Here is a 63060-nt window from a genome sequence, read left to right as displayed (position 1 = left end):
TCTCGGCGCCCCTTTAAGAAATAAAAAGTTACACCTCACCCAATCCTAAATTCATGGCAGAATATTAATTTCGCATCACACTGGCACTCGACGTGGTGGACGACTGGAACAGTCGATAAACACAAAACGATTTGCATAATAAACAATGTATATTGCCCTACTACCCTCCGCTACTGTAATCCCCCGCAAGAACAAAAATAAGTAGTCTTAGAAACAGACTTCAAATAGTTACTGAGTTTAGGCCTACCTTATGAGCTCAACCTTTTCATCTCTGAGTCGCATTTGTTTCATACAGGGAGACAGGAGAGGGAGAGAGAGGGGGAGGAAGGGAGAGGGAGAGAGAGAGAGAGAGAGTGTGTGTGTTTGCGATGTTGTCAATTATAATCAACAACAAAAATGATACGTGTCATCATGCTACTGTTCTTGCTTGTTTTGCCTTCAGAAAGGAAGGAGGTTATAGCCATATGATATTTCGCTAACTAATACTATTGTTTCAATCTTATTCAAGTTGATTCAGTCACGATAAGTTGTCTCCAATAATATGTACGAAAATAAATCTACCTTTTAATTAACATTTGCACTGTTAATGTCATTAGCTAGTATGTACAAAACAATGTGGAGATATTGATGGATAACTGTGTGAACTTCCTGAGTGTAAATGGGTCTCTAAATTGAGACTAAAGTTCTTCAACGTGTAATGCGCAGCATTCGCTGGGTTAGGGTATTCCCCCGATTTTAAAGGTATTACAAAGTTTTGGTATGGGGTCATGAATTCGGTTCAAATAAAAATATTGGAAGCATATGCGTTCCTACAATATTCATTGATCGTTGTCGCGGTTGAAATCGAGTCTGAAGTTATGAAATTATAAATAATAAACTCTTTATGTTGTATAGCTCCCTCTCAAGGTCAAGATATTAATTAAGCTATGAAACAATGTTTCTTGACTAAAATCGACCGATTAGCTATTCCCGTTTGGAAATTATATATCACAACTACATAATCTGAGATTGTCATAGTCGCAGCTATCATTGTACGGCCATAGGCGCTATTTGAAATTTATCAAAATTTACCGGGAGCACCGGTAAATTTTTATATTCAATTTTTTCTCGAAAACAGAAGTGTTTTAGGGGCTACTTTTTTTAGTGCTTACAATACATCCACAGTGGCATCCAAATATATCAAAATTGTAAAGATTCACTATCTACCCAATTTTCAAAATTTCCCAAAACTTTGTATTACCTTTAAGATGACTAATCACGCATACAGCACTCGCCTGATCATAGTACGGGTCTATTATAACAAATAGGGGAATACCCAAATGCTAAAAAGGTTCGAGGGTTTAACTTTGGTGACTCAACTTTTTATTTCAACAATAGCCCAGGTCAAACTGGACAACATCGTATGCGCCTACTGAACCAAACTAATACTTAATGTATTGTGCGATTTGTTTAAACTTACGAAATGGAGAATGACTAACCTTTCAATCTGTTATCAGAATCTTTCATCAAACAAAATGCTAAAATAGAAGAAAAATGGAATGACGCATCATGTTTCATCTAAAACGAATCTTACAAAACTATGGCCTAACTTTGTTTTCCTCTAGGGCACAGTAGAGATATCAACTAGAATTGTTTTGTTTTTATCGAAAGGGTAAAGAACAAAACTTCAGGCATTATCCTTATTTCAACTTTTTGAACTTTGGCCTACTTTTGTGACTCCCGATATTCTAATCCTCTGGAGTAGGTCAAAGTCATCATAGCCATGTTTTTTTTTTTTATATAAATTCTTTTCCCCCACATTTTTCCAATTCTTAAGACTTTTCTTTCTATTCTTCCATTATCACATCTCTGTGTTTATGCTTTTTTCCATCTTTATCTTCTGCTTTCATTTTCATTATAGCTTTCACCCTTTCACCTCTTCTTTCATATACGACATGCTTTCATCTTTATGATCTATACGGGGTCAGAGGAAAGAACGCAGAGAGGAAAATGGGGAGAGTGCAAACAGGAAATGGGGAAAGGGAGAACAAGGAGAGAGGGAAGGGGTGTAATGATAGGAGAGACAAGGAGTGAGGGAGAGAGAGAGAGAGAGAGAGAGAGGGGGAATAGAGAGTGGATAGAGAGAGAGAGGGAGAGAGAGAGAGCGAGAGAGAACGAAGGGGCGCCTGAGGAGAGAGAGAGAAAGAGGGGGGAATAGAGAGTGGATAGAGAGAGAGAGAGAGAGAGAGAACGAAGGGGAGCCTGAGGAGAGAGAGAGAGAGAGAGAGAGAGAGGGAAAGAGACATAAATAGAGAGAGAGAGAGAGCGAATAGGGATGGGAAGGGATTAAAAGAGATAATCTAGACAGCATCAGGATGGGGGAAGGACATACTGGAAGAAAAAGAGAAGAGAAGGGAAAAATAGCTTTAAAAATGATTAAGTAAAATGATAAGTATAATTATACAAATGTACGATTAATTAATGTGGAGGCCCAAACATGGGATTTTAACTTCCATTCGCTACAGCAATACTCTCTTATATTCCCATATATGGAAGTCAATTTCTCTGCCAAGTAGCATAATATAATAAACTGATAACCATCCGACTAATACAGTTTGTCTAATCGTCATTGCCATGCAATCTTGCCTTAAATGGCTTCTAACGTTTAACTATTCGACTTGCTGTGTGCGAGTATATGCATTTTGAATATGGACGTATAAGAGTGTACTGAAAAATTAAACCCATAATTCATTAGATATATATAGAATAAATATTCTTAAATTTGCATACTTATTAAAATGACGAGCTTCATGCAAGTATTGTCTATACCCCTTTTATCTCTGGACTTTGCGCAATCGCGATGTGTCATACACATTTAGAGCTTTATGCGCGCGCATTGCCTAATGTTTATTCAACAACCCTTGCTTCTATTTACAATACAAATTGACCGCCCAGTGAGTAATAGATCATCCCTTATTTGAACAATTAGCTAATATCTCCGAGGAGAGTGAAATTGATTATTGTTCCTAAATGTATAAAAGGGCTCAGCAAGTCTCCCATTTTCATCAGAACTCGACGGTTCAAGCCTTCACAGAAACTTACTACATCAACAGGTGCATCTGCATTCTTTCAACAATCTTGACAAGCCGAGAAGGTTTATTACCAGCAAACACACAATATATGCAATCTACTTCGGTTTGCAAGAAACCTACATCATACTTCGCATATCAATATTCGCCTTGAAATTTCGATAAATCTAAAGGAATTTAATATACTACAAGCTATTAACAGGTAAGATTATTAATTTTCTTTAATCCCATTTAACATTCCCCTTAATCAAATGTTTCAAATTGGATTTAGTTCATTGTGATTTTAAAAGTTTGAGTTGTCCGTTATTCACATTTATTTCTATGACATCAGTCGTAAACTATGAATTACTTCGTTTTTGTATAATCCTATTTTGAACACGCTTCGATGTTTCTACATGATATATATATATATATATATATATATAATAATAATAATAATAATATCGAATATTTAGGAGCGCTAAAAACAATAAGTACCATAGCGCTTACAAATACAAATATATGTAAAGAGGACAAGAAAGTACAGTACAGGAAGTATATCACATAGATCATTGGGGGAAAAGGTGAGTTTTATATATATATATATATATATATATATATATACATGGTATATATATATATATATATATATATATGACACTAGGGGCAAAAATATAAACATAAAACGATTAAACCGTAAATAGACTTAATCGAATTGAACGAGAAAAACTATTTTGCAATAAACATACTCAAAACACATAATCTGTTCCATACGAAGATTTTGCTGTGCGACTCTCAAAGTCGAACTCAACAACAACACCAACATCCAAGATGGCCACCTACGAAGATGACGTTGCAGCCCTGGTCGTTGACAACGGATCGGGTATGTGTAAGGCCGGCTTCGCAGGCGACGATGCACCCCGGGCTGTCTTCCCATCTGTTGTCGGTAGACCAAAGCATCAGGTAATATTAAGAATGATAAAACAAAGATTGAATGCTTTGCTTCATTGAATCGCTTTGTTTGAATGGAGAAATATTGCCTTTCCAATGAAGTGATTAGAAGAAGTTTTTTTTTCTCCAACCTTTTCAAAAAAATTCATGAAGAAATGTACTTTTCGCCAGGGCGCTGATAACTCTTGCCCAAATAGTCTAGTTTCGACTTTTTGCACACGAGCGAAGAGAGTAAGACAAACAGAAACAATTCCCGTACAAAATAATGTTTTAATCCTTACAATACACTAGAAATGGTATGTATTTGTTAATATTTACTACAACTTGTAGCACATTGGTGCCCGAATAATTATAAGATACCGATTTCCCGAAAATGTATATTTTCAACATTTTCATGGGGAGGGGTGGCTGAAGCCTTGAGCCCCATATCCTGGTTATGAACGCATGTGCTTGGTATATTCTTACAAATTTGTACCCTCTATTTAGTAATCATAAATTTCATAATAAATAACTTACAACAGAGATTAAAAAGTAACTGAATAACGTTCAAATGAACTTTTCTTTCTTATATTGTTACCAGATAATCATGGCTGGCATGGGTTCGAAGGACAGCTACATCGGTGACGAGGCCCAGAGCAAGAGAGGAATTCTAGCCCTCAAATACCCGATCGAGCACGGTATCGTCACAAACTGGGACGATATGGAGAAGATCTGGCATCATACCTTCTACAACGAGCTCCGTGTCGCCCCCGAAGAACACCCGATACTCTGCACTGAGGCTCCGATGAATCCCAAAGCAAACAGAGAAAAGATGACACAGGTAATAATCCATTTCCTCTCTCTCTCTCTCTCTTTCTCTCTCTTACTATTTGTCTTGCTCACACACAATTTCCACCTACCCCTCTCTTTCTCTCCCGTTCTCTGAAAATGTCTTGCGTTATTTGGTCACATGCTGAAGCTGATTAATGTGTTAATTAAAACAGGCGCCTCGTTATATTCAGGAAATGATTGTTTTCTTTGTTGATAATTGTTGATAATACGTGATCAAGTTTTTTTTCTTCAATATTGTTATTATACCCTGATTATTCTTGATTTTAATTTTTTTTTCATCATTACTTAAAAGCTTTAATTTATATTAAATATATATTCATTTCTTTCCACCTACAGATAATGTTTGAGACCTTCAACACTCCAGCTTTCTACGTAGCTATTCAAGCTGTCATGTCCCTCTACGCCTCAGGGCGAACAACCGGTACCGTCTTTGATGCTGGTGATGGCGTCTCCCATGTAGTGCCGATCTATGAAGGGTACGCCCTCCCTCATGCCATTCTTCGTCTTGATCTTGCTGGACGTGATCTTACGCATTATCTGATGGGGATTCTCGGTGAACGAGGATATTCATTTTCCACTTCCGGTAAGTTATACAAATATGTCTTCTATTAGTTTTAGCAACTGCAAAGTGTAGAGGAAAGACGGGAAAATGAACACCCCAAAATTCTTACTGGGAACACATTGATACAGTAATTACATTATTTAAGCTAATTCGGTGAACTAATAGGTGGCTATAACTGGCCCCACCCTTAAAAAACAATCGACTAATTTTCTCGGGATGTGACCCTTTAAGCAAACAAAATTGCACACGATATTCAGTATGATAATTCGTTCTTGATTAGCTTAGCATCATTTACGAACACTGTTGTCCTTTTAGTAAAGTCGTATTGTGTGACATTTTGTATAGTCACTTGGAAATCATTCACGAGCTATTTCGAGAATGAGGATGACCATGATAACCTCATAATAATAATTTTTCGGTTCTGAACGTGTTCGTCTTTTTCATCTCTCACCAACAGCCGAACGAGAAATAGTCCGCGACATCAAAGAGAAACTGTGCTACGTCGCCCTCGACTTCGATCAGGAAATGCAAACCGCTGCGTCGTCATCGTCACTCGAGAAGAGCTACGAGCTCCCCGACGGCCAGGTCATCACCATCGGCAACGAGCGATTCCGTGCTCCCGAAGCCCTCTTCCAACCGTCTTTCCTCGGCCACGAGATGGCCGGAATCCACGAGACAGTCTACAACAGTGTCATGAAGTGCGATATCGATATCCGCAAGGACCTTTACGCCAATACGGTGTTGTCTGGTGGCTCCACCATGTTCCCAGGAGTCGCTGACAGGATGCACAAGGAGCTCTCCGCCCTGACTCCACCCTCCATGAAGATCAAGATCATAGCTCCTCCTGAAAGGAAGTACTCCGTGTGGATCGGGGGCTCCATCTTGGCTTCTCTCTCCACCTTTCAGAACATGTGGATCAGCAAGCAGGAGTACGATGAATGTGGACCAGGAATCGTTCATAGAAAATGCTTCTAAACAGAATGATTAGGAAAATATTTTGAACAGGATTTCACTCCAAGATGACCAATGTGAGGCAGGTCGGTCACTGACAAATGATTTTCCAAACTTTGCCAAACAATGCGATGTTTTTGGAGTTTTTTAATACATATCCTGAAAATTCTAAAAGTGGTTTATTCCGAAGCAAAATACTCTGTCCTTACATAGTCTGTACATATAACATTGGTTCTTAACGTTGTTAGCCGCATACCCTCTCCCCTTCAGAGGGGACTTTACTCTCTCGCAAACATAGCGAAGTACCAGAGTTACAAGCAGCGAACTTGCATAATATTCAGTCGATATGATGGCTGAATTTGCTTCCCTTTGTATGTGAATGCAACTTGAAACATGTAATCATATCTTACATATCCTATCGACTATAGAATGAATTGAACAATCTTTTCTCCCACCAAGGCCCCCTAAACGAGTCGTAGTGAATCTTAGGCCAAGAACCACAGGGTCCTGTTTCATAAAATTTGTTATCAATAACAACTTACAATTATTGTTCATAAGCTACACTGTTAAAAATTTCACTGTAGAAATTACAGTAAATTACTGGCAACTTTGTTGCACAGTAAATTACTGTAACTTTGACATTACAGTAACTTCCTGTAAGTTTTTCAACAGTAACTTGCTGTAAGACATTAAAATACTGTAAGCTTACTGTAAAGAAATTTTCATGTATAAGGTTACAGTATTTATTGTAAGTTCTTCTTACAGTTAATTAATGTAATTTTATTCACAGTAATTTAAATGTATTTACAGTTATGTACTGTAAGTTTTTCTCTACAGTAAATTAATGTTATTTCTCTCATTTACATTAAGTTAATGTAATAAGTACAGCTTTTCTACTGTGACTTTAGCAGTATCATCCTGTTAATTTTGTATCTATTTCTCTCATTTACATTAAGTTAATGTTATAAGTACAGCTTTTCTACTGTGACTTTAGCAGTATCATCCTGTTAATGTTGTATCTATTTCTCTCATTTACATTAAGTTAATGTAATAAGTACAGTATTCTACTGTGACATTAGCAGTATCATCCTGTTATTTTGTTATCTATTTCTCTCATTTACATTAAGTTAATGTAATAAGTACAGTATTCTAACTTGACATTAGCAGCATCATCCTGTTAATTTGAGGAAAAAACAAGCTTTCTGAACACAAAAATCATTATTAAAGTCTTTATTGGGTAATCAACGCTCCATAAAACAAGTTTCTCAAATAGTGTAACATTATGAAAATGCTTGCAAAGAAACTATCAAGTAAAACATTAAAACAAGTAAAACCACTAAAAACTGCAAAAGTTCAAGTACTCAAGAATCTACAGACCCATAGTCATCCTTCCAGTATCTCAAAAATTCTTGAAAAAATTGTTTAGATTATACCAATTCTGAAATACACATAACTTGCTTAATCCCAACCAATATGGCTTTAAAAAAAATCATTCACCCGACCTAGCATTAATTTAATTATACGACAGAATAACACATGCAATTGTGCAGACATAGCGGCTTTAAGGCATTGATATGCTAAATCACAACGTATGGCTTAGGGGCACTGCACTTTCTTGGGTCAAAAATTATTTGTCGAACAGACAACAATATGTTCACTTTAAAATTCTGAATTGTAAAAAACTATTGTAAAGAATTATCTTCAATTGTAAACAAGACATATTTTATACACTTTTATCTTCCTTTAAAGCCACTATTAAACGACAACTACTATCAGAATACAATCAATGAAAAGTCTCCATATACCTGGCAGAATCAAGGAAAACTCTCTATACCTGGTAGAATCTCTCCAAAAGACATTACTCACTTTATCTTTGTTTAATTTATCTTTTGAACTAATACCCCATTTAATTTGAGTTGCTCTGTTATATTAAACTTGTAATCTTTAATACGTGTTTCATATTCTTCTGTATTTTTGTCTCATTTACATGCCAATTCTGCACAGAAACTTGTTTCAACTTCATGAGCTGTCATTCAATTGATTGATTGATTGATTTATTGACGGTAAAAGCCCTATTCAGCTACTCGGCTGGTTTACAAAGGGGCTGTGCAAAATAACAAAAACCGTAAAACATACTTGACAATAAGAAAATATACATGATATACAGAAATTAATGAAATAGAATTACCAATGTGCACAATGAACAAAGAAAATAGAAAATATGATCAATTTGTGTACATGTAAAATGAAAACATAAAATTATGAAATTCGTTTAGCTACAATATTGCTACGTATTAAATATGATAAAAAAACATATTACCATATGACGTAACATATATCGTAATAAAATATAAGTTACTTAAAAAAAATATATTATTATATAACTTGAAATATGTCGAAATAAAATATAGGTTACTTAAATATAGGCCTAATATTTGGCAAATTCATTTATTTCATGACTTATTAAATTTATTAAAATAAAGGTGTATTGCATGTACAGACTAAAATATATGAAAATTCACTAAGGTAAAATAATGCTAAATTGCAAGTAATGTAAAACATATTTTGGAAAACAGTAAGTAAACAATCAAGCAATGCTTATGATGACAAGGCTGCACACATGCCAGGCTCACAGAATACATGTGCTAATGCTTTGTCTAGGAAGTTCAATGACCGCTAGACACAATTTATTAAAAAAGTTTGGGCTCCCTGTAGTTGGTCTCTTTGCATCAAGGCTAAACACACGGCTTCCTTAATACCACGAAGTTACGTGACTTTTTTAACCTCCCTCACTAACAAAATATTTGATTTCAAATTTCAATTTTCACTTGTGATGTTTCATATTAAGTTCAATTGAAATGCATATTAAAGGTACATGATCCCTTTTGCAAGCATAACATTTGCAAATGTCTAAAAAGGGCAAAAAGACACAAATAAAATTTTAAGAAAGTGTGTGAAAGTAAAGGGTTCAGATACTCAATGTAAGTGGGATTTTTTTTTATTGATAATTTTGAAATTGATGTAGTATGTAGGCGCCCCTGTAATTTGTTCTGAATGTTAGTCTGTACTAAGATACACTTCTTATAATTATACAGAACATGTTATAAATTTTGCAAGAAATGACATTTCCAGTATATATATCTTAAGGCGTATTCAGACTGACTGGAAGTTCGAGAATACCAGGTATTCTGTGATCGGGAAATTTACCCTGATCTATCCCCATCAGTAAAGTACCTAGAGGGGAAACCCCCTTTTTTTCCAGAACAACAGACATGTTGCGATATAAAAAGTACCCCTATATGAGTGGATTCCATGGCCCATGACAAATCTCACTAGGATGGACTACTTTTCCGAACGACTGCACGAGGGTCATCCACGGATGGCATAAAGTTGCCCCCTTACATAGCTTACAAACGTACATGGGTATATGATGTCCATGTAGAGCATCCGTCTGATTAGTGTTTCAGCATGCACACTGTGTGACTTCAGCAGTAATCCATGGCATACTGCAAGAAAGAAGAGCGGAAAACAATACCTTTAATATGCATACGTACACATAACTTTTTATGTACAGCATTGACAGATTAAAAGTTATTTAAATGATAAATGAATAATAAAAAAAAAGATAAAGGACAAAAAATACAAAAGAAAATCGAAAGAAAAACATAAATTCATCAAATATAACCAGTTGTCACGAGCCTCCTGATGATGACTGTATGCGAAACCTTCAGCAAAAAAACATTTGATTTCACGGCTATGAATGTTACTATAAGTGAAATTAACATTCATTTGCGGTAAATGAAACTACAATAGATTTCTGTAAAACAAATTTACAATCCTTAAAGACAAAAATTACTGTAATTTACTGTTAGTATTTGAAGAACCTACGGTAACAGCAATTTACTCTAAGAAATGCAGTGATTTACTGTAGGAAAGTTTACAGGCAGATACTTTGAGTAAAAATTGATGGTAACTTACTGTAGATATAACCTACAGTTACTGTAAATTAAAATTACAGTGAATTACAGTAGACAAGTACTCAAAATTAATATGAAATAAAATTACTGTAATTTACTGTAAACTAGCAGTAAGTTACTGTAAATTACAGTAATTTTACAGTAATTACTCAGTAATTTTACAGTAACTTACTGCCAGTTACGGAATGGCCTATTTGGTTGCTATGACAACGCTGCGACCTTCAAAAAAGTAAATTACAGTAATTTTACAGTAAATTACAGTAATTTTAAAGTAACTTACTGTAAATTACTAAGTAACAGTAAAATACTAAGTAATTTTACAGTAACTTACTGTAATTTTATTTCATATTTTAACTTTTAAGTAAAATTACACTATGCAGCAGGATTGCCAGTACTTTGCTGTAATTTCTTCAGTAACGTGCTGTAGACTACACTACATGAGCTTAGACTTGTGCGTATTCAACTGATCACGCAGTGTGCTCATGATGGACTGATGCTGTAGTCGATCGTAGTGTGTGCGGTGTCCTATAAGTTATAAGTCTTGATGGTCTTGACGTTAGACATTTCCAATTTAACGTGAGCATGCATATCCATGTGCAATGGCATCGCATTGACAGTGACACTGTACGCTGGTACTGCAGTACAGTGTCATGTGCTGCACTAACACTACCGACTCTGTCCCACACACCACAGCACAGCACGTACAGTACACATATACCGTAGACGGAACAATTACAAACACAATCCCTATACTTTCCACAGTCTGACAATTCTTCACTTCAGCGGGATACAAATCAAATCATGACTCTGATAATTGGCAATCTGTAACTTACCTCGGATCCCCTTGGAATTGACTTATTGGTCATCAATATCCCAGCTCGAGGATCAGGACCAGGAACAGAACAGATTCAGATTCGTTGCTCAGGATCAGGCCGGCCAGCTCAGCTATATATCTCAGCTCAAATCTTTGCAGAAAATTAAAAATGGCGGCGCGGCGTGGCGGGCTAGCGCGGGAGCCAATCACGTGCAACGCATACGCGCATATGCAGCCGATCCGCCTAATGCGCATGTGCGCTGTATCCCACAATGCTTTTTGCACGCTCCTTTACACTAGCTTACTGTAGATATTTGTTCCCATGCTCTACGACACTGATGTTTACAGCAATATACTGTACAGCAACGTACTTATACAGTTAATTATCGTAAAATCGTTATTACAACATATTACTGTTGTAAATCACAGTATTTTACTGCATGAGTTACAGCAAATTTTTACAGTGTACTGAAAACGTGGCATTTGATTGGCTGAGAGCGAATTTGACATAAACTTAGCATTTGTTATTGATAACATCTTTTATGAAACAGGGTCCAGATCTAGGACATTACTGTGATAATTGTTTATTCATCATACCCCGATGACTTGTTAATGTACAAATTAAATAGATGTGCATTAAAGTGTAAATAACGTGTATAGTATTATTTTCATTTATTTTATTCTACAATTAGTTAAATAATTTTGGTTGAAATATGTTGTAGTACCAGCAGACAATATTATAAAATGTTTTGAACATTTCATATATATTTCACTTATTTATATTTGATAATCGTATTGGATTCGTCTGTTCATTTGATTAATTATATCGAAAAGATTTTAGGAATATTTCCTAATATGCAATACATGCAACGGCTATATATACCACCAACGTCATGAACGCGCTTGTTTGTCGATATACATATACTGTAAATGCTTTTGTTTTTAAAATATTGCTTGCATATACGTTGAATTTAGGCCTAAACAAAAAAGATGTTGTATTGCCCTTTAGGTGCCAAAACATGGGTCGGTCGGTCGGAAATCTTATTTTGTTTTATTACTTTTTTTCTTTCTTTTTTTCTCCCTCATTGGGATGATATTCTTCAGTTTTAAATGCTTTAATATTTGTTTTTCTATACAAAAAAAAGTAAGAAAAAAAAAGGCTTTTTTAAAAAGCCGACCCTAGATATCAAGATTTCGGGGTCGATCGCAAAGGGCAATACAACATCTTTTTTGTTTGTCAGGCCTTATGTGAATTAAATTATATATTTTCATTTTGTTTACTATTGATTACCTCGAAAGCTAGAATATTGTATATATTATATTTATGAAATAAATATCTAATATGTTAATCCGAATTTTGCAAAGACTATATATTAATCAACTGCACACACAGAGAGGGGGGAGTTACAGAAAGAGAGAGATAAATAGAGAGAAAGAGAGAGAGAGAGAGAGAGAGAGAGAGAGAGGGGGGTAAATGAGAAAGAGAGAGAGAGAGAGAGAGAGAGAGAGAAGAAGAACGAAAAAACAAGTCTGTAAATCAATTTCTTTGAACTGCATTCTCACTATTACTGGATGAATTAACTTTTTTCAAGTACATTTTTAATTTGGTCGGTCGGTCGGAAATCTTTTTTTTTTAAATACTTTTTCTTTTCTTTCTCCCTTTTTGGGCTGATATTTCTCAGTTTTTAACGATTTTTCCTCGTACGGAACGCAGTCACTGCACAGTACCATACCAGCATGGTAAATGCATGTCCTGCGCAGATAACCTCTGCTAATTGTTGATCTGTTTCAAGTACAGTGTCATTTTAGTACACTTTAGACTCAAATATTCAAATACACTGGAAATCACAGTTTGGTTGTATACATTTTACACCGCTCACAACTCACTAGTGTGTAATAGATTTATACTGCTTTAAATGGAATTTCATCTTTACTGTAACATCAATATCATTATCTACTAATCTAGTGTTTGCACAAAGTAATATTTGCCAAGATAATTGAAGTTTTATGCCAGATATGTGCACGATAGTTATATTGTGATATTGTTTGTTTATTTTTGTTTATATGCAGTTCTTATACTTACTGAATTGTCTATGAAGATACAGTCTACAGAGCTTGAATAAAGACTAATATCTAAGCAAGCTAACAATGGAAGTTACAAACTGATTCAGCCGAGGTCGCAGGTTCTATTTTCGGTTCGGTTTATAGGTCGGTCCCCAGACGTAAATAATCATATCAGATTGAAACCGATTTAAATCGGTTTCCCGATTTTTTTTATTTTTTTTCCCGATTTTTTCCCGATTTTTTTTTCTTCCCGATTTAAAAAAAATAATTAAATCCTGATTTTACAGATTTCCCCGTTATTTTCTCTAATCTGCCCTATTTTGCCCTATTTTTTCCCCAATTTTCCCAAGGGGAAATGCTGTTAGGGGAAATGCTGTTAGATGCCACTTTCCCCCGCGAATCCTCTTCTCTTTTTTTTACTAAAGGGGGGCGTGGTTGAGGGGAAAACAAAAAACCTATTTTTTTTTTAGTGCTCACTATCACCCCTGATTGATACATGTCTGTAAAAACCCAATACACACACACACACTGAAACACAAGAGAACTTGTTATGACTGTCATCTTTGGTCGTTGTTTATGAATACTCAGCACTCAGGGAAGGCACATATGGAACAAGATTATTACATTTGCATACGTTTGTGACGATGCACATAATGTATAACTATTGTCTATAGACTACACCCCTTTTTAATATATTTGGACTTTGCGCAATTTGCGATGTGTCATCCATATAGCGTGCATCGCCACACGTTTATTCACTAGCTGCTGTTATTTACCATACAAAGTGTTCGCCCTAGTGAGTATTAAATACAGCGTGTTTCCACACAAAAAAAGTTACACGGTATTACCCGTGTAATACCGTGTAATACCGTGTAACTTACCTGTGGAAACACAAGCAACACGGTTTATTGGCGACCCGTGTCGACCGAGATACGGATTATCATAACCACCTCTGGGAGGTGGTTATTGCCGTGTCGATCCGTGTGAAATCGCTGTGGAAACACACAGATAGATTATCCTTTATTTGGACAATTTGCTAATGTCTCTGAGAGTAGTGTAACTGCTCAGTCTACAATTTGTGTTAGAACTCCACGGTTCAGCCCTTCAGAATAACTAATATGACATCAACAGTGCATCTGAATTCTTCCAGCATTCTTGGCAAGCAAACTATAATAGATGCAATCTACTTCGGGCACATTATCTGTTCCATACGCAGATTGGTTGTACAATATTGTCAAACTTGAAGCCAACAATTGCAACAAAACCAGCAACCGAGATGATAATTGAAAATAATGTTTCAGTCCTGGTCATCGACAACGGATCGGGTACGACTAGGGCTGGTTTCGCAGGCGACGATGCACCACAAGCTGTCTTTCCATCTCTTGTCGGTAGACCAAGGAATCAGGTTAGATTAGGAATAAGGATTTTTAGATCGAGTGGACGAGAACGGCGTGAACGTCCACTGATCATGCGTGTCCATGGCAAGCCGTTTTAACATTTATTTCTATTTCTTGATATCAAGAAATGATTTTCTGTTGTAAAGCAATGGTAATCCTTGATATCAAGACATGTTTTTCTGTTGTAAAGCAATGGAAATCCTTGATATCAATGAATGTTTTTCTGTTGTAAAGCAAAGGTAATCCTTGATATTAATGAATGATTTTCTGTTGGTAAGCAATGATAATTCTTGATATCAAGAAATTATTTTTTGTTGTAAAGCAATTGTAATTCTTGATATCAAAAATTGAATTCGCGATATCAAGAAATAGGAATAAATGTTAAAACGGCTTGCCATAGATACGCATGATCAGTTGGCGTTTACGTCGTTCTCGTCCACTCAATCTAAAAGTCCCTAATGATAAGTAAGATTGAATGTTTTACTCCTTGAATCGCTATGTTTGAAGGGTGAAATATTGCCTTTCCAATAAAGAGAAGAAGTAGAAGACGAAAACGTAGCAATATCAATAACTTTCAAGCGAGTAAACCAAACATAATATAATTATTACAATAATATCTTATTTAATTTTAATCTTTAAAATGCACTAGAAATGGTTTAAAATTGCCAATGTGAATTACTCATAGTAGCCTCTTGCGGCCCGAATATAAGAATTTAAGAATATAAGAATTTTGGAATATTTAAGAATATAAGAATTTTGGTATCCCGTGCGTTAAGCTATATCAGATTATAAAATGAACGTTTTCAATCAATTTTTGCACGGTTTCTTCATTTGAATAAGTGGTTATCATCTATTCTTGTTTTAATTTTTATTTAACAAAATATTTAAAAATTATTTTTAATTTGAACATTCCATTCACCTATTTCTTGTAAATGATCAGTCATTTCAGTATTCAAGTTTTATTTCTGCATTTTCCATAAACAATAACAAAAATAACAATGAATACATTTTAGCAATATAATGATAAGTAATACAAGTAGTAATTCACAAATAAATAAATATAAATAATCAATAGTACAATTAATCGTATTTGAAAAGAAAGAAAAGGGGAGAATGCAGAAGACCGATATCGTAAGCAGAGCTTGAAATGATACAAAAGGAGGAGAGGAGAAAGGAAGAAAGAGCGGGTGAAGAGAGTGCTGTGCAAAGTGAAGAGTGCACTGCGCGAGCTCCTCAATCTATCAAATAATTTCCTTTTTATATACAAATAAACAATGAATATTTATATTAAAACAAAGTACATGTAGTATATTATGACCAGAATCTAATTTTCATACCTTATCAATAAATATTCTTTCATCTTCACTTTAAAGGAAACAAGTGTTGTACATAATTTTAATGTTATAAGCAAGGAGTTCCACACATCGGGTCCATTGTGTCTTATTGATTTTTCATGGGGATACCAATTAATTTGTATTTACCTGTTGATAAGCTTGAGTATTTATCTATGTTGTTTTTGATGCTGTGATTTGTTTTATTCTGAGCAAACAGGGCCTCATGGAAGACCACCAAATTGGTGATATGTGCCACCCTGTATAAATATCAGAAATAAATAAATAAATAAATAAAACGATTTCCCGAATATTTATACATGTTGTAACTTTAAGGGGCGGGTGCCGGGTGATGTGTGTGTGTGCGTGTGTGTGTGTGTGTGTGTGTGTGTATTGTGTTTTTACAGACGTGTATCAATCATATTTGTCTGTGGACCGATCTTAAACGCCACCAACCCAAAGACGTGACTCAGTTTCGAACCTGCGTTCTAGTTTGTAACTTCCATTGTTAGCTGGATCTCGAACACATATGCCTGGTATCCTCTATTTTGTATACATATGAAATAACTTGCGAAACAATTGAATACAATTCAAATTGAAACGTATGTCGCAGGTGGCAGACATTTATTTTCCCATATTTTTTTCACTAACAAGGGCATGCCTGCCAATGGTTTGAAAGACAGCTACGTCGGCGACGAGGCCCAGAGCAAGAAAGAAATTCTAACCCTCAAATACCCGATCGAACACGGTGTCGTCACAAACTGGGACGGCATGGAGAAGATCTGGCATCATACCTTCTACAACGAGCTCCGTGTCGGCCCCGACGAACACCCGATACTCGTTTCTGAGGGTGCGATGAATCTCAAATCCAACAGAGAAAAGACGACACAGGTAAATTCTATTTTTAACCGAGCTCTTGCCCCTCTTTCCGATTGAAATTTTCTTTAAAAACAATAAAATCCTCAAATAAGCCATAAATGTTGATTCTCCATCCCATTTCATTTTTATTGGTTTGCTCCTTTTTCCGAGTTTCTTTAATTTCCGTCCCCGTCCCCCCATCACCTACAATGTAAGTGTTGTTCATTTGCTCTCTACCTCTCTTTCCACCCCTCCCCTCTCTCTCTCTCTCCCTCTCTCTCTCTTTCTCTCTCTATCTCTCTCTCTATATATCTTCCTATTTCCATCTCTCACACTCTCAATGTCTTTCGACTTTTTGCTCTTTGTCTAACGTCCATTCCTTCATATATTAACGATTCTATACTTTTTTATCATGAACATTAATGTCAAAGTGAAAAAGTATATGGTTATATTGGTTATTTATGTTTTGATATACTTCTCATTTTATGTTTATCCTCTTTAAAGGTACTATGTCCCATTTGCAGGAAAAACAAATGAAAAGGTTAAATTCCAACGGCATTTGAAAGATAGGGCCTAATACTAATTTAACTTCCCTCAAAACAAAATGGCTTGAAAATTTCTTTTTGGTACTAGCTAGGACACTGTTAACGTTTACATTTCACAGATAGGACATACGTGACATATTCATAAATCCTGCAAATCAAAAGTTCTGTAGAATTTGATGTTGGCTGCAAAAGGGGTACACTACCTTTAATAAATATGAATGTTGATATGTTAATTTCTTTTTCTCTGTTTTCACAGATAATGTTCGAGACATACAACACCCCAGCTTTCTACGTAGCACGCCAGGCTGTCTTGTCCCTCTACGCCTCAGGTCCGATAACTGGGATTGTCTTTGATATTGGTAGGGGCATGTCCCACGTAGTGCCGATCTATGAAGGCTTCGCCCTCCCTCGTGCCATTAGTCGCCTTCCTCTCGCTGGGGACGATCTTACACATTATCTGATAAAGATTCTCGCTGAACGAGGATATTCATTTGTCAGTTCCGGTAAGTTATACAAAAATATCTTATATTAGGCATTTGTATTAGTGGCTTTTACATTTGCAAAATGTAGAGGAAAGGCGGGAAAATACCCCCCCCCCCCCAACAAAAAAAAAGTCTCAATGGGAACACTTTGGTTCTGTAATTGCATTATCTGATGAACTGAACATTTGATAAGTTGATAAGTGGCGCCGAATCTCAGTGAGGGGCTACAACTGGCCGCCCTCTTCCTTAAAAACCGATCGGAATCGCCCCTTCATTCTCTCATTTTTTGAAAAGTGCCCTATTAAAAAGAGAACTACCTTTTTCATTCATGACGGTAATATGTATTTTATCAGCTTAGTTTAATTTAAGAATACTACTGTACTTATATGTATTAGCTTTTCATCATGCCTATAGTATTATTTGTATGCTTTGGCATCCCCCCTTTGAATAGTCACTTTACAATCATTCACGAGCTGTTCGAGAATAAGGATAATGATAAACACATGAGAATAATTTTGCCTCTTCTTTTCACCTATCACCAAACAGCTGAAATAGAAATAGTCCGCGACATCAAAGAGAAACTGTGCTACGTCGCCCTCGACTTTGATCAGGAGATGCAAACCGCTGCGTCGTCATCGTCACTCGAGAAGAGCTACGAGCTCCCCGACGGTCAGGTCATCACCATCGGCAACGAGCGATTTCGTGTTCCCGAAGTCCTCTTCCAACCGTCTATATTCGAGTTGCCCGGCATCCACGAGATGGTCTACCACAGTGTCAAGAAGTGCGATGTCGATATCCGCAAGGACCTTTACGCCAATACGGTGTTGACCGGTGGCTCCGCCATGTTTCCAGGAGTCGCTGACAGGATGCACAAGGAGCTCTCCGCCCTGGCTCCACCATCCACGATGATTAAAGTAATACCTGACAGTAAGTATTCTGCATGGATCGGTGGCTCCATCTTGGCTTCTCTCTCTACCTTTCAGAGCATGTGGATCAGCAAGCAGGAGTACGACGAATGGGGACCAACGATCGTTCATAAAAAATGTTTCCATTAAATTTTACGAACTTTGCCAAACAATTGTAAAAGTGCCGAGAACCTCAAGAATCGCAACGTTCTACGAGACAACATCCAAGGCATTACCAAGCCTGCAATCCATCGACTTGCTAGAAGGGGAGGTGTCAAGAGGATCTCTGGTTTTATCTACGAAGAGACCCGCGGTGTACCGAAGTCTGTAAAACAATGGTTTATTCTGCAAACTTCAGGGAAAAAATAAGCAATATACACCTGTACTTCTCTGCAATCGAAATGTCTGGTCATATAACATTGGTTCTTAACGTTGTTAGATGAGCACGCCTCGGGCAATAGCACGATTGTATCCTCCCCTTGAGCGTATAAGCAGTCATTATTACTATACCACCAACGTCATTTATAAACGCGCTGGTGTGTCGATAGATGTATATTATATCTGTATATAAAAGATTACAGGCGTTCAAGTTGAATTTATGTAAATCAATTATTTTCATACTTTCACTATTGATTACCTCGAATCCCTAGAATATTGTATTTATACATGTATATGAAATAAATATCTACAATTTCAATCGAAACTCTGCAAAGACTACAATAAGCTACTGCAAAGAGACAGACAGAGAGAGAGAGAGAGACATAGCGAGTAGGGAAAAAATGTCGAATGACGACTGGGAGAGTGAAGGAGTAAAAGAGTGGGACCGAAATAGATGAAGAGAAACGAAATTTATTGAATACAGGAAAAGAAACTGCGGGGGAAAATAGGCAGGAGAAAAAGGAACTAGACGAGAAAGAGATTCTCATCTCGCTATAAATCCCGTTCACAAAGTTCAAAATTCTAAATCACATAAAATGAATGGAAAGGAACAGTCTATTTTTTTATCTCACTACACACTGCGACTTACTATTTTTCATGATTATATTCAGACCATCGCCAACAATAAATTTTAAAAGAACATAGATAATTTAAATCTAGGCAATACTTAATAGTCTCACGTAAAACCAGAATTTTTCTAGACAGTGGTTTGACTTTGGAAATCGTATTCTCATCTTCATGTAGGTCAATGGCTCTTGAAATGAACAAAATATTTTATTAGTACAGTTCAATGTCGAAGAAGAAAAAGCGATGTAAACTACTCGAGCACAAAAAGTAGTAAATTAAGCTGACACCATATTTGGACATCAGTGTGAAACGCTCCTTGCCCGCCCGGTATTAGAATATTCAAATGCGCCCGCCATTGATAACCATAAAAGGCGATTGCTAGACATGCCAATAGTAATACCAACATGGATTGCTTGCTCGTCGGAGAACTTTGGACATGTGACGACTCTTTCAATTTGTCTTTAGTGATTAATCAATTAATTCATTGATATATTTGCTTATTTGTTTGTTTGTTTATTCATTTTTTATTTATTTACTTATTTGGTAATGTTATTATAATTATTATCGTTACTATTAGTATTACCACTATTATGATTATCATAGTAGGCCTACACATGTAGTAGAAGTAGTAGTAGTAGTAGTAGTAGTAGTAGTAGTAGTAGTGGTGGTAGTAGTTGTAGTAGTAGAAGTAGTAGTAGAAGTAGTAGTAGTAGTAGTAGTAGTAGTAGTTGTAGTATTTTTATTTATTTGTATTGAAATATATTTATTCAGGATAACAAGAATACATTGTAGATACAAATCTGTTTTACATCATGGTCCTGAACAGGATAAAAATGTAGAACACGGAAATATAAATAATGAGTATCACCAAAGCTCAAAAGCAAAGGTAAGAACAGTATAAAACTAATATATAAGAATAATATGCATTAAAAGTAGTAAAAAGCACAAAACAAAAAAACAAAAACGACAATGTAATAATTGAAATTAACAGCGGAAAAAACATCAAATCACTTTAATAAAAGGCATTCAAATATCACCAACAAAATTAGAAGTGGAGAAAGAGATAAGGAAACTGGTAAAAAGTAAAGGAGGAAAGATGAAAAGAAAGAAAGAGGGGAGAGGGAAATGGAGAGAGAGAGAGAGAGAGAGAAATGGAGAGAAATAAGCCATTTCAAGAGCAGTAAGTGAATCGGCATTTTATCACACAGGTTTAAAAAAATTGTCCTTGTACATACGTTTAAAAACATCAATGATTTAGCATTTAGCATTTTGAAAAAAGCAGTAGTAGAAGTAGTATTAGTAGAAATAGTAGTAGTAGTAGTAGTAGTAGTAGCAGCAGTACGGTAGTAGTAGTGGTAGAAGTAGTACATGTAGTAGTAGTAGTAGTAGTAGTAGTAGTAACTAGTAGTAGTAGTAGTAGTAGTAGTAGTAGTAGTAGTAGTAGAAACATGTAGTAGTGGTAGTAGTAACTACTACTAGTGGTAGTAGTAGTAGTAGTAACTAGTAGTAGTAGTAGTAGTAGTAGTAGTAGTAGTAGAAACATGTAGTAGTGGTAGTAGTAACTACTACTAGTGGTAGTAGTAGTAGTAGTAACTAGTAGTAGTAGTAGTAGTAGTAGTAGTAGAAACATGTAGTAGTGGTAGTAGTAACTACTACTAGTGGTAGTAGTAGTAGTAGTAGTAGTAGTAGTAACTAGTAGTAGTAGTAGTAATAGTAGTAACTAGTAGTAGTAGTAGTAGTAGTAGTAACTAGGAGTAGTAGTAGTAGTAGTAGTAGTAGTAGTAGTAGTAGTAGTAATAGTAGTAACTAGTAGTAGTAGTAGTAGTAGTAGTAGTAGTAGTAGTAGTAGTAGTAGTAGTAACTAGTAGTAGTAGTAGTAGTAGTAGTAGTAGTAATAGTAGTAGTAGTAGTAGTAGTAGTAACTAGTAGTAGTAGTAGTAGTACTAGTAATATGTAACATTACAAGCACATCCTTCAGACTAAATTAAAATACGAACAAAATCCATTGCTTAGTAGAAACGCATGAGCCCAGTGCAGAGGTCGTGTTTCGTTTGTCCATATTAGGTGACAGGCCGCCGTAGTAATAAGTAGATCCACGGGTTAATCAATAGTATTGATGATTTGCATAACAAACACATTCGCTCGACCGAGGTACATTGAACCACTGTGATAGTGTCCACGTTTGGAATGGGAGCACCTTTGCACACACAGGTAACAATGAATAGTCTTCCGCGTAGACCGTTTAAACATATCAGCGCAAAATGATTTAGAGAGAAGCAATAGAGACCGTTTACTACATGTATTAACATATTCAAATGTTATGCATACTTTTTAAACAAAGGCTGTACTTGACAACATGAAAGCTTGCCCGTAGCTTGACCGGCATAGCAACAAGTAATGTATGCAAATTGGATTCCAATTTAAAGTTCATTTATTAATAACATTAAATGTTAAAACCTCGTCACTATTATAGGTCCCCAGGAAAGAAAAAATCCATACATTTGAATATGTCAGTGAACAGGTCTACTGAGTGACTATGATTGTACAAAGTTGACTCTTATCAGTTTGAAATGTGTCAAATTGTGAATACTGGCACTGGAATTAACCTGAAAGGATCGTAGAGCAGAAAGGCGAGAATAGTATTGTTATGATAAATGACAAGAAAATGACGAGTGATGAAAGCCTGAGAAACTTCTTGTAAGATACCTTTTGTGACAGTAATGTTCACCTTTCCTCTCATTGGCTATTGCTCTCGTGTACATAGTATGATTTTCGTTTTCGTAAGGTGACGATCGGTCAACTTGGATGTTCCAATCTCTAATAGATCTGCAGAGATGCAAGGCTAGGCTTAGACTGGTTGCTTTTAACACGTTAATTAGCTTCTTCTTTTTTTTAAAACTTATTAGCATGGTTTATTTTCTAAAACTTCTTTGTAGACAGAATACCTGAGGAAATTGGCATTATTCATGAAGAGGTCAATACATTATTATATGGAACCACGAAAAGTACTTGTAGATTGGTCTGAAAATAAAGCCTAATAATTCGTCATTCTGTCGCGCATGCGCAGCTTTTAGGGGAATCCCTCGATTCACGATGATTATTAAAATTAACAATATTACGCACTGCGGAGTTGTTTTCAGCTGTTATATAACCGTCTAAAATAAGGGAATCTCCGTTGCTGTAATGATTTATAACGGCTGTATGATTGAATGGAGTTTATTTGAAAAGTTTATTATAAGAAAAGGGGCATCTATGATATTTTAATAGAGGCATTATCAGACGTGGGAAAAGGGGCATTTATGAAAAAGTTTTGATTATTTTATTTCAAGTTGTAATCACGTTACGTATATTATAGGCAATTCAACACACACAAAAAAAGAAGTAAAAAACGTCAATTTGTCAAATATAAGATTGGAGGTCTATAATAATATGCTATTCAAAACATATTTTTAGTCAGAGGCGGTGCTCGAATAGGCGCCCATTTTACTTTGGAAAGTGCCCCTTTTCCTTTGTAGTAAATTGCACCTTTTTCTTTGACACGTGTCCCTTTTACTGTCTAATAAGTACCCCTTCCCTTTTTTTATAACCTTTCTTATAAATGCCTCCTTCCCACCTCTAATAAGTGACTCTGTCCAAATCTAATAGGTTCTTCATTTACTTTTTAATAACTGAATTTTCCCTTCTAAGAAGTGCCCCTTTTCAGCTCTGATGAGTGTCCCTTATTAGGTATGAGAAATGCCTTTTTAGTATTTCTTTTACTTTCTATAAAGGGTGCCCCTTTTCCTATTTAATAAGTACCCCTGTTCTGAGTAGCTTTCCAAGTGAGAAGGCACTTAATACGGGAAATTCCGATATTATTGATACTTTTGTAACATCTAATTTTTCAAATTTATTTAAAACGTTCTCCATTCTGTTTCTATCATTTCTTGCTTTGAAAAATTAAATTGTTATTATGGTTGGATTGCCCTGTAATGCGACTCTGTTGCACAAAAGCTCTTCAGTGCAATATACATGTACATGTATATGAAATTGATGTCAAATTCAGACTGGATTCGATATGAATCAACATTTATTTGGTAATCAAAATAAAATTATTTACAATACCGCATGAAAGTTTGGATGGCTAACATATTATTGTTTGTTGTCTTATACCCGGAAAAACAGAAAAATGATCCACATGTAGTAAGGAGAAAGGTTCAAAGTCGTGCTAAATTGTGAGGAAGAGGGAATAACGACTCGATCAAAATAGACATTATATCTGCATAAGAAACCGGAGTACATTTCATATATAACAGTGGTATAACTATGGTGCACAAGCTCCCTCTATCGTAAAAAGTAAAAACTGCTGCCCCCTTTTATACACACTTGCACGCCCCCCCCCCTCCCCCACTATTAAAGTTGATAAAATTATATTTAAGGGGGTGTTCGTCAGATAATATGACTTGTGCCCCCCCCCCCCCCATCTCACCTGCAAATTATATTGTAGACACTACATATTTCATATTCTGTTTCGTAAATACACTGTACATGTCATCAACACATATATTGGTACTATATACTATGTGGTGTTAATAGCTATAGTTTTGTTTCAATCCAATTCAATACATCATTGCAATTTAAGAATAATATACAAACGTGTGCATGGAATAATAAATTGTTACACAAGATTAATAGAATACATGTATATGCATCGGTACAAAATATCAAAATTACTTGGTAGATAGCAGCCAGAAAGAAATGACCCTTATAAGTGGCCGACCTAAAAAAAGAAGAAGATATAATTAACAGTTAAATACATGTACCAGATTATAATGACATGACAAAACAAAACATTCCTACCACCAAAAAATACACATCACAGTGCATCACATAATATTACTGATGATAAAGTATATAGCAAACCGTGATGGAAAAACAAAGTTATTACCCCTCATACACAGACTACTCCTTGCAGTCTTGCACAGCCGAAACGAAACATGAGGCCAGCATTTCATTAAACCGTCATTAGCGCAAGTTCGCCGAAATCCAGTGAAATGCGTGTATTATAATTAACACGCGTTCAAAGAGTTGTCGGCGAACTTGTATTTATGACGGTCTTGTGAAACGATACCAAGAATGACAAGAGGCCGAACAAGATATTACATTGATACACAGAATGGAAGAAATGATCGATTTGGAAGGTTTGTGAGGTTGTAATTCGGCGGTATGACTGCAGTGTCATGGTCTCATGGGGGTGAAAGAATGAATAGACAATATTAAAACAAAGTTCGTCCACTCAGGGCCACTCTTTGTAACGTAAGGGAGGTAAAGGAGTTTATAATTGACAATGAAAACCAAATCAACTGCCAATTGCATATGTCATTGCTTAATAATAACCAAATGTTAAATACAACAATCAGCACTGCATAGTTATCTTTGTGTATTAGCGATTTCAGTTTCCCTAAATTCTTCAGATGTTATACAGATAAGAATCAAATACATGTACATGTATAATGCCATGAAATAACAAATTTTGTATTTTAAATTCTGTTAGATTAAGTATGAGCAAAGGTTTGATGATAGTGTATTCGTTTTAAACGCAGGAGGACCTATAAGAACATGCTTACATTTTCAAAGTTCTGTCATATAGCTATGACAAAGAAATTTGCTGGGAGATGTTTAATTAAACCTTTAGCACAAAGCGAACAAAATTAATGATAGCTTTAGAATCACAAATTGTCAGATTGTTCTGAAACTTATAAAGACTAATTTCTCTATTTTGTCTGCATTCGTTGAGGTAAGTGAGGTTCCTTTCTAATACATAGTATTTTATTTGTATGGGTTAAGATAGGATTGATACAAATGTCTATCAACAATATATCCTAAGGACAGAAACTGAAAAAAATTGAAACACAGACAAAACGAAATATCTCCAAAAAGTGAATAAATGAATAGGGTATTTCCGACAAGTTCCATCCCATTTCCCCCATGTACTTTGCCAGACGGAAAGTAAACATAGAAAACAGAAAACAAAACATCACAGTCCTTCAGATAAAAAAATAAACCCTTATTTTGACGATTAGTTTTACAATAGTTTTTGCAACATATATCATACAGTCAATAGGTCGCCTTTTAAAACTCTCAAACTCTTTAGTGCACAACTAGAGAAATTGTAAGAAATAGACATTATTATGAAAACGTGGCATTTCCTCTAATGATTCTGTACAAAATGAAGGCAAAATAAATGGCAATACATACAGAGTCTATTTCTGTGATCATTATATCCTACTGTAAAATAATCTTTTAGTCCACAATTAAATTGTTTCTACAGCATTTACAACAGCTATCAAACAGACAGATTCACAATGTAGAGTCATCAACAACAAAATGATGAAAGAAAACACATCCGAAGTATATTAAAACAAAGGTTACTTTTAAGAAAGGTTCAATCTTTGAAATTGATCTACATGATCTAGGAATATTATTTCGGAAACAGTCACGAAGACTCAAATTCACCTAGTCCAAGATATAACTGATTTCATTGGATGGTATCATACAGTGCGAGTAAGGAGGAGTCATCCATTATTTTCAGTGGAATATATAGAGTCTATCAGGAGTACAAAAAGCGATCTCTCCTGATCGGTACTGCTAGAGATAGTACCAGTGCCTCTCAGGCTTCTCAATCTTGTAATCACTGACGATGTTCTGGACGTGCTTCAGCTCGTTAGTGTACTCATCAATACTGACCAAATCTACATCGTCTTTCAACGTAGCTAGCAGGATTGTATTCCCTTGAGACACAGCAGCGAATAGGGAATCACCTAATTTTACTAATTCATATTTTACAACACCTTGTATATCAATCAATCGTATTGTATCACTAGAAACGGCGACCAGTTGATCATTATAGTAATCTTAGTATTAAGTCCATACCCATCACATGGTATCTCCCTGATAGCCTTCCCACCTGCTGGTGAGAATACCCGGATCTTCTTGGCTTTCCAGTAGCTAACATAAATCTGATCATCGCAGTCTGTAGTGAGGTTAGAAAAACCACCTACATCATGACTCAGAGTCTCAAACATTACATTCAACTTTGTGAGCTCTGGTGTGTACAGTGTGATATTGTTTAAGCCATCAAGTAGAACATATCGATCATCAGAGAGGAACCCTATTTCACGAATGTTAACGTCCTTGAAAACTTTCTGCTTGAGCAGGCCATCAGCAGAGAAGATCTCAACGCCACCTCCACGACATCCAACTGCCATTCTACCGTCATGTGTACCAACCATGGCATTCATGCTATCCTTAGTAGGCAAAGCGATGTTCTTTGCAACTGTATTTACGATCTTACCAAGAGCTATCTCGTCGATTCCAACGTTCCTCTTAAAAGTGACACTTTTTCCTTTCTTGCTCGATTGCCTCGGCTGCTTGTAGTCAGGATCTTCTTGTTTCAATGCCTCCTGTAAGTCTTGACATAGAGTGTCGTGTGCAGCCAAAGCATCCATATCCGACGGTATCTTTGTCCTATTGGTTACCACGTCAGCTATGGTGGTCAAGTGAGTGAAATGCTCCACAGCCGATTTCTTCATTTTGTCCAGTTCTTTCTTTACTCCTTCGATCCTATCCTTGACTTCACCAATGAGGATTTCTTTCTTGTTTGTCAGCTGCCGGACTGATTCTTCAAATGCTTTATTGATATCATCTGTACACTGCTTCTGAACATTGGCCACATGGTCCTTTTGTTCATCAATGAATTCAATGTATTTTTTAAAGCAAGAGCGTTTCTTGTCCGCCTTGGATTTGAGGTCCTCGATACTCTTCATATGGTTGCTTTCATAAACAGCTGCCTCGATGACCCAATGTCCTTCCTTTGTATGTTCCATGACAACACACCTGAAGCAGGCAAATCTCCTGCAGTCGACACAGAAGCATTCTTCATCCTCTTTGGGGTGTTTCCTGCATTTACGGTATCTACGTACTGACACCTTCCCTGATTCGATCTCATTCATGGCTAAGACCTCATGAGTGATGAAGTCTGGCCACTGAGAGTGTTTGTTGTGGCAAGTGCTACAGAAATACTTGCCACAGTCTTGACAGTAGACAGTAGCTTGGGGCTTGTCTTGGGATTTACAATTCGTGCACAATTGATATTGAGTCTTCATATCCTCTATGAGAGACTTCAAAGCTAGACTTGCCGGTAATTTGCTGACTTCTTGGTTTGGGACCTGGGTTTCAGCTCTGCAGACAGGGCATCGGAGCATCTGGTCTTTACCATGGTATACCAAGAGGTTGTCCAGACAGGTCTTGCAGTAGGTGTGAGAACAAGACAGAATCTTGGGATCGGTGAAGGTATTCAGACAAACAGGACACTCCAGACTCTGAGCAATAATATTCTGTAATGCATCAGCCATGATTCGAATTCTACAGGAATACGAGATAAAAGAAAAGGACACAAACATAATGATTAGTGTAGCTTTGATTCATCTGATCATACTAAAGAGGAATGTTTATCATTTTCCTCACGCCTTCGCCCTACAGAATATTAAAAAGATTAAAAATACTTCATGTTATTCATCAACTGAATGTAGTAATGAAAAATGAATTTAACCAAAAAAAAACGTTTCCTTTTTGTCCCTTCAGTCAATGAAAATTTCAACAGGCGTGGATCCCCCCCCCCCTTGTCAAAAAAAAGGGGGGAAAAGAATTTCTCACGAATTAGTCACAAAAAAGTGCTCTAACCGCCCCCCCCCCCCCCGAACATAGGTCTGAAAGGCATCGAAACGCGTCATATGACGCACATAAACCTAGGTTTGTTGACAAACCTCCTTTGTAAATTCGGGCCTTATGGTCTAGTTTCAAATCTCTCTTTTGGTTGGTTTTATTTTTGAAACCTGTTTCTTCATGGGTTAACAAACTGATATCATTCCTTAAGCACCCGTCATTCTCATCTTGGTCTTAGCTCAATGGCTCTCCATTTATCACCTCAAAGACATCTAGACCAAGACCCAGCTATTTCAGTCTAAGGAAAATAATTATTTCATGAACCAAATACAAACAAAGCCTCAAAAGTGTCTGAGAGTCAGCCTGATATATAAGACAATGCAAAACTAAAACATTGAACAATATTATTTTACTGCATTTATTTTGGAACGACAAGGACGTTTTAATTCATTCACCTTTTTTCTATCATTACATATCAGTCTGGACATTATATTAAATCAGAAAACATGTAGATCTTTTGCCTTTACAGTGCCTATTTTCAATGACTGTGAATTCTTATCAACCTATGACAGACAACCAGATTGAGATCACCAAATAAAACCTCGTTCCCAGTTTGTCAAGCGTCTGTACTCTGCACCCCCCCCCCCAGACACAGACACAGGCGCCGGGAGTATGGGGCAGGGGGCAGTGTGTGTGTGGGGGGGGGGGCATAACGCATTTTGCCCTCCAAAACGCCCCCCCCCCCCAAAAAAAAAAAAAAAAAAAAAAAAAAAAAAAAAAAATCAGCAGTGAAGGATTAAAAATGGTCTGAATTTTTTAACCAAAAAGAAAAAAGAAAAAATAATAAAAACCGGAATTTAATCACATACAAATTATTATCCATTCAAAGAAAAGGAGAGTAAACGGCAGTTGCCGCCAAATAGAATTCAAACGTGGTTTATTTCTTATTCGATATCATTAATTTACAAATGTTGCTGAAATAACATACAGTAATTTTCCGGGATGTTTTTCTAAATTTCTTTCGTAAAATATTCTTTTCTTATGATTTGTTGGAGAATCAGAAATTCCCAAATTTACAATCAGGCAAAAAATATGCCTAATTTAGAAGCCTTCATGTCACTTTAACAAAAATATATGTTCAATTTGTAAAGAAAAAAAGAAAGAAAGAAAAAAGGAAAGAATGGGTGACCTGCCAGTGTCACAAATGAGGTACATGTATCAAAATATGCTCATCTGACCGTAATTAAATGCCTAAAACCCCTGAGCTTCAGGGAGCTCTGCCCCCTGGACCCCACGCCCATACTAGTGTCACAAATAAGGTATCTATATATGCTTATGTGACCGTAATTTGATGCCTTAAACCCCTGAGCCCCTGGACCCCAAGTCAATGTATGCTCTACTCGCTTCGCTCACTACACTCCAACTGATCGTTAATACACTTTGAAAAACGTTCCGCGGGGCCTGCATGTAACATGTAAGTGTTGTGGTGATACATATTTTTTTTCTCCCCCCCCCCCCCAACGTTGTTGCTCATTACGCCACTGCTCCTGAAAGGTGAGCCCCCTGGAATTTTTGCCCCCCCCCCCCCCCCCCCCCCCCCCTCCTCCAATCCCTCCGGCGCGCCTGGACACAGACACACTCAAAAATAGTCCAGACTCTGCGCACGGTCCTTTATAATTCCCTACACACTTTCAAGCCGTCGAAGATGGCGTTATCAACAAACTCATAATAATTATTATGCTCACCAACCCGCGTCTTATCTTATCTTATCTTATCCGGTAGGGTGGTCAATAGGGTTGTAGTGACTTGACCTTTGGAGAACTTTGCATTTGTAAATATTATTGTCTTGTCTTTATTGTGTGGCTTGAAGTCTAGCCTTTTATTCCATTGTCACTCATTTCTTTAGTGACACCTGTTGCATTACTAGAGTGCCACAAATACTTACTCTGGCAAGCACATTCCATACCCTATGGGTTGGGATGTGCAACCACCTAATGTACTGGTATAGCTTATACTGTACAGGGACATTACACTTGCTTGCTTTATTTGCCACACCTATTTTCATCACTTCTCCTGAGCTGTTCATATAGAGCACACCTATTCTAGAGAGTCGATCGATCAACAGCAAAGCTAATTCAGCTTCATCTTAATTCTTGTCCTATTTCTTCGCTTGTTTCTCTACTCGGTTCTGAGGCCTTATTACTTTATAGAGATTATAAGTTTCTTCTTTACTTAATTCGCGAAGAAGCGTCATTACTTTGTACATGGTCTTACATATTCTTTCTACGGGTGCTGTGCAATATTTGAACTACTACTTGTGATATAATATATGTTCCAAGTATCTGTACTCAACAGGTGTTTCTACGAGACAAGGTAGGAAAGAAATCTATTTCTATTTCTTTTATTTAGGAGATTAAATTCCCTAAAGGGTCATAGTAATTATACAAATCAATCTGTCATCAACTCACCGTTAGCTCAATCGGCAAGGACAGCGTGTTACTAATAACACTTTGTAGTTGACTTGAAGGTTCAGTTCATTCAGTTTGTATTTCCTTTATAAATAAATATAAATAGTGAGGCAAAGCAATAAATAATCAAAGTCTATGACCTCTTTGCAAGCTTTACGTAGCTTGTTGTGTATGAAAATGAGTTCATACTGGAATCTGGGCTCGCCGTGCTACGAAAAAATAAGACGCCACCGGCGTTAATGATCACGCCATCATCGGCTGGTAGCAAGTAAGTAGGGAGAGGTAGCGTTGGTGGGTGGAGATCAAAATTAAATAGGCCAGATTCTGGACTAACTCAATAGTGACAATCTTCGAAATGACGTTAGTGTCGGGCTGAGATTCGAGAGTCAAGTGAACTCCAATACACCTCCACTACTACGACGCCCATGTAACTCAGCATTCATATCTACGTAACATGTACTAATAATAATTCGTGACAAATTTGTCAATCACATCACAATAAGTGAAAAACGTACCAAAATCGTCACATTTACCCTAGGACAAACAAGCACTGAGAAGTTATTCTCATGACGATATCAATATGATCAGAAGGTTTTTTAATGCGACTTACGTTACTCCAGGGGTCACGATCAAGTAGCCTACATTTAAGTCTTTATATGGTCTGGTTTAAAGATCTGTTTGTTAAATGCTTAAGGGGAGGGGTTGCAGCCTGTTTCTTCATGGTTTACCAAAATGATTCTAAACACCGGTTTTATTCTTATCATGGTCTTACAGTGTAGCATAATAAAATTGTTCTTCAGTAAAGTACCTCAAAGACATCGAGACCACTGAACTACATGTAGCGAAGGGTTCAGTGATCTTGGTGAAAATGTAAAATATGATATTAAAGAGAAGATTCATTGATTTAAAAAAACTATTTTAATGTCATTATTGCAAAGGTGACACTTTGATTGGCCAATGTTATCAAAAGCCAATGCTTAGACAACATTCAAAGTAATGATTATTAACAATTACAACACGCTTAGATACAGCCCCGACATAGCGCCTGAAAAGCTCTCCGGTCGCTGCTGAGATATGACGTCACATGTTGAACATGATGTGCACAAGCAGACGATGTCCCATGACATCTCACACAATTTCACTGCCTGTTTTGTCATCTTTTCTTCAGTTATTTCTCTTACTTCAATACCCTCAGGCGAAATGTTTAATCTATTGCCTCACTTTCAACCCCGTGCATGGTATTATTTGGATGAAAATGCAAGGAAAAAAGAAGGAGAAGGAATCTGTCGCTTGTAAACAAAATAAGACGCCATTGTATTTTCAGCTGCATACACCGCGGCATGTTCGGCGTTTCAAGAGGGAACAAATGATGTCCATGCTATCATTCCGGAGGTTTTTTAATTTGAAAGTGTGGTTTCTTTGATTGTTCATTACCCCCTATCCTGTGTATTTACAAACAAAAGAATTTAGTTTTCAGAATGGGGGTCATATCCCTTTTTGAATGATGTAAAATTCCATCACATTTATATACACTAAACTCATTATAATTTGAGAAATAAAAGCATTGCAATTATGTTCATTCTTTATGGGGTGTCGTCTGCTTGGGCAGGGTTGGTTCATATTGTGACGGCATTAAAACATCGTTATTTTTCCGGCGAATCTCTCGCATATCCCAGATGCTATAGAGGTTGTTTTACTTGTATTTTTATAAATCACCCGATATGTAGTTGAACTAAAACTTGCACGATGGCCATCTGTTAGCTTACCAGTTTCTAGTAATACGCTATGTAAGATACTAATCTCTGTTTTGTGAGGACATTTTTTGTTTCAGTTGACGATCGGAGTATGACGTCAGAAGCGATATTTTTTTGGTTGAATTTTTGGTCCGCCGAGTGGGGGCGTAACAATTTAGCTGCAAATGATTCTCAATTTTGGGAAAAGTCATCCTTCTGATTGCGATCAATATTTAGTATTTCCAGACAAGCCCAATGTTGTGAGTATAATTTGAACATATGATTTTGATAATTGATAACTAGCCGTCAGTTTGAGTTGGGTGTTGGTTTTATACAGTTCATAGTTTTCAGATAATTTGATGTATAACATTTGTTATGAAAGTGATTTGTACGCACAGTAACTTTGTATGCATTACACGTGCAGTTACATAATACGGTTCATGTGTGTAGTGCTATGGGGATAGTCTGTTGTACAGACCGTGTTGTGTTATTTTAATATCATTTATATATAGGCAGTTTTATAAAGTGACAGAATGAAGATAAATTCTGGTAACTGTAGACATGTATATAAAGAGGAATTTAGGGTAATATGTGTAGAGCCAAAAGGGTTATTGTTTTATCATGCACACAAATACAATAGAGAACAAAGGAAATTGAAGCAGCCATATTAGGGTATCTTAAAGGTTTTTATTCATTTGCTATAAGGAAATAGAACATAATATTTAGTGGGCATTGATATTTCATTTTGGAACAGTGTAATGTGTAATTTTAGTAAACGTGCATTAATCATACAACTAATTTGATGCAAGATTGTTTGTAAACAGTTTAAAATTGACATATTATTTATGATTGTTTAATTCTGATTAAATTTCAGGTTGAACCGCCTTTTATGAACGGTATCGCATCATGCTTGAAATTGTCGCTATTTATTGAGTGCAGTCAGTCCGATTGGTTGGTTATACGCTACACGCTATTTGCCATATTTGTGATTTTCTATGAATCCGCACTTTAATACCACAGTGATATCAATATCATGTTACATTATCTTCAAGCCAGTCTAATTATTTCTCATGCTTCAAAAGTTTCTGTCTGCATCAAATAGTTTATATAGTAAATACGTCAATATAAAACGAAAGTATTGAAAATTGGCACCACATTTCTTGTGGAAATGACACAGACATTTTAATTCACTCACCTCTTTTTCCGTCACTGCGTATCGGTCTAGGTGTTATTACATCATGTACATGTATACTCGACTCTTTGCCTTTACGATGTAGTGCTGCATTGATCATACCAGTCGTATGTAGAACTTCATGTATACATGTATGCAGTTAGTTTGGCAGTCTACAAGTCTATTCTATTACATAACATTCGTACAAGTCTTCAGAGGGTTAGCATATTTCCAGGTGCTAGGCAGTGAGATCACACAAAGGAAATTCAAAGAAAAGAATTTCAAATGAGGAAAGGAACCTTATAAATGGGGTTCGCGGGCGCACGTAGCCATCTTTTCTTTTGTGTGTGGCAGTAAGAACACCTATTTTCTTTCGACAGTACATGCAGACGGACTTCGACATGCAGACGGAGATTTTCGAGCAGGGAGCCGATGAGTCGACGGGGACTGATCCGGCGGAATCCCTGGTGGGCAAAGTCGCCGCCCAGTCCGCAGAACTTAGGAAGCTTTCTTCCAAGATGTCTCGGTTTATGGATGTTATGTCCACAAATCAAAATGAGACAGTCCCACGTGCGAAGCATGGGGGCGATTTACCTGATGATGACTTGCTCAGCATTTTCGCTGATAACAGTGTATCTATTTGTTCGTCGCCAAGCAGGGCGGATAGTTACGACCCTGAGTTGGATCTATTGGAGACACCGGGTGTGGTGGAATCGAATGTAGTTTCGAGTTTCTTTCCACCCGATTGTGACCTGTATAAGGGCACATTGGATTTCAGATCGCCTGTGTCTGATAGCCTGGCGGCTCGCATGACCAAAGCAGTAACGCTTCCTCCGAAGAAGGAAAGCATTGAGAAGATTGCTACTCAATATCTTACACCGGAGAATGCTCCAGCGGTTTGCACGCCGAGGATTCCCCAGGAACTGTGGGGCTCAATTCCACCGAATTATCGTGCTGCCGATAGTCGTGCACAGAAGTTGCAGACTCATATTGTGAAAGGTTTGCTTCCCTATGCGGAGATTCTTTCAGAGTTATAGAGCGCGGCTTCGGAGAAGCGCGATGTGGATACCAACCGCATTAAGCGTCTCGCCCTCGACGGTATCACACTAAGCGGTTTTGCCTCCTACGAAGTGAGCATGAGGCGTAGGGAAGAATTGAAGCCCTCTTTTAACCCCAAGTACAAGGGTATTTGCAGCCGTTCAGTATCGGTATCTGAGGGCCTCTTTGGAAGTGAATTTCAAGCGACCCTTAAAGGGGTCGGAGACTCGTTTCTGGTCAGTCAGAAAATTTCGCCTCAGAACTTCAGGGGGCGTGCCAAGCGCAACTATCAGCGACCAGCCCCATATCGGCAGGACAAGCGGGATTATTCTCGTTTTTCGAGGGATCGCAACAGCGGCCCATCTGGATTTAAGGAGTTTCGCGCCCCAGCGACAGTTTCCAAGGCTCCACAGTCCAAGTACAACGCAGATCGGGGCAAGTTTAACAAGCCCGGTTTCCCAAAAAACTAGTAAGTGATCTTTCCCAGTCAGGGAGACTCAGGTTTTTCAAAGATGAGTGGTCGCGTCTGACGTCTGATTCTTGGGTTTTAGACGCAATCGGTGGTTATAAAATTGATTTTTGCTCTCTTCCTTTTCAACGTTGCTCGCCGAGCAATTACGTTGCCTCTCTTATAGAGAAGGAAGCAATTAGTAGGGAGATTGTTTCCCTTCTCGAGAAAAATGCAATTAGAAAAACATCTAGACAGGACCTTGTTTTCTTGTCTTCTATTTTCACGATTCCGAAGAAATCGGGAGAACGCAGACCAGTCATTAATTTGAAAAACCTGAACACTTTTGTCAAGTATGATCATTTTAAAATGGAAACGTTTAAAAATGTTCAAGATCTGATGATGCAATCTGATTTCATGACCTCAATTGATTTGAGGGACGCTTATTTTTCAATCCCGATTCATGAAGATCATCACCGTTTCTTAGGTTTTTCGTGGGAGAAGGCCTATTATTGTTTTCAATGTTTACCATTTGGACTAAGCTCAGCACCTAGAGTATTTACAAAAGTTTTGAAACCGGTGATGGCCGCTATAAGATGCAGGGGCATTCGTTCTATGATTTATTTGGATGATATAATTATTTTCGCTAATTCGAGGCGAGCAAGTCTCGAGCACACTAGTTTTGTGTGTAATTTATTATCATCTTTGGGATTCGAAATAAATTTCGAGAAGTCTTGTTTATCCCCTAAAACTGACACAACTTATCTGGGTTTCTGCATTGATTCGGCTAGTATGTCGATAAGTTTACCTGGTGAGAAGGTGGAGAAATTGAAATCAGTAGGAAGCTCTATTCTAGCTTCGAATCGGGTCATTGTTCGGGACCTTGCGAAGTTCATTGGCATTATTGTTTCTTCCTTTGAGGCCTTTCCAAAAGGGAGGATTCATTACCGCAAATTGGAATCTTTCAAAACTAAAGCGCTTGTATCTTCAGGTGGGAATTTCGATTCTTTTGTGTCTCTCAATACCGACGCATTATGCGAAATTCAATGGTGGCTCTCGATCCCATCGGATGCATTCACTACGCCCGCTAAAATGCCTCCTATCAGCATCACATTACGTACAGATGCAAGTAGCACGGGATGGGGAGCTTTCTGTGAGAATGATTATATTCATTTTCTCAAGGGGTTTGGTCATCTAAATATGCCGATCTACATATTAATGTTCTGGAATTGCTTGCAATTCAACACGCATTATCATCATTATGCAATTCACGGATGAATGCCCATATTCATATTAAGTCTGATAATAGTTCCGCCGTATCTTATATTAAGAAGTTTGGTGGGCGTATCTCCATGTTAGATGGAATCTCCCGGGCCATTTGGTCATGGTGTTTTGAACGTAATATTTGGCTTTCTGCATCTCACCTGGCTGGGATTGCGAATATTGAGGCAGACACGCTTTCACGTAGAGATCTAAACAAAGAGCTTCATCTTTGTCCCGATAGGTTTTTCTCTATTTGTCAGCATTTCAATGTATGTCTCGACGTTGATTTGTTTTCTTCTCGTTTCAACAATCAATTACCATGTTATGTAACCTGGAAGTATGACCCTTGTGCTTTTGCAGTAGATGCTTTTACCATCTCTTGGAATGCATTGAACATATATCTCTTTCCTCCTTTTTGTCTTCTTACTAGGGTCTTGCAGAAGCTTCGGGAGGACGAGGTGGACATTGCCCTTCTAATCGCTCCTTTGTGGCGAGCCCAGCCATGGTATCCCATGATCCTTCAGTTACTTGTCGCCCCACCCCTTCTACTACCTCCGAACTCTCTCGTGGGACATTCAAACCCATTCCCAAACCTCAAGCTAACCGCCTGGATTATCTCAACAAAGGTTGGCGCTCAGCGGGCCTTTCGGAACACGCTTCCAGCCTCATCGCCCTCTCTTGGCGAGATGGAACCAACAAACAATATGAATCGGCTTGGCAACAGTGGCTTCGCTGGTGTGATTCACAATCGCTTGATCCCTTTGACTCGTGTATTGTAAACGTGATTAATTTTCTTAGTGCTCAACAGGGTTTAGGAAAATCCTACTCTACTATTAATTCTTATCGTTCTGGCCTTTCTTCTGTACTACCACCAATGGAAGGCTTTCCAGTTGGCAAGCATCCCATGGTAATAAGATTATTGAAGGGGATATTTAATGCAAACCCTCCTAAACCAAGGTACCAAAGCACGTGGGAAGTCTCCAGGGTTTTGGATTATTTGTGTTCAATGGCAGAAAATTATCAACTTTCTTTGTTTCATTTGAGTAAAAAACTTGTGTCGTTAGTCGCACTTGTTACAGCGCAACGTACACAGACTCTCAATCATTTAGATATCTCTTTCATGCACATTTCAGATGATCGTGCAGTTTTTCAGGTCATGGATGTCTTAAAAACGACTACTCCAAAAAGGGTATTGCTAAGCAAATAGTTGAGCTTCCTTCTTTTCCTTCGAATAAGAAGTTGTGTGTTTTGTTAACTCTTACGGAATATCTTAATCGTACCAAACCTCTTCGTGAATGTCATGGGGAAACGAAGCTCTTTATTTCAACTAGAAAACCTCACAAATCGGTAACCTCCAGTACTTTGGCAAGATGGTTAAAATTCTCTTTGTTTGCTTCAGGCATTGACACATCAGTATTTTCGGCGCACAGTTTCAGGAGTGCCGCTACTTCTTTCAAGGTGACCCCATGAGCGAAAGCAGAAGAAGTCTTCTGCTTTCGCTCATGGGGTCACCTTGAAAGAAATAATGAAGAAAGCTGACTGGTCAAATGCCCGAACATTCAAAACCTTTTACCACAAACCCGTCGTTGAAGATGGAACTTTCGCTTTTTCGGTTTTAGCTCAAGCTTCTTGAAATTTATGTTCTATATCATGACATTATCACGAAAGAGGGCTCTATGTTAAATGAGAAGAAGGTTCGCTTCTCTTTGGTAATCAATTTTTGGTACAGTTCCATTAAAGGAAAATCCTAGGTTACTAGAGATGTATTTACATGATTCACGTGATCGTAGTTTACTTTTAAGCAAGACTGATTTAGTCAAGGAGATCTGAGTAATCCTTTTATGCTTCATTATTTTTGAGGTTCGTGTTATGATTAAAAATTTGATACACCTGCAATTCAAGTGTTGGTTGTTTATTCATGTAAGTTCGTCTTTTTTCAGATTCTGTGATCTGCTCTTTGAATATGCTAACCCTCTGAAGACTTGTACGAATGTTATGTAATAGAATTCCTAAATTATGCAAATAACATGAAGTATAATTAGAATTCTATTAATAATAATGAAGTACAAGTCGAGGAGGGTCCCTCCCTTCAAGATCTTTTGCTGAAGATTCCCTCCCTTCTGGATTTTTGTTATTGTTCAAATCACAGAATCTTCTCTCTTTTTTAATTGGGAGTGTATATATCCTGGCTTCATGTCTGTTTGGACTTTAGCTGTTGTTTGACAGGAGTTATGTTTTGATTGATTGGATATGATCGATTGTAGTTTTTGTTTGATTGATTATGATTGATTGAATGGATTTGATCTATTGTAGCTTTTGTTATGATCAATAATATGATATTTCGGTTTTTGGACAAATATTTACTCTGTTTTGGGGAGAGTTTTTCGTTTGTTGACACCTCTTCCTTCTTTGAAAAGATGGCTACGTGCGCCCGCGAACCCTATTTATAAGGTTCCTTTCCTCATTTGAAATTCTTTTCTTTGAATTTCCTTTGTGTGATCTCACTGCCTAGCACCTGGAAATATGCTAACCCTCCTCGACTTGTACTTCATTATTATTAATAGAATTCTAATTATACTTCATGTTATTTGCATAATTTAGGAATTTTTAGGTACTTGGAATTCCCACCGACCTTTGACAGACAAACAGTCAGGTTTATCGTCCTAAAAGTGATCGCCCAATACAAATTCGATCTCATTTTGTCAAGCGTCTGTAGAGCACAAAGTATGTTCGTGTAAAACTTTGATTCTATTTCTGTTACCTCCCCCCCCCCCCCCCCCCCTCCCTCTAAACCTCATACAAGAACATTCTAATATATTTCGAAGGGGCACTTTTTTAAATGGGGGCACTTATCATTATTGAAAGGGGCAAATATTAGAAAGGAAAAGGAGCACAATTGTGAAAAAATAAGGTGCGCTTATCAAAATTTAAAAAGGGGGTATTTATCAAAAGGGGAAGGGGCACTTCCGATACAAAGGAAAGGGGGCAGTTGTGAACGAAAAAGGGCCACCTCTGTCAGTTGGAAAAGTGGCACTGTTTCCCGGCAATAAGCTGCCCAGAACAGTGAACATTGTCACAAATGGAGTGATTGGAAGACGAAGGCATTGATGGAATTGTGCAGAAGTGACAATGTGCTCCTAAAATCACCTAATTTATTACACCCATTATCATAACCAATACTAGCATGATTATTATGGCTTACTTTAGAGTTTTTGTATTGAAGTTATTTTGTAGTCTCCTTGATCTTTCGAGATGGATAAATATGTGGCTTTATAAATTGTCATTGTTTAATTGTTACCACGACCACTTTACTAGTACTACTAGGGCCTACTACTGCTACTACTACTACTACTACTACTACTACTACTACTACTACTACTACTACTTCTACTACTACTACTACTACAACTACTACTACTCACTAGTACTACTACTACTACTACTACTACTACTACTACTACTACTACCACTACTACCATTAGTGGCTGATGAAAGGGGGGCCCGCACCCCCCCCCCTTGAGAAAAAAAATCATGTAAAAACACGTGATTTTTACCTTTTTTTACCCCCCCCCCCCCCCACTCTCTTTATCTCTCTCTCTCTCTCTCTCTCTCTCTCTCTCCCTTTGCATTTCCATCGCTTTCGCACTGAACCTCACACGTTCTCACATTCCCTTCTCCATCCACCACGCCAAAACTTTCCTTGAGTCGAAAGAGCAACAATGCTATTCATCATTTCGGAATTCAGGAACAAGACGTATTTGTTTGTATATATTTAGTCACTGGAAGAAACATATTATGATTCAAATGTTTTAGGCACAAAGATATATTCTCAAGATCTCTATCAAAATATATGATTAAATTTGTTAGAGTATTACAAATAGGAGCTATTACATTTATGTTCCAAACATAAGGCTGCGTGAGCAACGGCAACAGTGAATACAACTTTGTAATAACATAGATTCAGAAAATAAACACATATTGTCATTTACTTTGGGAATGTACATCTACATCTAGAATACTAAATACTAAATATGTTTTTGTTAATAAGACATTGAAGTTATTGATAACTGCGTCATGGTTATGTACATTATCATTCATTATTTCCTCATTTCATAATTACTTTTAGACTACGCTCAAGAAAATACGAAACATTCATGTATAGAGAGTTTATTTATACATTTTACTACAATTAATGAACGGACACAACGATTATTGTTTATAATTTAAGGAAATTCATAAAATACACTGAAACGATAACGAACCCGCAATAGTATGTACAACATTGACATAAAAATGCCAGGTTGGCAATAAAATAAGCTTATAATAAAAGTATAGCCCGCCATATTTTAGAATAAAACTTGCAAATTGCAGACCATGTCTATCTGAAAATGTCGAAGGAATAATCTGAAAATGTTGAAGTGTTAACAATATATACATGTACAGTCAATAATGGATCCAGAGGGGGCGCAAGGGGCAATTGCCCCCTTTTAAATTCAATCTCACATACCTGAAGTACACAACAATGTGACCCCCCCCCCCCCCCCCAATTCGGTTCTCGACGTACCTCCTTTCAAATATACGCTCCAAACTGAAAATGTCAAACATTTTTCGAAATTGTGCCCCCATCTTTTAAAGAATTCTGTATCCGCCCCTGGAAATAAGTATGCACTTGAAAAGTCTATGAATCAAATAATTACAATCATTCTCATTGTTAGTCAATACCGTAAATTGTATGTTGATTAACGTAAGCAATTAAAAGTTAGTTTACTGCATACAAAATAATTCGCAACGAAACATATCACTACCATGTTAACTGTTTGATTGTCATTATTGATTGCCGAAATCAAAATAACCGAGATTTGATTTCTCTCTAAACAACTCTTACTAGTCCTTTTAATCAGGGCTGTAAACTTTGGGGAACTGCTTCGAGGGAGATCGAATGCAATTCTGTTGGGCTCAACTTAACTGTTCAGTAAAGTTCTGACAAGATTTGGTGCATTTGCAAAATTAGTTGCAAAATTAGTTCAATTAACGATATAACATTTACAATGATTATAGAAAAATACAATATATAGGTAGAGACGAGGTAATACAATGAAAGATGTCATATAAATTACGACAATAATTGTCTGGCAGTTTTTTTACAAAAAGAAAAGGAACATGATTTTCGTCTCCATTGTATATAATCCATTGTGTTGTTGCATGCAATAATATCGCAAAACACCGATGAAAAGATGGACACTGTATTTGTTTATATATTCTCAAAATTGTCTTTTGCGAATAACAAATAGACCTTGTTTCATATAATTATTATACACAGAGTATTTCTAGAAAGTGTTTTTTCCCAGCGCATTTTTATTGATTTACAAAGCTTTACATAAATACGACATTGAGTCGGTATCATCTTCTATACAGGAATATGTTTTCCCTTCAGAAAAGGAGAATAAAGTCTTAATTTATCGTCATTTTCGACATTTATAATCTGCAAGTTCGGAAAAAAAAAGTTCCATCCACGAGATATTTCATAATCAATCGAATCTATCGTATTAAAAAATGCTTAACTTTAAAAATAATTATGTGATTTCTAGAAAAATTGAGGAGTACCTAGATTCAACTTGAAGGTGTGCTCTGCCTTCACAGGTCTATACAAACATAGTAGAATAGTCCTATTAATAGGAAAATATAATTTGACTGGCCTTCGACTTTTAACAATACGTGTATACTTTTCAATTTCAATCGGATTTCTGGTTTTGATAGAAAGAGCGTCTGGGACTCTTTTCTTTCACTTCTTCGTAATCCGTACATTTTATTCCTTTTTGTGGGTCAGGATGAAATCATTCTGGTAGAAGTACTCAACACCCCATGATCGCGTCCAGTCGTTCATTGCATCCACGTGCTCGATCTGCTTCACATCAAATGAATCTATAGAAGATAAGAAAAAAGAAGAAAAAAAGGGGTCAGGTGAGAAAGCATTAAAGTATGTCTGCACTTGGCCAGGAAGGATTAGACCTCCCAACATGGTCACTGGCAGGTGATTATCTCATCAAATCAGCTCTCAATTAACATAATGAAAAGGGTCCCCAAAACATGTTCCGCTTAGGCATTGTTTTGCTGTATAGAGGGCGCAATTAGCTACAAGGAGTGCAGTTCCGCTTTAACAGCTTGCTGTTACTAGCTGTTTTAGGTGTAGACAGAGGGCACAAGGGGCTATGCCACCCCCTCATTTCTGCCCATCTGCTTTAAAAAGAAAAAAAGGGCATCCACAGAAGTTAGGGAGTAAACAACTTTTATCATATTTCTACCAACCCCCCCCCCCCCCCCCAAAAAAAAATAAAAAAATAAAAAATAAATAAATAAATAAATAAATAAATAAAAAAAAAAATAATTAAATAAAAAAATGTAGACCCTGTGTAAATATGATAGAATAAAGGAATAAATAAATAAAAAATATGAGAAAATAATATAATTATAGAAAATATTTTCCTCGCTTTCTTCTTTGTCAATAATTATGGGGAGGTTAAATCATAACAGTTCCTTTTAAAATACGGCTTATAAAACGTTCAATACGGATTGTACAGAGTTCTATATTGTCGTTTAAATAAGAATTGCCCAGCAATGACACTCCCTCCTCCTTCTCCTCCCCCTCCCCTAATAATTATGTCTATGGAACCTGTTTGAATCGATGAATAATATATTACTTTGAGTCAAAATCGCATTTGCTTAACTTTTAACTTAATACAAATTTTCATTGGGAATTGATGACTGCAAAGTTAAAGTAATACATTGTATACAACATCAAAGGGAAAAAAAATTCACAAATGTAAGCTACATAATTCTTACCGAAGAACCTCTCCAAATCTTTAGGATCTGTAGTGTGGGGAGGCCCAGCGAAAACGGAATGTTCAAGTTCAAAGCAGTCGAGAAGATATCGGCCATCCTCTTTGAGTAACTTCGATATGACGTCACAGTACCTTGAATTATAAATAACTGGTGATCAGACACAGTAAGGCAGAGAATGATAGATAATTTCAATAAGCTAAGAGGTGTCTTACCATTTTTTCGGCAAAAGAATAATTATTGGTATAGGGTACATCTGCTCATTAACATTATTTAAATAGCACATTATACATGCTGTAAATGATTATCAACTTTATAATGTCAATAGATTTTCATAATCAATATAAAATGCATACCTAAAAAATACTTCACATTCTTTTTAAAATTCACATTAGTTGAATAGCACATTGTAAATGCTATAAATGGTTATCAAAATTATAATGGCAATAGAGTTTCATAGTCAATATAAAATGCATACCTAACAAAAAATATTCACATTATTTTACTTATCCGTACGAAATAGTCCGGAAATCCGCCTACCTTTGTCTATCCGAGGGATTCATTGCCGCGCAGGAACCGCGGTCCCAGATACAGTCAAACTGGCCGACGAGGGCGGTCGTCACGCTGAAGAAATCGCAGGCATACAGTCGAACATCGCAGTCAACACCCTGTTGGAAAGTAGGATTAAAAATAATAATACTAATAATAAAAACAATTTAAAAGATAATCTGTTTTTGGCTATGGATTGGATTGAATGAGGGAAAAGATAGATCGATTGCAAACGAGAATACCATCTTAAACAAAGAGAGGGAAAATTATTCAAATAAAGTAGAAAGTAGTACATTTCACGAGTGAGTAATACATTTTACGGGAGAGAATCTCAAGGGAAAGAGAGCGAAACACGAATTCCAATTCATTTATCCTTCCATCGAGGTCCAAATGACTGAAATGTCGTGTTTTTGTTTACATAATGTTAAAGATAAAATATAATTCTGGTAAATATAGAAAACAAATTTCACAGAATCCAACGAAACTTACATTGAATGTTCAAGATTACAAATGAATGACATGTGCCAAACACTTTTGGTAGAAAATGTATCGTGGCTGAGTAATGAGCATAGGAAAATAAGGAAATCTGGGTGAGTAGGCCTGACACCATGTGCTTTATTACATGTCGCTGTAATTATGTGTCAATGGGAGTTGTGTTTTTTTATCAAAGATGAAGCCCAGTAAGTTTTTGCGCGTTTGTTTTTTATTTCACTGGTTCAAACAACCAATCTACTGCAGGATAAACAATCCAAAATAAATCATAGCATTTTTCTCTAAAAATACGATTCCCATACCAGAGTTCAAGATAAAGCCCCACTGCACTACTTATAACTACTTGCACCCTCTACACTGTATATAGCAAACAATGCCTAATCGGTGCCTGTTAGTCCCCTTTGATCCTCTTTTTCTTATGTTAATTGAGAGCTGATTTGAGTGAGATAGCCACCTGTCAGTGACCTTGTAGGGAGGTCTAATCCCACTGATGCAGACGGGCTTTAAAACTAAAATCTGCAGTCCCTAAATCAGCACTGTAGCCCATTCTCTCGAGTATCAACGTGATCAAGAAGGGGAAGAGGGAAATGTGGAAGAGCGCCACCTGTGTACGAACCAAAAAAGGAAGGTATCCCCGAACAGGCAAACGCGCATAATATTGTCAGCAAAATTGAACCAAAAAACTATCAAATCCCTTCTCTTTGGAAAGGGTAGCCAAATCCAAATGAAAGGGACTGGCAACGAAAACAAGACCCTGTGTAAACAGGGAGTCCATTGGAAATCTTTAAAATCCAGGGGTGGGGTCATGACCCGCGCCTACCCCCATCATCTACGCTAAAATAAAATAATTATTAGAACAAAATAATTATCCACCGAGAAGCATACATGTATTTACAACTTCCAATTATACAGTAGGCTAACGGTTGCACAATGCAAGCCTACTGTATATCTACATCTCCATGCTAGTCGATACTTATAAGCAGCATCTAACTTCCAGTTAATATCAATTATGTTTTATGAAGGAATTATTTGGCTATTAATGAATTCATGAGGGTGTGTCTGAAAAGGGGCCAATTACCAACGAACTCAGTTGAAGTTGAAGAAAATTATTCAATATTATGAAAACTAAAGATATATTCATTCTATATCTGGTATGTATGACAATTCTTTTTACTAAATGGCAGTCACTTCAACATTTGTTTATATGAACACCAAGGAGAGAAATTTGAAATTATTCTGTTTAGATTGAGTTAAAGAAAGACTTAGTTGAAATTGGTTTTGTCATCATGTTTCAAGCGCAATGAGCTCTCATTTCTGGACATGTCACAGTGACACGAATATACAGCTGCATGCTAAAACAAAATGTCTCTGTATATGTTTTTAGGTATACAAATCTAAAATGATAATATTTCTGGGTTGTTTTCTTCATTTCTTAATCTCCATTTTGGCAAGATTTTCAATCGTTGAATAAATTTGTTATTGTCATCATGCGCATAAGTATGTACTTTTCAAAGCGACAATTTTGTCGGGGAAATAAACTATTAACAAATATAAAAGAATTACACATAGACCTCTACTCTTCCCGATTATGAGGGGACGATTGCCGAAATATCAGATGAGCATTGTCTCGTTTTGGTGATTTCAAATTGCCCGAGGGCTGTAGTCCCCCCCCCCCCCCCCCCTCCCGTCTGGTGCACCTGTGATTATCACACTGATTACAATAATCTGAGACTGAACTATATATAGTTTGCTAATCACGGATGCATGGTATATACTAATCATATCACTCAAAACCGTCAACTAATTGAAACTGACTAGACACACAATTCAAAATATCATTCGCACTCATTTTTATCAGACACTTTAATCCTTCTTAACTGTTTGGTCTTCAGAGAACCCATTCTGGATTTAATAGATGAATTAGTCTTACTAATCGGCCAGGTCCATTGTCATTCATAATCCAATCAGTTTTGTTTCCCTGTCCAGCCAACGACGGCTCATGTCCACAACTATCAACTGATACACATCCAATTTATCAGAAGGAAATCCACCGTTTAAACTCAGACAGTCAACGTGAATAATAGCGGTCAGGCCTGCCCCACCCAACAATAAAGGAGTGGCTACTGGCCATAGATGAATTTGGCTCATGAGCTATCCTATTTTGTATTATTATTATCATGTGGTGCTAGACCAAAGCAGAAAGTAGCAGGAGTTCAATTCTCCCCTGTATTGCTTTCATATTTTATCTTGTAACTTGTAACTTGTAATTTGTAACTTTATATGTTAACTTTTAGCTTATAACCTGCAAGTTTTCTTGCCGACACCCTATTGTCTGCATTGCCATGACGAAGGGATTGTGCGTTTGTAAGGGGTGAGGGGGGGGGGATTTGACCTATAGTCATGTAGATGATAATAGAAATGGGGTGTGACAACTGATCACGAAATACTGACCCTTTGTGGTATTTTATCTATATTATTACAACTATATTTTAGCTGAATTATGTACTGGAATCAAAAGTCTAATTTTTGGTTTCATTTTCAGTGATTATTAGTTTGGTCTTGTTTTGTTTTATTATGTATTGTAATATTTTACTAATTATCAATGTCGTTATTATTTTACATTACATTTTGATAGTATTATGTTATACAGGGCTATCTTGCAAACCATTTTTCAATTTACTGAAGAGACTACCGTGTATACAGAACATAGAATACATATTACTCTTACTATTGCTTTCTAAATATAATTGTATTGGTCACAGTTGAACCAAGCATTTATTGTCACATAGTTGTATTGTCCCATATACCCATACGTGTGTGCAGTGTTTCTCAATATTTGTGATATTCAGCAACATTTGCTTATTATTATTATAGTATTAACATGTAATATGATAATCAGCGCTAAATTTCAGTGCTTGCAAACACTAATTAAATCTTAAATATTTCAGTTTGAAGTTGGAGGTCAGCACCGACGGGGAGATATACACCCCCTTACCTTAATTTATACAAATTGTGGAACCTCTGTCGGGAATTTCTTTTAATATCAACACCCCACTCCTCTCGGCATTATAATGGCCTCTGTTTGCAATATGTATTTCTTTAGTTGTTTAAAATGGTTATGATTGATTTGAAATGTGTTGTTGGAAACAGAAATAAATTGAATTGAATTGAACTGAATTGAATGGCCTCTTAATGCCCCCTGATCATCAAGTATCATCATCTGTCAGTTTCAGAGACCCCTCCCACCCCCCCCCCCCCCTCCGCCTCCGCCTCCTTCTCAATTCCTCCATCATAAGCAAAAACACTCATTCAAATGTTCATTAAAAAAGGAGAAGAAATGAATTACAACGCCCCTCCATGGAGCCCCCTCCCAAGCCGCAACGCGCCTGTGGACCGATAGTCATTATAAACCACTCAGCATACTAACTATATATATATAATACTTTCACCAGCTTTCGCAGAATGGGTGTTGGGAAAAGTCATTGTGCCAAAGTCAACGGTGCAAATATATCATATTTCAGCGGGGGATAGCAGCGGGGGCTATCATTATAATTAATTTTTCCTGTCGCGTAAGCCTGTTACTAGAGATGACTCAGAAAAGGTTATCAACTGATTTTGTCAAAATCTACAGCAGGAGAGGGGCATAGCCGACACCCCTTCCCCCTTTCAGTAATGATGCCTAGGACTATGACAAGGAGGGGGCGGATGGGGGGGGGGGGGGGAAGGAGAGTTAAGGTTGGAGAACGTTGGGAAGAAAAGCGCGAATGAGGAACAAAATTAATATATTGATGTAGATGAGGGAAAAAGGGGGAGTAAGAAAAGGTAAAAGAGAGAAAAGAGAGAAAAGAGAGAGAGAAAAATAGAGATAGAGAGAAAAGAGAGATAGAGAGGGGAGGAGGGACAGAGAGAGAGAGAGTGGGAGAGAGATAGAGAGAGAGAGAAGGGTGAGAGAGAGGGGAGGAGGGACAGAGAGAGGGAGAGAGAGAGGGGGAGAGAGGAAGAGAGAGAGAGAGAGAGGGGAAAGCGAGAGAGAGAGAGAGAGAGAGAGAGAGAGAGAGAGAGAGAGAAGTATAGTGGAGAGGGGTGAGGTGAGCTTTGAGAGGGTGCAAGAGGGAGAGATCGGAGCTGAGGGATTGTTCGTTATACCCCAATTATATCCTCATGCTTAATGAGAGTGCTTCTGTAGTCCCTGGCAATCTAGTATTGCCTGCTATTGTAGCTATGTGTGGGCTAAATGTATTCCGCGCTCATGTGCACATACGATAAGATCATATCATAGACTATTCTGCATATACAGAAATAAGATATTTCTCTTATTCTGAATAAAGTATACATCAACGATGGGCAAGTAAGATACGACCATGTGACACTATGCACATGCTAAACATACTTCTTCGTATTCTTCAATCCCTTTTTTAAGTTTGCTGTTTCTTCTTTCCTTTAACACTTAAAAAAATAGTAATTTATGTAGAATAAAATGGAATTTACCATAATGTTAATGTTCATTTATTGAATTGAAGGGTAGCATTAAATCGGCAACACATTAAAGGTTGGAATACCCGTTTTGCAAACTATACCAATCGGAGAAAAACATTACGACGCAGTTTATGTTCAACTTCATGTATCTTCCTGTTAAGATACAATGCAGGCTGCTAATAAAAGAAAAATTAGTAGTGTTGCCAATTTGATGAAAGAATGATCATCAATCAAGCCATTCGAGAGAAAAAAAACCTCTCTTCTTGGCTAAATTACCTTGAAAAGTTTTCCTTTTGGTCCATCTTTGATCTCCTCCTCCTCGTACTTCAGGTCATTACCGTCGAAGAACTGTCTGCAAGCCATCTCGGCGATCTCGACGCCGACCACCGAATGACCCTTATCGGCTAACCTGCGAACAAAAGATATCGACGTCGTAAGCAGGGACGATGTTAGAGGGGGTGCAACCCAACTTATACATTTCGTTCTGGAAAGTTTAGGATTTTCTTTTTCATCTTAGCCTTGTCAATTAAGCTTTCCAGAATACGGTATTTTTCTTTGATTTATTTATCTATCTTTTTCCCCCTGGAAATATATCATAATCTACCGAAAATACTCCTTTAAAGTCCCACTGCACTACTTATAGCTACATGCGCCCTCTATATAGCAAACAATGCCTAATCGGTGCCCATTGGTCCTCCATGATCCTCTTTTTTTATGTTAATTGAAAGCTGAGTTGATGAGAAAACCACCTGCCGGTGAACATGCAGGGAGGTCTAATCCATCCTGGCCAAACTACATGTAGTACAGATACGCTTTTACAGATGGTAAGGTGTACGCAAAGGTGCCGTGGTAGAGTGGTTATACATTTGAATCTCAATCTAAGGGTTGGGGCTTCAAATCCTTGTCCTGCACTAACTTCCTTTGCCAAGATATTAATCCACATACGCCACTTGGGGTAACAATACTTGCAGGCCCTCCGGGAGAAGAAAATTAAAGATGATGAGGCGTCCCTTTATAAACTTAATTGTTATTACTATCAATATTGTTTTCATTATTATAATAATTACTACCACTAATATTATCATCACTAGTATTATTATTATTATTATTATTATTATTATTATTATTATAATTACTATTATTCATTATTATGATTTCCTTGGTGTATGCGCCCTCTGCCGACAGAGCTTGGACAATAGCAACACAACGGTATTTTGGGCAATACAGTAGTGGAAAGTCAATATTTACCATTTGATGTCGAGTGATTTTCCACAGCAGGGTAAGAAAAATACCGGGTTGGTCTTTCCTTCAACCAGCTTATCATAGTGCTTCACCAGCATTCTACGAGAAGTAAATAGAATAAAAATCATCTTTAAAGGGAGTGTAGCTTGGCAAATACTGGTAAACGCCATCTACGTCTTCTTGAAGAAAACTGCACGTAAACGGATAGACTTGATTAACGGTAGTCAACGACTTAATCTCTACAGGGTCAGCGTTCGCGAAACAGACCGAAGTTCTCCTGACGCTTCGGTTTCGCGTATGTTGGACGCACGTGATCAGGACAGACATTTAGTATCGTCAGGCTACACCCCCTTTAACAACCTTAGTAGCAGCAAATGTCATATAAAATGAAACATTAATCATCATAAACAAATTCCGATTTACAAATCAAAAGCCTGAATACATCGACTTAACAATGGATATCAGGCATTTGTGTTTGACGCATGCTATTGTCTTATTCCCGTTGCACCCTTAGCGTCGTTGTGTTATTGCGCCAATTAAGCCGCTCACAAAAATGGCAATTCAACCTTTAAACTAGAACCATATGGTACAGAACACGGCATAAGAGTAAAGTAGGCCTATTATTTTATTTGTTTGAACTTTTAAGATTTTTTTTCTCTTCACTTGGCATCTGAAGTTCACAAGGTCAAGGGGTGCGCAAAGATGGGTTGGTATTTTAACCGTGACCCTCCCCTCCTTTGCAATAGAATAGGCCTACATAAGTTTCGATCTGAATTTGAACTCTGACCTGTTCGGGACTTTCATGGTGAACCGTGTTTTGCCCTTCTTCCATTGCTCCAGCCAATCCTCTAACGCCATATGACCGTCTGACACCTCCCCAAACTGATTCCTTCTCAATGATTGGTCCTTCTTCTCCGCTCCCGTCTGCCCATTGGCTGACTTTGACTTTGACTCCGCCTTCTCCTCATTTGCATTTTCCGCTTTCGTTATGACGTCACCGTTCACAACTTCAGTCCCAGATACTGATTTTGGTGTTGCTTCTGTTGACGTGTCTCGCTCTTTAGATGTCGTTGTGGTAGTTGCGGTTGATGTTGATGAGACGATGTTACCGTTGTCGACACCCTTTGTTGTGGTAGCGTCTGGGCATGTTGTAGGATGGCTTGATGTTGGCTCGCTGTTGCTGCTGATGTTGTTAAAGCCATTTTCCCGTGATTTTGTAGACGAGTTTTTCCGCCTTTTCGGGCTTGGTTGCGAGCCGTCCTCCTCCAGCCTCGAAATCGAGCTCGGTACCGCCGATGAACCGCTCATAATTTCCAATAGTTCGTGTCCAAAAATGGAATAACACAATCTTGCTGTTTCCTTTAACCTAAGATCCTGCAGAACATGAAGGTGACAAAAAGAGAAGAAATAGTTAAAAACGATGATATACAGCCTAGTCTAAGATAACGTTGAGGTGCAATCGCCCGCAATAACTAAAAAGTACATGTATAGGTTCTTTTTCAACTCATGCAAGATTATAGTCACTATACGTGTCTACCCCCATGTGCAGGCGCGTACGCAGGGGGGGTGTTTGGGGGGTTAAACCCCCCCCCCCCCCCTTTGGTATTTTTATGTGTGTAAACCCCCCTAAAAAATCCCTAAACCCCCCCCCCCCCTTTGGATCTTTTTTTTTTTTTTTTTTTAATTATTTAAAAAAAAAAAAATTACCCGCATGGCTGACCTAAGAAAGGTGACCTTACCCCCCCCCCCCAACGGAGCAAAATGTCAAATTTTCAAATTTTGAGACCCCCCCCCCCCCCCCAAAAAAAAAAAAGTGTCCTGTTACCCCCCCCCCCCCCCCCCCCCCCCCCCCCCCCCCGCTTATTCAGCGGTCGGTTGAGTCGTTGCGATTTTTTGAGACCAAAAAAAAAAAAAAAAGTGTCCGCTTACCCCCCCCCCCCCCCCCCCCCCCCCTTGAAAAAATCCTGCGTACGCCACTGCCCATGTGTAATTTAGTTTTTACAGATGTGTATCAATCATTTGTAGTATTTACCTTTGGGAACCGACTGTTGAGAAGCTTTTAAAAGCTTACATCTCACTCACACAAGCGAAACCGACAACAGACCGAGACATTATTTACATCATGATCCCGAATGTTCGAACATCGGTTTCGGTTAGTTTGTAGTCGGTATGGAGTCGGTTTGGCGATGTGATGGAGGAATTGTTCACACCACCAAACCGACTCAAAACCGATTATTAACCGACCTACAAGTAATCTTGCACGGCCATTCGGACTAATGTCAGTTTTATTCGGCCAGATATCGGTCGGGTTTGTTGTGCCTAGGTATTACTCTGGTAAAATTTAATCATTTTCGTATGGACTGATAATGACCTTTAAGCTAATACATAGTGATAGAACCATGCCCTAGACTAAAACGAAAACTAATCCAAGCCAAATTAAACGCCAATATATCCCCTCACGCCATTTGCTTATATTTCTCTCTCTCTCCCCCTCTCTCTCCATCTCGACAGCAATAAATCGCACTATTTACAAACTCACGTTAATATTATTGGATGAAATATGCATGCACACAGCGGATATCATAAATACGAAATTAAAGGCTAATCAAAATTGTATTTATTGTTCATTAGCCTTTAGGGTTGAACAGATCGAGGAAGCCATAATGCATCCAAAAAGGAGAGGCGAGTATGTTGCCAAACAGGATTATTCCCGTTCAACGGAAATAATTCATCACGAAAATGACAAACCTGTGCTCGGTTTGTAGGCAGGTTATAAAGTATCAATCGACCAGTGCCAATACATTCTATTATTATAATTTGGAGAACAACTGTATTCTCTAATGTTGTTTAAAAGTGGGAAGAAATCCATCTTCTCTTGCCCGAAGTAACAGTAAGCACTTATAAAATGGTTCATCTGAACGTTTGCTACACCATACCCTGCTTTCCAGTAAGTAAATAAATAGTAAATAAATAAATAAATAAATAAACAAATGAATAAACAAATGAATAAATACATAAATAACTAGGTAATTAAAAACATAGATAAATAACAAAATAACTAGATAATTAAAAACATAGATAAATAACAAAATAACTAGATAATTTGATAAATAACTTTTAAAAAACCCGTCTCTTCCTTAAAGCTTATCTGCCGTAGTTTACAGGAGGGATTAGACTGCCCTGCAAGGTCACTGGACAGGTGGTTATCTCATCAACTCAGCTCTCAGTTAACACAAGAAAAAGAGGATCATTGGGGACCAATGGTCACCGATTCTGCATTGTTTGTTATATAGAGGGCGCAAGTAGCTACAAGTAGTGCAGTGGGGCTTTAAGACAAGCGTGGATCCACCTTTGCCGCCCTATTAATATTTTCTGGCTTCGCCACTATATGCTAGCGGACATCCTTCATAACAATTTCTAAGAATGTGCACGTCAAATGTGATGATACCGCTCGCACGTGGGACTGAGAACAAAAACCAAGAAAAACCAAAGGGTGTGAGGGCCCACAAAAGGGTAATACCAGAGAGGGTAAGAATAAATATATTAAATACAGGGGGAAGAAAGAGAGAAAGAGAGCATGGAGATAGGGGAGAGAGTGAAGGTGGACAAAGAGAAATAGGACAGAGAGAGAGAGAAAAGGAGAGGGGAGAGAGAGAGAAACAAACAGAGAAAGAGACTGGGAGGGAGAGAGAGAGAGAGAGAGAGAGAGAGACAAAGAGAGAGAGAGAGAGATGGAGAGACTAAGGAGAAAAGAAATATTAACTGGAATTAAAGGAAGAACATAGGGAAACGAATGCACGGAGGAGAGACTTAGACCGAGAGAGGGGAGAGAGAGACAGAGAAGAGAGAGACAGAGAGAGGGAGGGACGTCAGAGACATAGAAAGCGAGAGAGATAGGGACAGACAGACAGAGAGAAAGAGTGTCGCGAGAGAGGTGAAGGAAAGGATATCAAAAATTGGGTCTCCTCTTTTGACAATTCCACACGCCATACAGGAACATTTCAATTTGACAACGATCCAACACGTGCCAAGCTACCACCGCAAATTGAACGTCTAGCCTTCTTCTTAGCCCAACCTTGATCACATCATCGGTCTAAATCGGTCCCAAATTAGCAGTTTCTAACAACTTGTCAATTTCTCAATTGGCGCTCCCCCCGGTTAATGAGAAAACGGAATCAAAATATGATTGTGACAAATTTCACGACGACAGAGTTATACGACCACCTAGCCCAACCAGCGCTGACGAGTGCGTTACTCCTTCCTGTTAATATCATAATTTATAATCAAATGATTAGTTGAGAGCTTACACGGGACCATGCATTTATTTCACTAATGACCGGTCATTAGTAAAATCATGTATATAAAACATCATTTTATAAAACATATAAAACATCATTTTATAAAACAAATAAAACATCATCTTATAAAACAAATAATACACATCATTTTGTTCGGGCATTAGTAAAATTAACAACACTTGGTATCTTAGAAACAGTCCAAACACCCTCGGCTATCGTCTCGGGCGAGTTACACTGTTCCAAAGGTACATGTATACCTTGTGGGGGTAATTCTTACTAATTTCCTCACTGCTATGTATCATTTTTATACTAATTGACAGTATGTTCATATTCAAGTATAATTATAAGCAGAATAAGGAGGTGAAGGGCGTGCGCCTGTAATCCAGCTAAAAAGTGGAAGTTACAAACTGATCCACGCCAAGAGGGTTACCATCATGCCCAAAGACTCACCAGAAAAAATACCACCACAGTCAAAGTTATAGGTAAAATTTAATTCAATTAGTTTTTAACACCGTTGCTGATTTGAGTATTCATGTATTGTGAGAAACAGGAGAGTTTAATTAAAATTAAATCAAAATAATTAAAATAATATATAATAATGTTATGGTGATAAACATTACAGATATTTCTGTATTTGTATTGGCACCAGTTTCCATTATTATTGGTCCAGTTTTGCTAGACATAGCTTTCAATTTAGGATATATTATGTAAACATCATACAATCATACCAACTTCATCCTCTGAACAATGGTAATTGTATTTCGTAATCCTTCATCAACCTGGATATTATTAATGGCATTTCCTCTATTTTTCGTATAAACTTCGTAAGTTGACGATGATTAATATTGATGAAAATGATATACCTTGAAATGATAATCCATTTCAGCAGCGCCCTAAAACTATCGCAGGACATGGAAACAAAAGCCGTCCATTGTTGGCAATATTTGTGATCAGAATAGTACATGTAGTTTTCATATCAAAATGTACTTTTTTTTTGGGCTTGAAAATCGAACTCATGGTAGCAAATGTTGTGTTTTTTGTGCAAATGGCTTATCACATTCAGTAGGTATTGTACAGTCAAACCTGCTTTAGTCACCATCTGTCTACAAAGACCACCTGTCTACAACAAGCACATTTGTTGTTTCCCTTGAATATGGTTTCTCTTCGAAACATGTACTACAGGAACCTGTTTACAAGACCACAGTCCTGTCTTCAAAGACCACTTTTTGTGTTTCCCTTGGGCGGTCGCTTTAGGCAGGTTTGACTGTATTATGTCCTTGTCGCAGTAACATCCATCATAATTTATGTCAATTTTGTTCATGATATTTCTTATTAAAGTTTAAAAATGAAAGGCTGAAACGAGACTAAGTGGATGCAGTGAAGTTCACGGTTTGTGCATCGCGAGCCAACTGTCATGTGTCCTGCGTAAAGCGCGTGGGTGTCAGCTTCCGATATTTCCTCCGTTATGGAATATGGAGCTGAAAAGGTGCTATCAATATGGATAAATGGGAGTGTAGGGAGGGAGAGAGAAGGGGACGAGAGAGGAGAGAGAGTGAGAGAGAGAGAGAGAGAGAGAGAGAGAGAGAGAGAGAGAGAGATAGAGAGAGGGAGAGAGAAATGGAGGGGAGGGGAGGGGAAGAAGAAGAAATTAATAAGAGTGAAAGGCAGTAGAGGAAAGACAAGCAAGAAAGAAGGGGGTGACAACTGAGAGAGCTGGAGAGGGGCATGGAGAGATGTGGGGGGGGGGGGAGGGGGGGGGGGGGAGAGAAAGAAAGAATGAATGAGGAGAGGGAAAAGACTTAGAGGGAAACATGTGAGAAACAAGGGATGACACGAGAGAGAGGGATAGAGAGAGAGAGAGAGAGAGGGGAGAGAGAGGGAGAGGGAGAAAGAGAGAGAGAGAGAGAGAGAGAGAGAGAGAGAGAGAGAGATAGAAGAAAGAGCGGAGGGGAAAGAGGTGGAGGGGAGGGGGAAGATGTAGAGGAAGAATATTTAATAAATAAGAAATAAAGGATAAAGGAAGGAAATGTGTGAAATAAGGGAATGACATGAGAGAGAGAGAGAGAGAGAGAGAGAGAGAGAGAGAGAGAGAGAGAGAAGGAGAGAAACAGAGAGAAAGAGTTGTAAACAAAAATGATAATAATGATATATATACGCTTGATGGATTCTAATGAACGAGTGACCAAGTTTCATGTCGCCGCCTCCTCGGCAGGGGCTCTGACGTCACTACTATGCAAATCTAATGAAGCATGATGGGTAGTGAGTGAATGATATAAGAGAGTATTTCGACACAGGAAGGTGACAAATGATAAACTAGTTTGGCCAAAACAGTGACAGTCTTAAAAGGTCATGTGTATACATGTACGTTTCATGGAAAGTCATGAAATTGAGGGATAATCATGTTCATCGTTTAGATACCGATGTTGATTACATGAAAACCAAAAAGGTGCTTTTTGAATACAACCAGATTCTTCAACCACCCAAAATATTTATTTTTCTTTCAGCCTGGGATTGATTTTCCGGATATCAACAACAACAACAACAACAACAATATTAATAATCATAATAAAACAAATTAAAATTATTATAATAATGATATTAAATATTAACACTTAGTATAATAATAAAAGTAATAGTAATGACTGCAAGGACAACAGCCCCACGCCACTTTAGAAATATAGTATTCAAGGGACTTGGTAAAACTGATCTAATCGTTTCCCTAATTCTCCCAGCTATATTATTACACTTTAATTACATTTTAGGTGAGTGAAATTCGTCACAAATCAATGGTTTGGCTCTATATACCATTCCAAACATTTACGTGTTAAAAGATTTGTTAAAGCCTGTTTTATATTTTATTTTCATGAAAAAATGTTTCGGAAAATTCAAAAAAAAATGGTTGAGAGAATTTACTGTTAGGGGGTGTTTCATCAACCTTCAACAATGTTACCGAGTCACTTTAAGCGCGTTATAAAATGCTCGTGGAAACACGTCCCCAGATCATGCATTCGCTTCTTCTTCCTTCCTTGAATAACTCTCCTCTTCCTGATCGAGTTGAGCCATTCGAGACGACCGAGATATGATTCGTTAGAAAAAATGGCTGAGGCAAATAAAAGACAAAAATTGCCCCCTTCCTTCAACCCAATAAAGCCCCGAAACACTGACCCCTTTTTCCGAGTACATCGACTATCGGGTTACAGTTTGGCATTGCCAATTTGGCTACACGGGTTAGTCTACGGATTTGGGTGTAAATCTCTCTTTGGAGGGTAAGGGTGTTATATCCAACTCGAGAAGGAAAAAGTGCAAGCAACCTTATTGAGAACCATGATAACAGTGGATTTCATGAACAAACTCAGCCCAGTATAAGCTCAAATTTAACCTACAATAATTAAATAAAACGACCGCTGCTGCTTCTGAAAAATTCCCCTGATGATGTATCAATAGCCTTGTACGTCGGCCTGTGCAATGTGCGAACAATGTATTTATTACGTTATACGAACACGATTTCACGGGATCTGACAATAAGGTATTAACATTGTCCTTGAGTAGATTTCTCGAAAGTAGTTGCGATTGTGTTGAATAGAGAAAGAGAAAACGCTGGAGGAAAGGAAGGTAGAGAGGGAGTAGGGGAAGGTGTAGAGGAAAACAATTCTTACAACTCTATTCTTACAGAAAGTAATGTATGTTACAGCATGTACATGAAGAAGTAAAATGCTCCCCTCTCGCCCCCCCCCCTCTCTCTCTCTCTCTCTCTGACTAAATTTCTCTCCCTTCTCCAGCCATCCCTCCTCTGTTTTTGTTCTCACCTTCTCCCTCCCCATTCCCCATCTATATATCTCTCATTTTACATATCCCCTGCACATTAACATCTCACACGTCCCCCTTCCCCGTCTCTCTCTCTCTCTCTCTCTCTCTCTCTCTCTCTCTTTCTCTCCACCCCCCCCCCCCCCCTCTCTCTCTCTCTCTCTCTCTCTCTCTCTCTCTCTCTTTGAGTGCCTCCCTCCCTCCATACCTGCAACCGCTCTCCCGTCTTCTCATCATCCCTCTCCCCTTCTATCCCTCCCCCTCTCCTTCTACCCCTCCCCTTCTATCCCCTCTCCTTCTACCCCTCTCTCTCCCTTCTTACACCCCTTACAACAGGGTGTGGCCATGGATGACCCCCATTATAGCTGGGATATTTGGCTGCTCTACAATTGGGTCGGATTATCTTCTTGGTGAGGTCAGCCCAGCACGGGATGATCCCATTTTAAAGCCCTCTTCTATTATTCATAATTATGTCGGCCAATATTTATTTCCAAGAACTACGGATTGCAAGCGATTTTGTAACCTTCTTTTTCTTCTTTAAATCCATATTATGTATATTTTAAAACACACCCTCACCTCCCCCCCCCCCCCCTCGAGAAGGGCATATCAATATACTATTTTCTCGTCCCGTTCTCTACCACCTTGGTTTTAGCTTTTTTAGTTCATGTAAAAATACAGTTTAAATGGACAAATTTGAGTTGGAATTGGCCCAATAGCATCCATGCTCATAAACAGTTATAAAATATAAAAAAACATCGAACCCCCTCCTCCTTCGAAAAATCCAACCGAGGAACTAAGAAGCAATAATTTTGCTTGACCTAAAGTCACACAAAAAGATCTTTTCCTAGAATAATCGCTTCGGTGACAATCCACATTTTGTCATGATAAAGGTTCAAGCCGTGTTCCCGACAAAAGAAAAGAAATTGCAAAGCGTTCAGATAAAAATAGATAAATTCAATAACTGTATTGTACATGTAGATGAGCTACATAGTGAGAACAATTATTAACACTTTGTGCAGACCAAAAATATCATGATAATCTAATGTACAGTAAACAAATGATAATACCGTAATAATAAATAATTAAGTATACGTGGTAGACGAACTAAAATCGATTGGCCTATGCGTTCACGCGGGATAAGTGATTGGAAAATTGGCAGTGTACACTGTACAGAATGATACTTTTAAATGTGAAGATATTGACAAAATTTATGAATGTCTTTTAATTGAATTTACCTTTGTATGACAGGGGGCTCTAAACTCGTAAGCATGTATTATTTGATTTTCACAAAGTCCCGTATATATCAATCAGATATGGATCAAATGGTTTGTGGTTCGAGTCCTACCGCGACACTAATGACATTTGGCAAGACATTAATCTACATTTGCCACTCTTCACCCAGGTGTAACAAACGGCTACCTGTTAGGATTTTTATTTTCCTAGAATGCTTTGATCGCCTTGGGGCAGCTGGGCTAAAGCAAAGGTAATAATAATACTTTGTAGGCGCCTTGAGCATCTGCTGAGTTAGTTATGTATACAATATGAATGTAGGTATTATCAGTATTATTATCATCATCATTATTTCGAACCGGGGTCCGCTAGAGTCTCTCTATGAGCAAAGACAAAGAGCTACACAATATACCAAAATATATCGACAAATAGTCCTACATCAAATAGGGAGGAAATGTGTGTATTTGAGACAGTCTGCATAATCAACTTTCAGATTGTGATCCTCAGTGGCGTAGCCAAGTTGTGGAACGGAGGAAAGGGGCAGAGACGGAGGGACAAGGGCGTGGCGACATATAAAATCACAGAGTTAAATAGTTACACTGGGGTGTAAAATAAAAGTCAGAAATTTCGTTTACCGAAAAGGAAGGCCTCATCAGCTTTCTGGGGGCCCTGCAAGTATTAGTACCCCAGTAATTGTCAGGTACCCATTTACACCTGGGTGGAGAGAGGCAGATGTGGATGTAATGTCTCGCCAACGGACATTCGTGCCGAGTTGAGATTCGAACCCTCAACCCTTTAATTGAGAGTCTGATGAATGAACCAATATATCGCGACACGTCCATAGGTAGGGGTAAGGGTAGGTTCATAGTTGAGGTCTTAAGTTCCGTGGGTGACTCGGTTTTCTCCATTTTAGAGGATGAACGGAATGGGGGGGGGGGGCAACATCCCCCTTCTCCCCTCCTTTCTACGCCTCTGGTGGCCCTTTTGCTTCTCCCTCTAACATGGGAGTGGTAAGCCCTTCTCTGCTCCGATGACAGACGGTTATTAGCACCCGACAGGCAGGGTTGATATTCGAGCTTCCGGCTACCCGGAGTGTTGCTGGCCGATATGATGATGATAGATCAATTAAATATTATGATTCTCTCTCTCTCTCTCTCTCTCTCTCTCTCTCTCTCTCTCTCTCTCTCTCTCTCTCTCTCTCTCTCTCTCTCTCTCTCTCTCTCTATCTGCATCATCCCTTCTTCCCTGTACCCTTTCTCATTTCCTCTCTCGACCACACTCTCTCCCTCCTCCCATTTCTTCCCTTCTATCTCTCCTCCATTTCTCTCTTTCTCTCTCTCTCTCTCTCCTTCTCTGTCTTTCTGTCTCTGTCTGTCTCCCTCTCTCTCTCTATCTCTCTCTCTCTGTTTACATAATTTTGTGTTGATAAGTATACACGTACCAATAGCTGCATTTGAATTTGCAACTACAGAAAATAATCGTACTACTCAACGTTCCTAAAGTGAATGGAAGCCACCGTATGCATTGCTATTACAATTGTTTTAAACAAATAAAATATATATATATAATTTCACAATCAAACTATACACTGGTCGACTCTCTTTGTCTTCCACTATTGATTCACCTGCCCCTGAGCATGTCGGGATCTGGATAATAATACTCTCTAATTGTTCTTAATTTCTTTGTTTGAATGCACAACAATACTCCTTGTACAATTGCTAGTAGATCGCTTTGTCCAAATTGTTGTTGCGGTTTTTCCTGTACATCTGACTTTGTCGAGGGACGTTCGTCCAATTCTATTTGTCTTTTGTTTAATTTTTGCACCTTACTTTGCAGCCGTATATGGCCCCGTATTATTCATCACAAAAAATGGAAGAGAAAACCCCGAACAGTCCGGCGATTAAACTATATACCCACATGCAACAAATCCCGTCTACTTGCGAACTTACGATCACGATTAGTAATAATAGTATCTCATGTTGAGTAGGCATTCTTGTTGATATCATTGGATAATCTTTATCATTTTACATTTCCAATTTTGTTCATGATTGTAAAATGGTTTTCTTCCAAATTAAATATATATATACCATATGACGTATAGGTATTTATTTATTCATTTATTCATGCATTCAATCATTCATTTGTTTAATATTATTATTCATTCATTCATTTGTTTAATTATTCATTCATTCATTCTTTCATTCACTAATTCCTTCTTCAATAATTCAGTCATTCGTTTATTCATTCATTCAATCATTTATTCGTTTTCTTGACGTTGGATGACCTGCATTGTATACAAGCCCTGTGCACAGCATTTCAACGAATTATTATCATGATTTAATGATTAAACTCACAAACAACCAAACAAACAACAAACAATGATGCACAGTTGACAACATTTGCACAGAGATCACCTTTGTCAAGCAGAATTCTAACGACGGGGATAAAAGATATTTTGATACATTTATCAGTTTTCAACTCGAAGAAAAAAGTGAGAGTGAAAGAAAAAAAACACGTTAAAATAGAAGACGACAGGACCCCCCCCCCCCCCCACCCTTTACACATTCTCCTCCAAGAGTAGCCTTGTTGAATCATAATCCACTCACTCTAACTCTAGTAATACCGATGCCACCCCCATCCCCCACCCCCCCCCCCTCCATGAAAATTCCCCCTAAATGGCTAGACCCAGGCAACGCCTCTGTCCGCATTTAGAATCCCTATTATCATCATGCCGTGCTGTCCGTCTGGCCGAGAGGAGATTGCAGGTTACGTAATTTGTGAACATTCGTGCAAACAGACAAGATTATAGAGACAGACAGAAATAGATTTGTATTCCTGTACATCTTAACATATAAAATATCTGTTCAAAACACTTTTTTTTCTTTACGACGACTGTATCATAGTTTCAAATCAAAGTGCATTAACTGTAGAAATACCAGTGCCCCCCCCCACCTCTTTCCTCCTCTCCCTAAGAAACCTCCTCTGTTACGCCGACACCAAAATGTAAAATTCCTATCACCGTGCCATATCATGTCGCAGACGGAGAAGAGATTGCAGGTTACGTAATTCGTGAACATTCGTGCAAACAAACCAAGATAAAAGAGACATGCAGCAATAGAACCGTCTTCATGTAATCTTCAACAGACAATTCTCCCCCCCCCCCCCCCAACCCTCTCTACACATTTGTACTTTTCTGTAAGCGGCTTTAATCGTTCGCAAACTATATCATTCTAGAACATGATCTACAAACGCGGATTGATTGGAGTGACAAATAACGATTAACGTCTGTTTGTCGCATAATTACGTAATTATGAAACATTCGCTTACAAAAATTAATTGGGCATTTAATGGGTGTTGACATGAAAATGAATTCCTTCCATAATTACGTAACAGGCCTCAAATTATCTGCAGTTTTGAAACCACGTCTATTTGCAGCATTTGGTGATATGACTACCAGGGGCGGATCTAGCTTTTTGCTCAGGGGGGGGTTGACCAATAATGACGATGCGGAGCATCGTCCACGAGCCGCAAAGCGGCGAGCCGATTTTTTTTTGGGTGTTTATTTGAACCCCGTAAGTGATGTTTTCC

At 37.7% G+C, this 63060-nt stretch overlaps 5 protein-coding genes and 1 long non-coding RNA gene across 6 annotated transcripts; 3 read left to right on the top strand and 3 right to left on the bottom strand.

Annotated features, from left to right (window-relative positions):
- The first annotated feature begins 3216 nt into the window (after positions 1–3216).
- On the top strand, positions 3217–6886 carry LOC593068 (actin, cytoplasmic). The gene is made up of 5 exons (XM_030982901.1): positions 3217–3270; positions 3826–4010; positions 4579–4818; positions 5166–5412; positions 5849–6886. The coding sequence occupies exons 2-5, from the start codon at positions 3879–3881 to the stop codon at positions 6364–6366; spliced, it is 1137 nt and encodes a 378-aa protein (XP_030838761.1). The 5' UTR covers positions 3217–3270; positions 3826–3878; the 3' UTR covers positions 6367–6886.
- A 1976-nt stretch (positions 6887–8862) lies between these two features.
- On the bottom strand, positions 8863–11600 carry LOC115922988. The gene is made up of 2 exons (XR_004063711.1): positions 11153–11600; positions 8863–9848 (listed from the first exon to the last, which is right to left on the bottom strand). It is a non-coding gene; the product is annotated as an uncharacterized LOC115922988 (long non-coding RNA).
- A 2400-nt stretch (positions 11601–14000) lies between these two features.
- LOC593081 (actin, cytoplasmic-like) lies at positions 14001–19074 on the top strand. Its single transcript, XM_011672445.2, has 4 exons — positions 14001–14602; positions 16580–16816; positions 17585–17831; positions 18357–19074. Exons 1-4 carry the CDS (start codon positions 14474–14476, stop codon positions 18863–18865), a joined length of 1122 nt encoding a protein of 373 aa, XP_011670747.2. The 5' UTR covers positions 14001–14473; the 3' UTR covers positions 18866–19074.
- Positions 19075–24183: 5109 nt separating this feature from the next.
- On the bottom strand, positions 24184–28113 carry LOC105438801 (tripartite motif-containing protein 59-like). Its single transcript, XM_030983512.1, has one exon. It carries the CDS (start codon positions 28111–28113, stop codon positions 26563–26565), a length of 1551 nt encoding a protein of 516 aa, XP_030839372.1. The 3' UTR covers positions 24184–26562.
- A 6723-nt stretch (positions 28114–34836) lies between these two features.
- Positions 34837–37582, top strand: LOC105438802. Its single transcript, XM_011667096.2, has 2 exons — positions 34837–35302; positions 36975–37582. Coding segments are annotated over exons 1-2 (372 nt in total). The 5' UTR covers positions 34837–34931; the 3' UTR covers positions 36976–37582.
- A 3579-nt stretch (positions 37583–41161) lies between these two features.
- Positions 41162–51505, bottom strand: LOC100892034 (probable thiopurine S-methyltransferase). Its single transcript, XM_030982900.1, has 6 exons — positions 50928–51505; positions 50147–50239; positions 49175–49307; positions 43922–44049; positions 43385–43515; positions 41162–42466 (listed from the first exon to the last, which is right to left on the bottom strand). The coding sequence occupies exons 1-6, from the start codon at positions 51446–51448 to the stop codon at positions 42351–42353; spliced, it is 1122 nt and encodes a 373-aa protein (XP_030838760.1). The 5' UTR covers positions 51449–51505; the 3' UTR covers positions 41162–42350.
- Positions 51506–63060: the final 11555 nt, after the last annotated feature.

The sequence above is a fragment of the Strongylocentrotus purpuratus genome, unplaced genomic scaffold (genome assembly GCF_000002235.5).
Source record: "Strongylocentrotus purpuratus isolate Spur 01 unplaced genomic scaffold, Spur_5.0 spur5_scaffold_13, whole genome shotgun sequence".
In the NCBI taxonomy this organism is placed as follows: Eukaryota; Metazoa; Echinodermata; class Echinoidea; order Camarodonta; family Strongylocentrotidae; genus Strongylocentrotus; species Strongylocentrotus purpuratus.
The sequence above is the reverse complement of the archived record's forward strand: the minus strand, read 5'-3'. Positions and strand labels throughout refer to the sequence as shown.

Bases quoted from the DNA above. Each gene is read 5' to 3' on its own strand.
- LOC593068 (XM_030982901.1), top strand. From the start codon at position 3,879: ATGGCCACCTACGAAGATGACGTTGCAGCCCTGGTCGTTGACAACGGA. The intron at 4,011-4,578 runs GTAATATTAAGA...TATTGTTACCAG, and splicing joins TCGGTAGACCAAAGCATCAG to ATAATCATGGCTGGCATGGG. The intron at 4,819-5,165 runs GTAATAATCCAT...TTCCACCTACAG, and splicing joins ACAGAGAAAAGATGACACAG to ATAATGTTTGAGACCTTCAA.
- LOC593081 (XM_011672445.2), top strand. From the start codon at position 14,474: ATGATAATTGAAAATAATGTTTCAGTCCTGGTCATCGACAACGGATCG. The intron at 14,603-16,579 runs GTTAGATTAGGA...TTCACTAACAAG, and splicing joins TCGGTAGACCAAGGAATCAG to GGCATGCCTGCCAATGGTTT. The intron at 17,832-18,356 runs GTAAGTTATACA...ATCACCAAACAG, and splicing joins ATATTCATTTGTCAGTTCCG to CTGAAATAGAAATAGTCCGC.
- LOC105438801 (XM_030983512.1), bottom strand. From the start codon at position 28,113: ATGGCTGATGCATTACAGAATATTATTGCTCAGAGTCTGGAGTGTCCT.
- LOC105438802 (XM_011667096.2), top strand. From the start codon at position 34,932: ATGAGGCGTAGGGAAGAATTGAAGCCCTCTTTTAACCCCAAGTACAAG.
- LOC100892034 (XM_030982900.1), bottom strand. From the start codon at position 51,448: ATGAGCGGTTCATCGGCGGTACCGAGCTCGATTTCGAGGCTGGAGGAG. The intron at 50,240-50,927 runs GTCAGAGTTCAA...TACTTCTCGTAG, and splicing joins ACCATGAAAGTCCCGAACAG to AATGCTGGTGAAGCACTATG. The intron at 49,308-50,146 runs GTAAATATTGAC...TTTTGTTCGCAG, and splicing joins AAATCACTCGACATCAAATG to GTTAGCCGATAAGGGTCATT.